This window comes from Oncorhynchus kisutch, linkage group LG7 (genome assembly GCF_002021735.2).
Source record: "Oncorhynchus kisutch isolate 150728-3 linkage group LG7, Okis_V2, whole genome shotgun sequence".
Taxonomy (NCBI): Eukaryota; Metazoa; Chordata; class Actinopteri; order Salmoniformes; family Salmonidae; genus Oncorhynchus; species Oncorhynchus kisutch.
The window spans coordinates 45,643,566-45,712,753 of NC_034180.2; the positions used below are offsets into that span (position 1 = coordinate 45,643,566).

The 69,188-nt window shown below is 42.9% G+C and overlaps 4 protein-coding genes across 10 annotated transcripts; 1 reads left to right on the top strand and 3 right to left on the bottom strand.

The window, feature by feature from the left end:
* Window positions 1-12,637: 12,637 nt before the first annotated feature.
* mtfr1l (mitochondrial fission regulator 1-like) lies at window positions 12,638-22,322 on the bottom strand. 5 transcript variants are annotated; one of them, XM_020488301.2, is made up of 8 exons: window positions 22,194-22,322; window positions 21,110-21,258; window positions 20,784-20,891; window positions 20,541-20,653; window positions 20,100-20,311; window positions 18,692-19,070; window positions 16,893-17,043; window positions 12,638-16,697 (listed from the first exon to the last, which is right to left on the bottom strand). In XM_020488301.2, the coding sequence occupies exons 2-7, from the start codon at window positions 21,122-21,124 to the stop codon at window positions 16,920-16,922; spliced, it is 951 nt and encodes a 316-aa protein (XP_020343890.1). In that variant the 5' UTR covers window positions 21,125-21,258; window positions 22,194-22,322; the 3' UTR covers window positions 12,638-16,697; window positions 16,893-16,919. The 5 variants fall into 5 exon arrangements, with proteins under 5 accessions (XP_020343890.1, XP_031685031.1, XP_031685033.1 ...); XM_031829171.1 differs by having other exon boundaries at window positions 22,013-22,322; XM_031829173.1 differs by having other exon boundaries at window positions 12,638-16,736; window positions 22,194-22,317.
* A 450-nt stretch (window positions 22,323-22,772) lies between these two features.
* si:ch211-15d5.11 (oxidation resistance protein 1) lies at window positions 22,773-51,083 on the top strand. 2 transcript variants are annotated; one of them, XM_031829174.1, is made up of 16 exons: window positions 22,773-22,899; window positions 23,986-24,196; window positions 26,371-26,561; window positions 27,728-27,807; window positions 32,482-32,592; window positions 33,175-33,348; window positions 34,014-34,145; window positions 37,362-37,546; window positions 39,564-39,979; window positions 40,148-40,310; window positions 40,519-40,696; window positions 41,333-41,449; window positions 43,803-43,955; window positions 44,299-44,394; window positions 44,900-44,973; window positions 49,585-51,083. In XM_031829174.1, the coding sequence occupies exons 2-16, from the start codon at window positions 24,132-24,134 to the stop codon at window positions 49,718-49,720; spliced, it is 2,271 nt and encodes a 756-aa protein (XP_031685034.1). In that variant the 5' UTR covers window positions 22,773-22,899; window positions 23,986-24,131; the 3' UTR covers window positions 49,721-51,083. The 2 variants fall into 2 exon arrangements, with proteins under 2 accessions (XP_031685034.1, XP_031685035.1); XM_031829175.1 differs by lacking the exons at window positions 22,773-22,899; window positions 23,986-24,196; window positions 26,371-26,561; window positions 27,728-27,807 and adding an exon at window positions 27,982-28,083 and having other exon boundaries at window positions 49,585-50,430.
* On the bottom strand, window positions 50,447-59,763 carry selenon (selenoprotein N). 2 transcript variants are annotated; one of them, XR_004210670.1, is made up of 13 exons: window positions 59,277-59,755; window positions 57,749-57,866; window positions 57,500-57,630; window positions 54,960-55,172; window positions 54,585-54,709; window positions 54,362-54,499; window positions 54,112-54,193; window positions 53,104-53,292; window positions 52,832-52,937; window positions 52,434-52,546; window positions 52,240-52,305; window positions 51,967-52,068; window positions 50,447-51,770 (listed from the first exon to the last, which is right to left on the bottom strand). XR_004210670.1 is itself a non-coding variant. In XM_020488304.2 (12 exons), the coding sequence occupies exons 1-12, from the start codon at window positions 59,496-59,498 to the stop codon at window positions 51,603-51,605; spliced, it is 1,707 nt and encodes a 568-aa protein (XP_020343893.1). In that variant the 5' UTR covers window positions 59,499-59,763; the 3' UTR covers window positions 50,447-51,602. The 2 variants fall into 2 exon arrangements, 1 of the variants encoding a protein (XP_020343893.1); XM_020488304.2 differs by lacking the exon at window positions 52,240-52,305 and having other exon boundaries at window positions 59,277-59,763.
* A 2,770-nt stretch (window positions 59,764-62,533) lies between these two features.
* On the bottom strand, window positions 62,534-63,879 carry znf593 (zinc finger protein 593). Its single transcript, XM_020487205.2, has 4 exons — window positions 63,695-63,879; window positions 63,186-63,403; window positions 63,014-63,076; window positions 62,534-62,845 (listed from the first exon to the last, which is right to left on the bottom strand). The coding sequence occupies exons 2-4, from the start codon at window positions 63,383-63,385 to the stop codon at window positions 62,719-62,721; spliced, it is 390 nt and encodes a 129-aa protein (XP_020342794.1). The 5' UTR covers window positions 63,386-63,403; window positions 63,695-63,879; the 3' UTR covers window positions 62,534-62,718.
* Between the last annotated feature and the right edge of the window lie 5,309 nt (window positions 63,880-69,188).

Consider the following 69,188-nt stretch of genomic DNA (forward strand, 5'->3'; position numbering starts at 1 on the left):
CTCCTGGCCCTACCTATATATAACATGGTGTCAAAAGTGTCCCCAACCTCCTAGCCCTACCTATATATAACATGGTGTCAAAGGTGTCCCCAACCTCCTGGCCCTACCTATATATAACATGGTGTCAAAAGTGTCCCGAACCTCCTGGCCCTACCTATTTATAACATGGTGTCAAAAGTGTCCCCAACCTCCTGGCCCTACCTATATATAACATGGTGTCAAAAGTGTCCCCAACCTCCTGGCCCTACCTATATATAACATGGTGTCAAAAGTGTCCCCAACCTCCTGGCCCTACCTATATATAACATGGTGTCAAAAGTGTCCCCAACCTCCTAGCCCTACCTATATATAACATGGTGTCAAAAGTGTCCCCAACCTCCTGGCCCTACCTATATATAATATGGTGTCAAAAGTGTCCCCAACCTCCTGGCCCTACCTATTTATAACATGGTGTCAAAAGTGTCCCCAACCTCCTGGCCCTACCTATATATAACATGGTGTCAAAAGTGTCCCCAACCTCCTGGCCCTACCTATATATAACATGGTGTCAAAAGTGTCCCCAACCTCCTGGCCCTACCTATATATAACATGGTGTCAAAAGTGTCCCCAACCTCCTGGCCCTACCTATATATAACATGGTGTCAAAAGTGTCCCCAACCTCCTGGCCCTACCTATATATAACATGGTGTCAAAAGTGTCCCCAACCTCCTAGCCCTACCTATATATAACATGGTGTCAAAAGTGTCCCCAACCTCCTGGCCCTACCTATATATAACATGGTGTCAAAAGTGTCCCCAACCTCCTGGCCCTACCTATATATAACATGGTGTCAAAAGTGTCCCCAACCTCCTGGCCCTACCTATATATAACATGGTGTCAAAAGTGTCCCCAACCTCCTGGCCCTACCTATATATAACATGGTGTCAAAAGTGGGATCCATAGTGATTTGGGCAAAATATATTGATGAGGCTGAGAGAGGAGTAAAGTTAAGATGTTTAGAACATTTAACATGGATTATTTGAGAAGATAATATGGCAACAACACACGTCATGCATCCAAGTCTTTGAACAAATTGACCCTTTACAGGACAAGTTTAAATCAAAAGACCCAAAGCTCCATGTCACATTATTGCACCCACTTTGTGTAGAAATGTTACTAAGGCCTACCTGGCAAGGGAAAGAAGTTTACTAGGGCAGACTCATAATGGTTTCCGAAGCATTTGGAATATCTCTCGTGGGACTTCTCATGTCACGGTCCGTTCATGTTCTCTCAGAAGCACAGTAACCTTCTTTGAGGAGCTTTACATATATATTTGATTACGAAACCGTCTCAATGTCACCCTAAGGTCTATAATAATAGTTTTAACAATGCCACGTTGACACCGAGCCATATCAGATCAACTCTCCACAGACATCTCCCAGCATCTAAAATAGCTAGGAAGGTCTTAGTGGAGGTGAGGGAGACAAAGTAGGCCAAGGATTAACATGGAAAATAGACTGGCCTGGATCATCTTGGGCCATCGAGAGAGAGAAAAATAACGAGGTTAACTAGAAAGTTATTAGCCTCCCTAGGGAATGAAGGAGAGCTTTCAAAGATTGTTAAAGAACTGCCGGTGTCATGGTGGACAGGTTTTTAGGACAGGTAACAAGATATCATCTTAACAACAGGGCAAGATCTAAAGGTGTCATGGTGGACAGGTTTTTAGGACAGGTGGCAAGAGATCATCTTAACAACAGGGCAATATCTAAAGGTGTCATGGTGGACAGGTTTTTAGGGCAGGTGACAAAAGATCATCTCAACAACAGGATAACAAGATCTGACCAAATTACAACTGACTTGTGTTTTCCATCTGTAATTCTGCTCTAGTGTGCTACTGTCGAGTAAACAGAAACCACAGGAGATTTTAGCTTGGGGCCTTGCAATTTCAGAACAAGTCTGCAGAATATTATATATACACAATGGTACTACTGTCACTATTTATTTTTTATTAGCATTGTGTATCACAGTTTATGCTTACACGCTCAAGAAGAGAAAGGGGATATACATTATGATACAAAAGTATGTGCTTTACCACTTGTCTACCAGGGTTGGGGAGTAACGGATTACATGTAATCCGTTACATGTAAGGGATTAAGGGAAGGGATTACAAAAACCTGGTAACTGTAATCCATTACGTTACCAGCTAAAATATTACAGATACTTTTGAAAAACTAGATTACCTTGAGGATTACTTTTAAATTCCGAAAGGATGTTTGCGAGAAAATACATCTTTGACACTTCTGTTTTCTCAATGACATTCAAATCAGCATTGAAAAAAGGAGCAAGTTTAAGTTTGTACCATTTGAGCGAGTCTGACCACAAGTCAGAGACCACTATGATGACACACTAAATGTGTTTGAAGGATTGCGGGAAAAGAGCAGGAATAGGCTTTTATAGGCTACAGTCCAAGCTATGTCTTTCAATGGTGCGACTGCTGTCGGCATCCAAAGTTTATCCAACTTGAATAAACGCTTGAAGGTAAGGATGACAGCAGGATGACATCTAATTCATGCTGATAACAAAAAAAGGCCTAATGAACACATGCTCAAACTAGCACACTTTTGACAGACTTAAAGGGGCAATCTGTAGTTGCTACATCAATATTTGGACTTATAAATTATATATACACACAATACCAGTCAAAAGTTTGGACACACCCACTCATTACAGGATTTTTCTTTATTTTTACTATTTTCTACACTGTATAATAACAGTGAAGACAACACAACTATGAAATAACACATGGAATCATGTAGTAACCAAAAAAGTGTCAAACAAATCAAAGTATATTTTATATTTGAGATTCTTCAAAGTAGCCACCCTTTGACTTGATGACAGCTTTGCCCACTCTTGGCATTCTCTCAACCAGCTTCACCTGGAATGCTTTTCCAAGTCTTGAAGGAGTTCCCACATGTTGGCTGCTTTTCATTCACTCTGCGGTCCCAACTCATCCCAAATCATCTCAATTGGGTTGAGGTCGGGTGATTGTGGAGGCCAGGTCATCTGAAGCAGAACTCCATCACTCTACTTCTTGGTCAAATAGCCCTTACAAAGCCTGGAGGTGTGTTGGGTCCTTTGTCCTGTTGAAAAACAAATGATAGTCCCACTAAGTGCAAACCAGATGGGATGGTGTGTCGCTGCAGAATGTTGTGATAGCCATGCTTGAAAAGTGTGCCTTGAATTCTACATTAATCACAGTGTCACCAGCACCCCCACACCTCCCCCTCCTGCATGTGTGCTTCATGGTGGGAAGCACACATGCAGAGATCATCTGTTCACCTATTCTACGTCTCACAAAGACACGGCGGTTGGAACCAAAATTTCGGACTCCTCAGACCAAAGGACAGATTTCCACCAGTCTAATGTCCATTGCTCATGTTCCTTGGCCCAGGCAAGTCTCTTCTTCTTATTGGTGTCCTTTAGTAGTGGTTTCTTTGCAGCAATTCGACCATGAAGGCCTAATTCAGGCAGTCTACTCTGAACAGTTGATGTTGAGATGTGTCTGTTACTTGAACTCCATGAAGCATTTATTTGGGCTGCAATCTGAGGTGCAGTTAATTCTAATGAACTTATCCTCTGCAGCAGAGGTAACTTGGTCTTCCTTTCCTGTGGCGGTCGTCATGAGAGCCAATTTCAACATAGCGCTTGATGATTTTTGCGACCACTTTAAAGAAACAGTCAGAGTTCTTGAAATGTTATAGATTAACTGACCTTCATGTCTTCAAGTAATGATGGACTGTCGTTTCTCTTTGCTTATTTGAGCTGTAAAAATAAAAATCCTTGAATGTGTAAGTGTGTCCAAACTTTTGATTGGTACTGTAAATATATCCATTGATTCTTGAAGACTATAACTTATAAATGCCTCATGGGCTTAGTTCAACTGTCACACTACATGAGAACCCAAAATATAAGCTTATTTTTCTCTAATGTTTGCAAACAGAAACACACACTGTATAGCCTCAAAACATGGTTAAAACAATACTTTTGATATCATGGATAGTCAGTCCTTGCATCCATAGCTCTGTCTAGTAATCTGCAAGTGGAAACATTCCTCCAGGCCCATCCCTCAGCTTTTTTTCCAAAACAGAAGCAGGGCGACTGTTTTGATATTGTTTCATCTGTAGATTTGCCCTTTAAACAGCTGCATATTATCAAGATGTCAAAGTGTCACCAACAAAAAGGTCAACAATAGGCCTATAGAAAATGCAGCATATGACATTCATTTTTCACATGTACATAGCACTTTTCAGAAGTGCTCAAAGCATGCCATTCCATGAGCACTGGATTTATTTTTCAACTCGAATCAATGAGCCCAATCAGTCCCCCATTATAACAAAATCATAATCAACAGAGTAGGGCTGGCTAATAAGTCCTTAGTTTTGGGGTTATGCTCAGGTAAAACAATTTGGCTAATCTATACTTCCATATTTCCAAGTCCTATTCTTGAAGATCAAGGGGTATTATAAGGGCACAAGGTGAGACCCAGATGCAGACACAGGAGGCAGATGGTTAGAGTCTAAGATGTTTATTAACAATCCAAAAGGGGGAGGAGGCAAGAGAATCGCCGTGGACAGGGAAAAGGTCAAAACCAGTTCAGAGTTCCAGAGGTACAGAATGGCAGGCAGGCTCGAGGAGCCGTGCAGGCAGAATGGTCAGGCAGGCAGGTACGGAGTCCAGAAAACAGGCAAAGGTCATAACCGGGAGGACTATTAGAAGAGAATAGAAAAGAAGGAGCATGGTTGACTGGTTGACTTGAACATACAAGACGAACTAGCACAGAGAGACAGGAAACACAGGGATAAATACATCAGAGAAAATAAGCGACACCTGGAGGGGGTGGAGACAAGAAGACAAAGAACAGTGAGACACAGGCTTAATCTTAGACACATGGAAAGTAGGGTGAATAGAGAGGGGTACGGGTAACAAGAGACGGACAGCAGTGGAACTAAAGACTCTAGCGATGGGAAACAGACCAGAGAAACGGGGGGACAGTTTGTAAGACTCTACCAGAAGGGGCAGGTCCCGTGTAGACAGCCATACCCTCTGCCCAATGCGGTAGCGGGGAGCTGGATTCCGCTTGTTGACGATACCTAGAGTTGGTCTTGAGAAGCTCTTCGGCGGATTCCAGCTCCCCGCTACCGCATTGGGGATTCCCCTATTGAGTGCTCCATGGGGTGAGTCCAGTGGCAGAACAGGGAAGGGTGTTCCGGGCTTACTCTACCCAGACCAGTTGTCGGATCCATGTAGTGGGATTGGTTGAAACAAGGCATCTTAGGGTGGTCTCCAGGTCCTGGTTAGCTCCAACTGGCCGTTCGATTGGGGATGGGATCCGCAGGATAGGCTGGCCAACTTCCCAGTAAGGGTACAGAATGCCTTCCAAAACTGAGATGAGAATTGAGGACCCCGGTTGGAAACCATATCCACCGGGAGTCCATGGATCCGGAAGACGTGCTGCACCATGAGCTGGACTGTTTCCTTGGCAGAGGGATGAAATGAGCGGCCTTAGAGAACCGATCCACTACTGTCAGAATGACGGTGTTGCCATCAGACGGGGGAAGCCCAGTGACAAAGTCCAGACAGATATGGGACCAGGGACGATGAGGGACCTGTAGTGGCTGAAGAAGGCCAGAAGGAGCTTGCCGTGGAGTCTTGTTCGGGCACACACCTTGCATGCGGCGACGAAGTCAGAGATGTCAGGAACCATTGTGGGCCACCAGAAACGTTGTCGGAGTAATGCTAGGATAGGGCGGGAACCTGGATGACAAGTTAGCTTGGAGGAATGAGCCCATTCCAGGACCGGACTGAGTTAGGGATAAACAGCAGATTAGCTGGGCCCCCTTCAGGCTGGGAGCGTTGTGTCTTGCGAACCAGGGTCTCAATATCACAACCCACTGTGGCTGCAATGCATGAGGTAGGGAGAATGGTTGTGGCAGAGGAACTGTATAGGCAAGAGAGAGCATCAGGCTTCACATTTTTTTACCCTGGGCGGTAGGAAATGGTGAAGTTGAATCTAGTAAACAAGAGAGCCCACCGGGCCTGCCTGGAGTTAAGACGCTTGGCTGTACGGAGATATTCCACATTTTTATGGTCGGTCCAGACCACGAATGGCTGTTCTGAACCTTCCAGCCAGTGCCTCCACTCTTCCAACGCCATCTTGACCGCCAGGAATTCTCGGTTGCCTACGTCGAAGTTCCTCTGCAGGATTGAGACGATTGGACAAGGCACAGGGATGAAGCTTTTGATCGTGGGCAGATCACTGGGACAGGATGGCCCCCAATCCAACATCAGAAGCATCAACCTCAAATTGACGAAACAGGTCCGGATGGATGATGATGGGTGCTGTTGTGAACCAATGCTTCAGGTCCACAAAGGCTTTGTCGACAGCTGGAGACCATGTGAACTTTGGGAGAAGTGAGGGCCGCTAGGGTGCTATAACCCCGAATGAAACAGAGGTAGAAGTTTGCAAAACCTAAGGAAACGTTGCAACTGCACCCTGGACATAGGTTGAGGCCAATCCACCACTGCTTTCACCTTTCCAGGATCCATCTGGACATTACCCTCAGCAATGACATATCCCAGAAAGGTGATTGTAGAGCGACGAAACTCACTTCTTGGCTTTCACAAACAATTGGTTCTCCAGGAGGCGCTGAAGGACCTGCCTGACATGAAGAACATGTTCTTGGGCAGACCGGGAAAAAAACATCATGTCGTCAAGGTAGATTAACAAAAAATGGTTTAGCATGTCCCGGGGAACATTGTTTACCAAAGCCTGGAAGACAGCGGGGGCGTTAGTGAGTCCAAACGGCATGACTTGGTACTCATAATGCCCTCTGGCTTTGTTGAAGGCTGTCTTCCACTCATCCCCTTCGTGTATCCGAACCAGGTGGTAGGCATTCCAAAGGTCCAGCTTGGATAAAATGGTAGCCCCCTGGAGAGGTTCAAAAGCCAGGAGAGGAGTGGTAGGGGGTAATGATTTTTAACAGTAATGTCATTCAGTCCCCGGTAGTCACTGCACGGACGCAGGGTCTTGTTCTTCTCCACAAAGGAAAACCCTGCGCCGGCAGGAGATGCAGACGGGCGGATGGCCCCAGTAGCCAGAGACTCCTCTATGTACTCCTCCATAGCCTTGGTCTCCGGCCCGGATAGAGAATATTGCCGACCAAGAGGTGGTGTGGTGCCTGGGAGAAGATCAATGGCACAATCATAAGGACGGTGCGGGGGACGGGAAGTAGCACGTGCCTTACTGAAAGAACTAGTGGAAGAGAATCGAAAAGCAGGAGCACGGGAAAAACCACACTGGTTGACTTGAACATACAAGACGAACTGGCAGAGAGAGACAGGAAACACAGGGATAAATAATCAACACCTGGATAGGGTGGAGACAATCACAAGGACAAGTGAAACAGATCAGGGTGTGACAGGTATAAAATTTATTGGAATGACTGGAATTCTGATATATTTACATTAAAAACCAGTCTCATTTAATTGGGGATTCACAATATATCGGTAAGAATATCGGAATCGGACGATTATAGCTAAAAATGTCTAGTTTTACGCCGATGGGCAAAACCAATGTCAAAGCTGACGTGCATACCTATATAACGTAGGTAGATGAAGTAATGACGCCATGATAAATATAGCGCTACACGTGCAACACAGCATTCCTAACCTAGCCCACAATGTCTGCTGTATGGATTGAGCAGTCAAAAAGTTGAGCAGTCATTTGAAAGAGTAAGAACATTTCAGCCAGGGATTTCAGCGAGGCAACAAAATCCATTAATGCCAAGATAATGCAATCAACTGTTCTCTGTCGTGGATGATTTTGGCTTTCGCCGACTGGTCGAGCACTAGTACACACTACCAAGTTGGCGCTATTTTTCCGATGTTAACCTACCAGATTTACACAGAATTGTTGAAACTCACATCCATGAGCGTCACTGCTATTAGCTTCACGACTGACATTTGGACCAGCGATGTCAGCCCCATGAGCATTGAGTCTGACAGCACAGTGGGTCGACGAGGATTTCATACTGAAGAAAGTCGTATTGCATGCCCAAGAATGTGCTGGTTCTCATACAGCTGCTGTCATTTCAAAGGCATTTGAGAACATGTTTGAAACTTGGAAACATGAACACTCCTAGCTCCATTCGAACAACTGACTTGCGAAATAAGCTCAACTGCATCTGCAGCAGACGTGATACCTGGTCATGGTATTGAAATGCCTGATCAACAAAAATGCCAACACAGACTGTGGGGTTAACTTGGAAAATAACTCTACTAGAGGCTGTGAACAAGCAATTTGGTGGCATTCTCTCTGAGCCTCTACGGTGTCATGCTCGATGCTAGGTACAAGGACCGCTACTTCGATGCTAGGTACAAGGGCCGCTACTTCGATGCTAGGTACAAGGACTGCTACTTCGATGCTAGGTACAAGGACCGCTACTTCGATGCTAGGTACAAGGACTGCTACTTCGATGCTAGGTACAAGGACCGCTACTTCGATGCTAGGTACAAGGACCGCTACTTCGATGCTAGGTACAAGGACCGCTACTTCGATGCTAGGTACAAGGACTGCTACTTCGATGCTAGGTACAAGGACCGCTACTTCGATGCTAGGTACAAGGACCGCTACTTCGATGCAGGCAAGAAACAGGTTTTAAGTGAAACGTTACAAACACAGCTGGACAAGATGGAAACAGACACAGTGGCAGTGCTCACCAAGGAAGAGAGGCCATAGACAGCTGAAACTTCACTGCTTGACATGTATTATGAAATCCTGGTTAAGACTGAACAAATGAACAACGAAACAGCACAGCAAGTAAGTGAAAGAAATTGGTTTTGATTATGTTTTACATGTAATGGGGACATACGTAAATGCCAACAAAATAACTTGTTGGTCAGTGTGTGTGTGTTTAAACTATTTAACTATACTAGAATGCCTAAAAGGACGCAAACAGTTTTTTGGCAAGGAAAATATTGGATATCGGCCAAGATGTTTATCGGTACATCCCTAAATTGAATCATATTATTATATGGAGTAGAAATCGATGGGTTAGAAGAAGCCTACATAACCAACCCATAAAGTAAAATGTAACATCCATATATGGCCAGCTATGTAAACTTTAACATTGATTTATCCTGCAATAGATGTTATACAATTGGTAACATAAATTTTTCTTCTAATGAATCTTCAGGAAAGTAATCTAAAAGTAACTGAATGTAATCAGATTACGTTACTGAGCTTGGGTAATCCAGAAGTTATATGTTACTCATTACAATTGGACAGGTAACAAGTAACTAATGGATTACACTTAGAAAGTAACATACCCAACCCTGTTGGCTACATATGAATAAAATGTATACCAAACAAAAATTGAAACGCAACATAAAGTGTTGGTTCCATGTTTCATGAGCTGAAATAAAAGATCCTATAAATGTTCTATATGCACAAAAAGCTTATTTCTTTAAAATGGTGTGAACCAATTTGTTTACATCCCTTTCAGTGAGCATTTCTCCTTTGACAAGATAATTCATCCACCTGACAGGTGTCGCATATCAAGAAGCTGATTAAACAGCATGATCATTACACAGGTGCACCTTGTGCTGGGGACAATAAAATGCCACTCTAAACTGTGCAGTTTTGTCACACAACACAATACTACGTATCAAGTTGAGGGAGCGTGCAATTGGCATGCTGACTGCAGAAATGTCCACCAGAGCTGTTAGATAATTTAATGTTCATCTCTCTACCATAAGCCACCTCCAACTTCATTTTAGAGAATTTGGCAGAACGTCCAATCGTCCTCACAACCGCAGACCAGGTGTAACCATGCCAGCCCAAGACCTCCACATCCGACTTCTTCACCTGCGGGATCGTCTGAGACGAGAAACCCAGACAGCTGATGAAACTGAAGAGTAAATTTATGTCTGTAATAAAAACATTCTGATTGGCTGCGCCTGGCCTGGGCCTAATTTATTCATTTCAAATTGACTGATTTCCTTATATGAATTGTAACTCAGTAAAATCATTGAAATTCTTCCATGTTGCATCTATATTTTTGTTCAGTATAAAATACATTTACTGATTAATTCTTGATTCAGCATAACAGTTCAGGCAATCGTGAACCTACATTGCAACCCAGTGGTGATTTAGTGCTACTACAGTGAGCACCATAATTCATTGGACAGTGACCATTTGTTTGTTATTTTGGTTCTGTACTCTAGCACTTTGAGTTTGAAAGGATACAATGAAAATGAGGGCGAGGTGCAGACCGTCAGCTTTAATTTGAGGGTATTTTCATACATATCAGATGAACCATTTAGAAATGACAGCACCTTTTGTACATAGTCCCCCCATTTTAATGTACTACAAGTATTTGTTGAATTGGCTTCACAGATGTGTGTCGTTAGGCAGGTGTATTTTTTCGTGTTGTCAGTGAATGCAGGAGAGCTGTTGATGAATAGTTTTGATTCTAGACTTTGCTATTGCCTTTGGATGTTGTTGTTGGGGTGTGACAACATGAGGAAGACAGCAGTGTCAATGCAAATGAAGCTGGCCGTCATAAGCTGGCCCTCAGAAATGAAAATCAATCAATCAGGAACATTGCAAAAATCCTGGGCACGCCCAAGTCAACAGTTTGGTTTAACATTAACAAGAAAAAAAACAACCGGTGAACTCAATTATATCAAAAGACCCGGTAGACTGAGGAAGACCACTGTAGTGGATGACCGGAGAATACTCTCTATGGTGAAGAAAACCCCCCTGACAACGGCCCAACAGATCAAAAACACTCTCCTGGATGCAGGTGTAGATGAGTCAAAGTCTACCATACATAGAAGACTACACCAGCAGGACTACAGAGGGTACACTACAAGATGCAAACCACTGATAAGCCTGAAAAACAGAAAGGCGAGATTACAGTTTGCTAAAAAGCACCTAAAAGAGTCCCAACAGTTCTGGAAAAAAAGTATTGTGGACAGATGAGACAAAGATTAACATGTACCAGAGTGATGGAAAGAAGAAAGTGGAGAAAAAAAATACATGCCCATGATCCAAAGCATACCACCTCACCCGTGAAACATGGTGGAGGGGATGTTATGGCTTGGGCCTGTATGGCTGCCAGTGGAACAGGCTCACTTGTCTTCATCGATGATGTGACTGCAGACAGAAGTAGAACAATGAATTCTGAAGTCTACAGAAATATTTGATCTGCTCAGATAAAACAAAATGCCTCCAAACTCATTGGACAGCACTTCATCACGCAACAAGACAATGACCCTAAACATACTGCTAGAACAACGAAGGGGTTTTTGATGGCCAAAAAGTGGAAAAACCTTGGCTTGTCGAGTCAATCACCGGATCTGAATCCAATTGAACATGCATTCTACATGCTGAAGAGGAGACTGAAGGCAATAAGTCCCCGAAACAAGGAGGAACTGAAGATGACTGCAGTATGCTGCCTCCGCCTTTGTGCAAGGAGGAGCACTGCCAGAGCCCTGCAAAATGACCTCCAGAAGGCCACAAATGTGCATGTGTCTGCTCAAACGGTCAGAAACAGACTCCATGAGGGTGGTATGAGGGCCCGACGTCCACAGGTGGGGGTTGTGCTTACAGCCCAACACCGTGCAGGACGTTTGGCATTTGCCAGAGAACACCAAGATTGGCAAATTCGCCACTGGCGGCCTGTGCTCTTCACAGATGAAAGCAGGTTCACACTGAGCACATGTGACAGACGTGACAGAGTCTGGAGACGCCGTGGAGAACGTTCTGCTGCCTGCAACATCCTCCAGCATGACCGGTTTGGCGATGGGTCAGTCATGGTGTGGGTTGGCATTTCTTTGGGGGGCCGCACAGCCCTCCATGTGCTCGCCAGAGGTAGCCTGACTGCCATTAGGTACCGAGATGAGATCCTCAGAACCCTTGTGAAACTATATGCTGGTTGGCCCTGGGTTCCTCCTAATGCAAGACAATGCTAGACCTCATGTGGCTGGAGTGTGTCAGCAGTTCCTGCAAGAGGAAGGCATTGATGCTATGGACTGGCCCACCCGTTCCCCAGACCTGAATCCAATTGAGCACATCTGGGACATCATGTCTCGGTCCATCCACCAGCGCCACGTTGCACCACAGACTGTCCAGGAGTTGGCGGATGCTTTAGTCAAGGTCTGGGAGGAGATCCCTCAGGAGACCATCAGCCACCTCATCAGCATGCCCAGGCGTTGTAGGGAGGTCATACAGGCACAGAGGCCACACACACTACTAGTCTCATTTTGACTTGTTTTAAGGACATTACATCAAATTTGGATCAGCCTGTAGTGTGGTTTTCCACTTTAATTTTGAGTGTGACTCCAAATCCAGACCTCCATGGGTTGATAAATCTGATTTCCATTGATAAGTTGCATGTGATGTTGTTGTCAGCACATTCAACTATGAAAAAAGTATTTCATACAAATATTTCATTCATTTAGATCTAGGATGTTATTTTAGTGTTCCCTTTATTTTTTTGAGCAGTGTATATATTACAACATTGTTAAAGTCGGAAACAAGAGTTTTTGAACAATGGTCAACTATCAAAGTGGATGATAAAGAATAAGTCTGGAGTTTAAAACATCAGCCCATCTTTATTTACGTTTCAAAACAAGACAGACAAAGAGCTCTTTCTTCCATTTGGCAGAATAAAACTGACAAGTATGGCGGGCATATTATCAGAGACCATTATGTGGCATGGTCAATAGTTATCCAAAACAAAAATGGCGCAAAGCAGAATAAAAACAAAGCTGGTGATTGAAATGCTCAGTAAAGATCCCTTTCTATCAATAGGAACACCGGTGCACCAAGAATAGTAATAACTGCTCTGGTTCCGTTCCCTATGGGGTTCACAAAACGCCTGTAAAGACAGACTCTTGACCACATGAGTAATGCCAAACCTTAAAAAATAAAAGAAATCTGAAGCATACTTTGTGAAATGCTCAGCTCAAAGCTTTTGATTCTCTCAATTTTGCACTTAAAATGGGAATATTTGTTAAAAGACCTAAGAGGAGCCAGACACTGAAGAAAAAAAAAAATGACGAGATACAGACCTTAACACACAGATGGGCGTCCTTATCTCACCCCATAGATAACTTTGTGGGACCTCGCTTTCACTGCAAACTAAACTACAGTTCCACTGCCTAGATGCAAGTTGGTATTCACACATCTCAACAAAGAGTAGAGTAATATAATTATCTTATCCTGATATGATAAGAACTCAAAATGAGTGGAGAAGCATTTCTTCTGTGAAGGGGCAGGGGTTTCATGATAAAGGAGAAGAAATGACTGGCTCCCAAAGCAGTCAAGTCAGTCACCTGATGTATGCAAATGTCAAAAGTGTGGTTGTTGACAAAGAGAATGAGAGGTCTCTAGATGTAGAAAACCTATTTTTTCATGGACATTGCCATTGAGGGCTCCCAGCATTTTAAAGTAGTAATCTGGGTGGGGATTCCTATGGCTTAAGGAAGGATCACATAATTAAATCCAGGTCACCAGGAGGGATCAGCCAATGAATTATACTTGTGAGCAAACATTCCATAACTGCAGGTGGCAGTAAATAGCCAAACCTCATCTTTATACCTGTTCAAACACACTCTAGGTGGCAGTGTGCACCCTTTCAGTTTGTTTGCCAACTCATAGAAGGAGAATGACAAAATTGACTACTTCAAAATGGAGATGGCCTCAATGGCGCTGCCTGTGCTCTCACAGACGCCATAATGGGACAGATACAATGTGCCTATGGGTGGTTGCGTAAAAGTTTAGGGGCTCAAGAGGTGGGGCAAACTGAGGAAAAAGACAAAAACAGTGGAAAGTTACGGCACACCAACCAATAAATAAAAAGAACAACTGCCATATTGGAAGAGGCAATAGGTTTTGTTATAAGGCGTCAACAGGAGATCATTTTCAAAAAGACACAAGAGTCACTCATACTCATATCTTTTAGTGTATCGTGACAGTAAACATGCACATTGTCACATTCCCAAGAGCCACGCATTCTACACCATAGGGAAATCTGACATTTTGTATCTACATAAAAAAAACTGTACAGTTGTTCTCTGGTGTCTTAACAGGCAGCTATAGCGCAACATCACACAAGAGAAAACTTTCATTCACATTTTACCGTAGATTTATAAGTCTTCCAAGCTTTCCTTGTATCACACAAGTCCGAAGACGACACATCAAACACATATCATTCATATTTAGCCATGGCCGTCCACTGATTTTAATTGGGATTTATTTATCTGTATCATGTTTACCAAAGGGCCATCAATCAAGCTAAATTCTGAGAGTCATTACCCCAAGGACAGCAATAACATGTTCTCGTATTGATGCAATGGGTTAATGAGTAGGTCCTGAAGAAGACTGCAAATAAATAAACCTGTTGTACACATTGACTATGACCACAAGGTCATTATTGTATTTCTAATGCAGCCATAACACTGAAAAACATGAGATTTTTAGCTGTAAATGAACAGAGTATTAAGTGTTTTGTAGTAATCTGTTACTCTCCTCAGTCTTATTTGTACATACAACTTCAAGTATGTATTATCACAACTATACAGAAACAAAATGAGAAAAAATTACAACTATCCCACTCCAACAAATGCATCCATCCACAACTCTTCTGTTGAAAGTCTAAGCTTGTCAACAACAAAAAAAGGGGGAAATGGTTTCTCTCGTGGTACTAGAACAGGTACGATATCCTAGAGAAACCCCAGCCTGTACATAAAAAGATGACTAGGCAGCACTGGAGTCAGTCTGGTGATTAGCAAGAGCCATCAAAGCAGGTGAATCTGTAGGGCATGTTATACAGCGCCCACAAAATGACGTTGCCATGACGTTGCTCCTGAAGCAATGGGATAAGGAATCTACCTTTTTGGGAGGTGTGTGGGAGCAGACAGTGAGTGTAAACAGATTGTTGATTGAATAACAGGAGTGGTGTGGTTTAGCTAGCATATTGTAATGGCTAATGTGATGCTCCATCAGCCGTTACAGGTTAGGTACGGTTTGGCATAGCACATAGAATTTAACCAACGTTTACTTGGCGAGACTTCCTCCAATCCTGACTTGGAAGACCAAATGTATTCTAAAACATCCATATCTAGTTGCAGGGAGTTCGTTTGAATTTAGAATATGCTGTTATACATTTTTTGATCTGTGAAGTAATCCAGCAATCTGTACGCCACCATCTTGACTATTTCAAAGTCAAGTGAGTTTCATCATGACATGTGGCACTACAGGGTGGACACCCACCTGACTTAATCAATGAGAGAAGATGAGCACGATGGCGGTGTACACATTGTTGGATTACCTCATGGAGCAAAACATTAATTCCATTTTTTGTTGTGGGGGGGGCAGGTAGATCAGCTTTAATATTGCAGATAGAATGTAGGTTCTATCCATGAAATTGTCTGCATCATTTCCAATCTCCTTATTTGTTCATTTCCCTACTCTGATTGGAATAAACACACTACAATACTTCTGCTATTTACAGCTGTTTCACTCACATCTACAGTACCTGTCATTAAATAACTATACATTTATATTTCTAATTTACTCTTTCTTCAAGTGATGGATTTTCACCCACAGCAGCCAATTCACATTTTCTTCCCGATCTTAACGCCAACCTTCCCATGTCCACAGATTAACCCATCTTTCCCAGTATTACGCCAACCCTCCGGTGTCCACAGATTAACCCATCTTTCACAGTATAACGCCATTTAACAATTTCCCTCTGCAATACATCCCTCCATTTTACTGTGATGTCTTACGAGGCTCCTGAACCTCCCTATTTGTAACATTTCTACCGATATTGCCCTGCAAATAAATACTTTACCCAAGACTACAATGATGTTTCCCCATTGACTGATCGTGGTTGTTTCCGATGCCATGACAATAGTCGGCATGTCCATCTGAACCCTGATATGACATAACCATTCCTGGACCTGACTCCAAAGCGAGCCACCGATGAACAGTATTCTGTTTCCTCGTGGCAGAGGTTGCACAAGGCTGACTGTTCTATTGATTCTATTTCCTCGTGGCAGAGGTTGCACAAGGCTGACTGTCCAATGGCCCATATATATTGAGCATTCTTTTTGTAGTAAGTATTTTATAATAGCTTAAATTAAAATGAATGTCAATAATTGTTTTATATGTCAGTTCATAGACTCGATGCCAAGGTATTGGGACATCAAAAACCGGTTCCCAACTGACTTGCATTTTATATGGTACGGCTGTCAAACCTTTTGACTTTTCTTTTTAATCATTATTAATGGGTGGCAGACTAAATAGATTTTTCTAAATTCAAACCCCCTGAAACTAGACATCGACTTTTAGAAGACATTAGTTGTCTTCCAAGTCTGGAATTGAGGAAGAATCGACAAGGTTGGTCAAAAATTCTCTGTGCTACGTCAAACAGCACCCATCTAATAGTGCCTATCAGCCAGCTGCTACCATGGTCTGACTAGGCAATATTTTTAATAGCTAGGGTATGGATTAGATTTGGTTGGGTTCAGACTGACTGGGCCTGCTGGGAGGTGGTGGTTTGTTTTTCCAGACGTCTGGTTTAACCGTTGCCACGGTTGATGAGGTGCAGCCGGGTCTCCACGGGACTGGGTCGTCAGGCACAGGCCTGGCAGCAGAAGAGAGAGACGCAATGAGAGACAATCCTCTGTGAACCAAGAGTAAAATGCTGTCATGCAACACACATTGGAAAGTCCACTGGCAATTGAACATTTTCAAAGAAAAGCTTGATAGATGTTTCTGTCTAATCTTGCAAGCCTGAATGTCTGTGGAGAGGGACTACTTTCTGTGTGGCCTGACTTACGTGGGGAGGTGGAGGACTACGGGTGCTCTAGGTGTGTTTCTTCATCCCCCTGATGTCTTCATCCTTCAGGGTAAACTTCTTCCTCAAGGCCTCGGAGATCAGCGAGGCGGAGTCCGACTCGCCCATCAGGGAGGTGCAGCCTCTGTTGCACCTGCATGGACACACACAGTAAGAGCATGGTCTGGTACAAAGACAACTGAAATCCATGACCTAATTCAGAAATGGCAACTGGCGGCAAAGGCCTCCGTGTTTGTAGGCCCACAGATTTTCAGAACGGGATTAAATATATTAGTACCTGTAAAAAGTTTGGACACCTACTCATCCCAGGGTTTTATTTGTACTATTTTCTATATTGTCAAATAATAGTGAAGACGTCAACATTTTGAAAAAACACATATGGAATCAATGATAGTCCCACTAAGCGCAAACCAGATGGGATGGCGTATCGCTGCAGAATGCTGTGGTAGCCATGCTGGTTAAGTGTGCCTTGAATTCTAAATAAATCACTGACAGTGTCACCAGCAAAGCACCACTACACCATCACACCTCCTCCTCCATGCTTCACGGTGGGAACCACACATGCAGAGATCATCCGTTCACCTACTCTGTGTCTCACAAAGACACGGCGGTTGGAACCGAAAATCTCAAATTTGGACTCCTCAGACCAAAGGACAGGTTTCCACCAGTGTAATGTCCATTGCTCATGTTTCTTGGCCCAAGCAATTCTCTTCTTCATACGTGTCCATTTTTTGTGTCCTTCACTTTGCTGTGGCGGTCCTCATGAGAGCCAGTTTCATCATAGCGCTTGATAGTTTTTGCGACTGCACTTGAAGAAACTTTCAATGTTCTTGAAATATTACAGGTTGACTGACCTTCATGTCTTAAAGTAATGAACTGTCATTTCTCTTTCCTTATTTGAACTGTTCTTGCCATAATATGGACTTGGTCTTTTACCAAATAGGGCTATCTTCTGTATACCACCCCGATCTTATCACAACACAACTGATTGGCTCAAACGCATTAAGGAAAGACATTCCACAAATGTACTTTTAAGGCACACCTGTTAATTGAAATGCATTCCAGGTGACTACCTCATAATGCTGGTTGAGGGAATGCCAAGAGTGTGCAAAGCCGTCATCAAGGCAAAGGGTGGCTACTTTGAAGAATCTAAAAATATATTTTGATTTGTTTAACACTTTTTTGGTTACTGTATGTATACACTTAAATGCTGATACGAAGTTATGCAAATCTCACGATTCTATATGCATTGTGATTTTGTGATTTGATTTTCCAAACATATGGCTCATTATATGTCTGCTGCAGAGAGACAAGAGAGCATGAGAAAAGGAGTTACAAGCTATAGGATGAAAAATACCTGAGTTTTGGCGCAGATAAAGCCGACTAGCACAATCTAACGTTACTTACAATAGCAAAAAAAGTTTATATAGTCAATTATCGGTATAATATCGTCCCAAAATAATATTGCGATATGTAACTATTGATTTGGTCCCCCATTACTAGCGGGTATGAATGTGGGAATGCAGACCCGGCAAGCCACTGTGGCCCCTCATAAAGAGTTCAGAGTTTTTGTGACCCCACCCATCAAAGTTGCCCATCCTTGACCAAATTGATTCCTCTTGCTTTTTTCTATCTGTGGAAAACAGGACAACGACCAGCTGTCCTGGTGTTTCCTGCCAATGCATTATCATACACCTTCTGCTGACATGGTATTTACACTGTGTGTGTATTAAGAGACATGAGAGGAAGCCATTTTCTTCCTGACTCGCCCTTTAACCTACCTGTCCTTGCTCATCTTCATGCGGTTCATGTCCTTCAGGATGTCCATGACGTCAGCAAAGCTGGTGGACTTGGACAGCGACACTGTGTCCTCCTCCGCCTCCCGGAAGTCCATGCTGGGATGGTCCAGGTCAAAGGTTGCAGAGGCCGTCATAGAGGCAGACATGTTTGCGGGCGGCATGGGGTCCGGCATAAGCTCCGAAACCACAGACACCACATCCTCCTCCTCATCTTCCTCCTCCTCTTCCTCTTCCGTCACGTCACTGATGACGAAGGAGGCTGAGGCGGCGGGCTGGTAGGGCGCCGTCTCGAAGGGCGCCATGGAAAAGCTCATGCTGGTGTCGTCGGGGGACAGGAGGTCGGGGGTCAAGGGGTTGGAGCCTTTAGGGTGACAAACAGAGCAGAGACAGGCTAGTTATCACTTTTCAGATTTGATTATTTTTCCCATAAATAAACCTCAGAATTGGGACAGACAGAGCCTTAAAGGGATGCAGATTGGCAATCAACTAATCTCCTGCACTGGGGTCACATGGTCAGGCTATTTAAAATACAGTCCTCTGATGAGCTTCTAATGCATGGGCAGGCAGGTTAGTGTGCTTTCCGTTTTAATCCCAAAGCCCATCACTTTCAGAGGGCGAGCCCTACACTCGTCTAGGAAAATCAGGTTATCTGCCTGATAAGAACTCCAGTGTCATCTAACAGCGCATGGCTATAGCATGTGACACTGTCCTCATAATTTCTGCAACAATGACTACGGTATATGCTAATGCATCCACGACATAAGACATACAATCCCAAGGACCAATAAGACACATACGTCTTCTAAAATATACACATGGTAATATCCGAGGTTGATTAAAACAGGAGGCTCTTATTATTACACATCACTGCATGCGATAGCCATACTGAAGATTATGACACTTTAAAAGCAACACATAAAGCCAAGCTACTCTAAGACAAACCCCTTGCTGCATAAATGACAAAAGGTCAGATACTGTATATAGGCACCAGAGGAAGCTAGCGGGAGGAGCGATAGGAGGCCGGGCTCATTGTAATGGCTGGAATGGATCAAACATATGGAAAACATATGTTGGAAACCACATATGGAAACCACATGTTTGACTGCATTCCATTAATTCCATTCCAGCTAATACAATGAGCCAGTCTTCCTATAGCTCCTCCCACCAGCCTCCACTGATAGGCACTTAGGAAGGGCTCTACCTATTTTTACAAGGAGCATGTGTGCTCCAGGTCACAGAATATTTAGGCACATATGCAAGTAAAATGGTCGCACTGTAGAGCCCTGATAGGCCTAATATAGCTAGCTAGCTTTGCCAGAGAAAGAGCCCCTTTCACTGGTGAATTTAACTTAATGACAGCTGTGGGGAAACTGCTTGACAAATTCCCTACCAGATTCTGTGGCTACGATCTTGGCGATCTGGGAGCGGAGTCTGCTCAGCTCATCCTGCAGGGAGGTGGTACGGTTCATGGCCGTCACCGCAGGCTTCCTCAGCGTCTCCACCTTCTTGACGTCGCGGCGGAAGTTGGGCACAGAGGAGTTCCTGTGCATAACCAGGAGAGGCGTGGGTCGCCACTCATGTCTAAGAGGGCGTGAATCGCTCCTGAGAAAAGAAATGGACCACAAGAAAATGCTTGCATTAAAAGAACAGGAGGTGAAAGCCTCTATCACATCTACCAGATGTCCTTTGTCATAAGTAATGCTAGCATAAACAATAGGCCAATTATTTAGACCCCACGATAGCTGACATATCTGCAGCCTCAGTGAAGGAACATACTCAAGTTCAGCAGCCACATTCTTCTGCACTGTGGGTGAGAAAATCACATATTTACCGCACTCTGGCATAGGTCTCAGACTCCTCATCGGCTGCGATCCAGGCAATGTCTGCCAGTGTAGGCACCGTGGGGCCATCCATGGGCCGCAGAGGAGGGAGACCTGGGAGTTCCTGGTAAACAGGTGCAGGTTCCCTGTTAGCACTTTTAATGCAATTTGGCCACAAGGTCGGCCTTCTGACAGAAAGTCATTGTCTGTACCGTGTACTTATGCTATTGCATGTGTTGAATTTGATAATTTACCTGGAAACATGCCCTGGGCGGTGGTTTCATGGGTACAATAGAGCCTATTCTCCTCACCACACTGCGAGTCGACCCATGAGGCTTGTTCTGCCAAATAGGAATAACCTCCTGAATAGTGGTAAGAAACATGCTGTTAGTTTTTCCAACACACCACAAACTTAGCCTGGTCCCAGATCTGTGGTCTTGCCAGCTTTGCTGTCATTGTCAAGCCAATGAGTGGGATGGAGGGTAGAAACAGACTGGCACCCAGGCTACCACAAACTCTTGTTAGTACATTTCAGAATGCATGCTTTTAATCTATAAAAAGGGCTAGCAAGCTAACTTACTGCTTCGGTTTCCATGGTGAATGATCTTGCTCATACAATGTGCAGAGGACACCTAATCAGCGCTGGGCTCAGTTGGCTAATGTGTGTTTAGTAAACAAAGGACATGCCATAAACAGTCTTCAGACGCTGATATTGAGGTCTTCCAACATCTGTGAGGGAAACAAAGACACATGTTGACAATTGAAAATGGACTATGTAGATTGACAGCAGGCCACACATTCAGCTGAAAGTTATAAATGGCTTTAACTAGCTACATAAAGTTAGAAGACTTTATGTACGAATGGCTAATGTTAGCCATCCAGCCTTTTCGAGCCAACTCGGTAGCTATGAAATTAGTAGACGAAGTTGCCTCAAAAGTGTGTTGAGGATTATATTAAAAGGCTTAATGCAGTCAAAAACGTGATATATATATATTTTCCTCACTGAGGTTGGAATAATACTGTGAAATTGTGAAAACGATGATCGTGACATTTTAGTGTAAAAAATGTTTGAAAAGACCACCTGTCAGCCTGTTGTGGTGGGATGGAGTTTGTTTCTTATTGATATACCAGCAAATTGACAGAGTTCCAAACCTCTTTGCAATAACAGCTAGTTTTCCCCTCCCCACTCAGACAGGCATAGCAAAATTCTTGCTTGAGTAATTGCTCTTTGCTAAGATACGATTTGTTTCTTTTTGACCATTTTAATTTAAAACAATCACAGTAAGATACTTAATTATTACCCAGAAATTATTTGACATCGAGATAAATACAGCAGTATTGCATTGGACCTTTAATGTTGCTGTAAATGAGGTTGATCAAATGGCATGAGTGGATTTTCAATGAGCAACAGTTCCGAACACCAAAAGTATAATCCTAACATATCACGCAAAGCAAATGATTAATAATAAATTGACTAGCTCACCGGTTCACAATAAATTGATTAGCTAGCTGACCGCAGTTGCTAACCGCAGTTTATCTGTTAGCTTCCTAGCTAACAAGCTTCAGCCGGTCCTTTGATTGACCCTCAAGCGTAAATCGAAATTATACCATATATTTCGATTATTTTAACACAATATAAAGAAAACTACAAGCATGCAACTCACATTTGTTAATGTAACGTCTGAGAGATTTCAATAATTATTTTCTTTTCGACTAACACGTTCTCGTTTTCGTCTTTCAGACTTCAGCAATGTTATCGTTTTGCTAGGCCCGGAAAAAGCACTCTATTCTATAATGTGATTGGTCGGATCATTACACATGCCTTTTCTCCAGCCAATAAAATTTGAGCATCAACAAGCGAAGCGATGTGACGACAGTGCCTCGTGTGGCAGGAAAGGCAAGTGCGAGGCTTTTTGCAGAATGGCTGCGGACCCCCTTATAAATAAGGGTAATATTTCCCTAAACTGGAAGCAACTCTAGTTTTCTATTCTAAATTGAGGAAGGCCTTGCTATTTGCTCCGACTGTTTTATGCATAGGCAATTTCTCTGCAATGAATGAGTGCCACAAACCAAAGGAATTTTGAAAAGTGACCATTGTAATTTAAACTGTTTGTATGGGGGTGCGTGAAAACATTGGGGTTGGTTTGATGATTACAGAAAATAGTTGTTCTAGCCATGCAATGATTCTACGTATATGCTCAAATACTCCTCAATCTCCGGCACTGGAGGATGGATGAAATGGGCGGAGCGTACATGCTCAACTTTTTGCTGTTGTCTGCAGTGATATCACAGAACATAACACCGTGGGTAATATGAAGCCTTCCGAAATCACTCGCTTTCGATCAACATTCCGGGCAATCTTTTTGACAGGTCAGTCCCTAAATCCTTTCAATATTAACATTTCCGAATTCAGTGTACCTCACTGCTACGTTTTATTGTCGCATGCCTCGAATTTTCGATATGGAAGTGAGGAACATCCATGTTTAAAAAGACTACAGTAATCTATTGCAATATTCTCCAAGACAATGATTTGTAGGGATGCTTCCTTCTACAGTAAGAATTCGTATCCCTTACGTACTTAAGGTTAGTGTAGGAACAGATCTTCTGGTGAAAGAAAGAACATTTAAAATATAGTTCCATCCATTGCATCAGAACTCGGGCCCAAAGGAATTTGAGCGCTAGCCCTAATCGACTGTGTTGCAAATAAAATATGTTATGTCTGCTTGTCAAGAAATAAGGCAACAAAAATACCATTCAATATCATTCAATCAATCAAATGTATTTATAAAGCCCTTTTTACATCAACAGATGACACAAAGTGCTATACAGAAACCCAGCCTACAACCCCAAACAGCAAGCAATGCAGATGTAGAAACACGGTGGCTAGGAAAATGTCCCTAGACAGGAACCTAGAGAGAAACCAGGCTCTGAGGGGTGGCCAGGTGGAGATTATAACTGTACATTGCAATTAAGGCCAGATCGTTCTTCAAGATGACCAGCAGGGTGAAATAATCATCACAGTGGTTGTAGAGGGAGCAACAGGTCAGCACATCAGGAGTAAATGTCAGTTGGCTTTTCATTGCCAAGCATTCAGAGGTCGAGACAGCAGGTGCGGTAGAGAGAGAGTTGAAAACAACAGTTCCGGGACAAGGTAGCACGTCTGGTGAACAGGTCAGGTTTTCATAGCCTCAGGCATAACAGTTGAAACTGGAGCAGCTTCTCTTCCCTTGCATGTTTCTTGCATATAGTCTTTGAGAGGATTGTCTCAATACAAAATGTTATTTTTCTAAGAGGATCTACATTGCTTATTTGTCCATTTTTCCAGCACAAGCTTATACCCCTGCTAAAATGCTCTGAGTCATCGTTGATTCTCGAGTTGAATTGAATTGAAAGACCTGACTTCATTACTTGGAGCTTATGCACTCAGTATCACTCTCAACTTTTACTCTCCTGTAGGTACGATTACAGGAGCTTAATAAGCATGGAGACTGAACGGAGGGATGCCAGCAGAGCCCCTCAACCTACCAGAATATTGCTGTTGTCAACATCACAGTAGTCGCCGATAGGTCCCTGAGAAGGCCTTCTTGCAAACCCTCGGAGCCATGGAACATAAACTACAACAGAGGGACAAAAACAGGCCCAGCTACTTTGGCAACGTGAAGACCAGGTCAGACCTGCGATTAAATGTTTTATTGGCTAAAAATGAAGAAAAGCACTGCTTAGACTTGTTGTGAGAGATGCGTTGTTTAGTTATTCCCAGAATGTGTCAGCCTATACAGTGCTTCTCTCCTGACATGTTATTTTTCTCTCCCGAGATGTTGAGGTGAAAGGAGCACTGCAGCAGAAAACAGGAGATGTACAGTGCATTCGGAAAGTATTTAGACCCCTTCCCTTATTCCATATTTTGTTACGTTACAGCCTTATTCTAAAATGGATTAAATAAATGTTTTCTCTCATCAATCTATACACAATACCCCATAATGACAAAGCAAAAACAGGTTAATAGAAAGTTTTGCAAATGTATCAGAGCCTTTGCTATGAGACTTGAAATTGAGCTCCGGTGCATAATGTTTCCATTGATCATCCTTGAGATGTTTCTACAACTTGATTGTAGTCCACCTGTGGTAAATTCTATTCATTGGACATGATTTGGAAAGGCACACACCTGTCTATAAGGTCCCACAGTTGACATTGCATGTCAGAGCAACAAACCAAGCCATATGAGGTCGTAGGAATTGTCTGTAGAGTTCCAAGACAGGATTGTGTCGAGGCACAGATCTGGGGAAGGGTAAAAAAAATGTCTGCAGCGTTGAAGGTCCCCAATAACACAGTGGCCTCCATCATTCTTAAATGGAAGAAGTTTGGAACCACCAAGACTCTTCCTAGAGCTGGCCGCCCGGCCAAACTGAGCAATTGGGGAGGTGACCAAGAACCTGATGGTCACTCTGACAGAGCTCCAGAGCTCTTCTGTGGTGATAGGAGAACCTTCCAGAAGGACAACCATTTCTGCAGCACTCCAACAAACACGCCTTTATGGTAGAGTGGCCAGAAGGAAGCCACTCCTCAGTAAAAGGCACATGACAGCCTGCTTGGAGTTTTCTAAAAGGCACCTAAAGGACTCTCAGACCATGAGAAACAAGATTCTCTGGTCTGATGAAACCAAGATTGAACTCTATGGCCTGAATGCCAAGCATCACGTCTGAAGGAAATGTGGCACCATCCCTAGGGTGAAGAATGGTGGTAGCAGCATCATGCTGTTGGGATGTTCGTAAGTGGCAGGGACTCTGAGACTAGTCAGGATCGAGGGAAAGATGAATGGAGCAAAGTACAGAGAGATCATTGATGAAAACCTGCTCCAGAGCTCTCAGGACCTCAGACTGGGGCGAAGGTTCACCTTCCAACAGGACAGTGACCCTAAGCACACAGCCAAGACTACGCAGGAGTGGCTTTGGGACAAGTCTCTGAATGTCCTTGTGTGGCCCAACCAGAGCCCAGACTTGAACCCAATCAAACATCTCTGAAGAGACCTGAAAATAGCTGTGCAGCGACACTCCCCATCCAACCTGACAGCTTGAGAGAATCTCCAGAGAAGAATGAGAGAAACTCCCAAATACAGGTGTGCCAAGCTTGTAGTGTCATACCCAAGAAGACTCGAGGCTGTAATCGCTGCCAAAGGTGCTTCAACAAAGTTCTGAGTAAAGGGTTTGAATAGGTGGTATTTTCATTATTATAATTTTTTTTCCATTTCCAAAAATGTATAAAAAACAGTTTTTGCTTTGTCATTATGGGGTTTTGTGTGTAGATTGATGAGGGGGAAAAAACAATTGAATATATTTTAGAATAAGGCTGTAACGTAACAACGTGGAAAAAGTCAAGGGGTCTGAATACTTTCTGAATGCACTGTATTACGTGTCAGAGCACTCCATCACCATTTTTCATATAGTCACCCTTGTGAATGTACCTCTCCTTTGAAAAAAACAAGCACAAACAGTCAAGGGCATTACATGGGAGAGAGGAGTGGAGGTGCTTGCCAGGAACAGCAACAGCCTATTCTGAACTCCCACAATCCTACCAATATACACTGAACCAAAATATAAACCCAGCATGCAAGAATTACAGTTCATACAAGGAAATCAGTCAATTGAAATACATTCATTAGGCGCTAATCTATGGATTTCAGATAACTTTTTTTTTTAAAGGTATGGGCGTCGATCCATAGCATTCCAAACATGCTCAATGGGTGACATGTCTGGTGAGTATGCAGGCCATGGAAGAAATGGTACATATTCAGCTTCCAGGAATTGTGTACAGATCCTTGCGACATGTCTGTCTCCCCTCCAGACTTGGGTCCAAGCTCCCTCCTGGTATTGCTCAGCCCCCCGGCTTCATCGCCGGCCCCTGGGAGACAGGGCCTCAGACCGGCCCAACCAAGGAGGCCAGGGACAGCGGTCAGTCCCACCGTGCCGTGGGGCGTCCCTTTGACCACGTCCGCCACATCCGGAACCCCCAACTGCGCCGGTATTACCTCCAAGGTGAGGTATCTCTTAACATGATTATCTCGATATCTAGGTCAGCCTGTGATTTGTTTGCCCCAGTAGGGGCTTGGTAGCTGCGTTAGTTCCCTATCCAATTATTCATATGGTGTTTATAAATGTGTTGTGTATTTTCATAGCAAACAACCTATGGAATGACAGATAACACACTCAAAGGAAGGTTGGTAAGGAGAATTCCTCTCTCTAGCATTTATTTAATGGGCTCCCGAATGGCGCACTGCATCTCAGTGCTAGAGGCGTCACTACAGACACCCTGGTTCGAATCCAGGCTGTCTCACAACCCGCCGTGATTGGGAGTCCCATAGGGCGGCGCACAATGGCCCAGCGCTGTCTGGGTTAGGAGGGGAGGGTTTGGCCAGTGTAGGCTGTCATTGTAAATAATAATTTGTTCTTGACTGACTTGCTTAGTTAAATAAAGGTTAAATAAAACATTTAAATGACTTATGAGGAATTGCAAAACTGCAGCTAGGAATGCTTGGGAACATCTCTCAGGATGACATGGATACAAAATACCCATGGACTCTGTCACTCAGAAACATTCACTCATAAGCACATGACCCTATTGTCATTTCCTCATGCCATCCATAACTGAGGGGACAGGTTTTGCCAGCACAAACAGTAAGACAACAGTGATTTTGAATGTGCTTGTCTGTGGTTAAATGGTTTATTTTCGAGTCCCTTTTACAGAACACAGCAGTATACTTTTAGTGATATCCATTTAGGTACGATTATTAGTATACCTGAAAAATCACTTGTGTAAAATCTGTTAACTTACTTGTAACAAATCATGTTTGTGACATGTAATTGGTAGCATTTTCACCAAAGACAATGTTTATTTAGCTCAAATACTTATGACCTACTTGTTTTCCCTAAATCTGATTATGCATTTTTGTAATAAGTCGCTCTCTTTCAATCAAGGAAACAATTATCCAAGAACTGTAGAGGTGCAAGATGCCTTCTGCCTCACGTATTCTAGATTGTAGTATTTATTTCGGATTATATTCAGTACCGAGGGCACCCACACAGGACCGCAAACAAGTAGATTTGGAGAAACGGCTGTTGGATTTCAGGAGCAGAAAGAATTGGTGGAAAGAGTCATCATCTATCGCTTATCAACACAATGTTTTTACATCTTGCCTTCGTAGAAGCTACATGGGTACCAGAGCGCGCCACAGATAAATCCAGGGAAGAGGGTCAACCATCTGATGACAAAGCAGACTGTATGGTGAGTCACAATCTCATGTAGACCTACTCGTAAATCAATAATGATAACATATTTAAGACCTGCTTTACCCACACACTTGATAACCGATACATTGCATAATACTGTATATATGGTATTGAAAGATGCTGATAATAAATGTTCAAAGGTCAGACAAGCTGTATTTCAGTGAAACAGTGTTCAGAGATTAGTCCCAGATCTTCCCTTATTTCAATGGGTATCCACCGGTATATTCAGAAGCTCTACAACAGTTATAATGGAAGGACAGTGTGTTCCAAGGTATGTGATGAAAATAAATGCTGGTAATTCTATTATATACAGATTTAGAAGCTTCTATTACTACAGCTTTTAAACGTTGTTATCAGATCATGTCTTTCGTAAAGCAGATATGGATATGTGGAACTACTGTAGTAACTTAAATGAAGGCAAAACCATGTATTCAATAACTTTTTTGGGGTGTCTAGAAAATCCCTTTCTAATGCACATCTGTCTAGAAAATATACATTGAAAAGATATACAGCATATTAAGAGACTTTTAAGGACCAGTGTTGCTCTGAATCTGGAATCGTAGTGTGACAATGATGTTAGTGTTGATAACTGAATTCGGACGGAATATGTAAAGTAGACAGAATGTCTATGATCCATTTAGGCCCTTTGTATTCTTTGCAGTTAGGTACTTGAACTATAGACTTTTGTTTTACAGTTATGGAAATATGAATGAGTTCCATGTCTATCTGTCATGTAGGATGTGAGGTGGATTCACTAAACCAGTGTTAAAATAATGCCGAACTTGTAGCCTGTATCACTATGGCTCGCCATCAGTTTAAATATGTTTTAACACTCAACACACACACGGAAGGCATATTTTCAACAGTATAGTTTGCAAGCATGCACACACACGCACACACATAGCTATGCTTGAATAATGACTGCATGCTGTGGCACAACTTTAGTTGTAGAAGTGGAAGGGACATAATCTGGCAGAGGGTCCTCCCTCAGAATGTTTTGGGGCATCTAAAGCCAATTTCTTGCATTCCTACTAGGACTGTCCATCAATTGGTCGAAATTTTAAAACATGTATTTTTCCATAGGCCTATATAGATGCACCCTATGTTTATTTTTAATTTTTTTAACCTTTTATTTATACAGTTTTTTCTCATTGAGAACATCTCTTTTCCAAGAGAGACCTGTTCCAATAGCAGCAGGGGGAACAACGTTTCAGACAAAACAACGTACATAAACTAACAACATTAAACAAAACTATAAACACACATACAGTACAACAAAAACATTTTACATTAAAAACACAAACGTCCTGACTAAAAACAGCTGGCCTAAAAACAATTACACTCTTCTATGATATATACATCGATCAAGTGTTTAAACTCCACCAACGAAACTAGATCATCAAATGTTTAAATGTACTAGAGAGAATTCCAGGACCACGGAGCTAAGTAACTAAAACTATTTCTACCATCACCTGCTCTAATTTTTGGTTCTGTTAGAAGTAAATGAGAATGGGACCGTAATTGTTATTTATTTACCGACCTGACTAAAAAAAGAACAGAGATAAAATGGCGTTTTACCCAATGTGGCCTTATAAATCAGTGTATACCAGTGTTTAAGCCTAGGCAAGGTCAATGACGACCATCCAACAGCGCAGTAGAGATCACAATGATGTGTTAGACGTTTTTGATTTGTAATGAACCTGAGGGCTGCATGATACACTGAATCAATTGCTCTCAGGGTAGTGGTTGAGGCCTGCATGTATGTTTAATAAAGTCAACTAGGCTATATGTACTGAACATGTCTGATGCTTTATGCACGCACACAAATTATTTGAGGGAGCCAGAGATCAAGACCGCATAACCAGAAGAAACAAAAACCTGTTCCTGACCCGCCTTCTCCCGCTGCTGCTGACCGTGGCAGAGTTAGTCTTCTGAAGTTGCCGGTAATAGGCTATGCCAGCGGTGGGCAACCTTTTCCATTTGGAGTGCCTGATTTATTGTACCATTTCTACCAATCTGCATACCAGTTATAAGTTTCATGTGCACATTTTCATGGAACAGTTTCATTTAATTTACAATAGTCTTTGTATCTCACAATCATTGTCTGTGGTTAATCTACATTCTATCTAAATGAAAATTAAAAGTAACTTTTATTGCCATTGCCAATTATCTAATACATAATAACCTACATAAAGCCAACAAAAAACATTGCAGCCTGCAGGTAGAAAATATCCTGATAAAAATAAATATCCTATAAATCACATCGTCTCCAACAATCTTGAAACATTGTATAAAATATTCTGGGCCTTCAGTTTCCCACTCCAGTGAGCTCGGGAGAGAGACAGCTGTAGGTGCAATGGATGAGAAGTAATCAGGTATTTTATGACATTTCCACTGGATCAGAGAATTACATTTTTCCCTTTCATGCCGAGTGGTTATCAAAAGGGAGAGAGCTGGAAATATCGTTCAAATAGTTTGAGAACTCATTCTCAATTGATTCTAAAAACAGACTTTGTTTACTTGCTGTTTGAGGTGAATAAAATTACTTTGAAAAGCTCCACAGCTCATTAATGATGGTGAGTTAAGACAATCAGAAATATTGTTAGACATCCCCAAAATGGGCACATTTATCGGCCTACATTTGCGCGTAGGCCAGGTAGACGATGTGGAATCGTGTGCGTGTCCTTATTCAACCTTGACAAAAGCATTTCAAACAAAGGACGATCAATAAATTGACAACTCATAAATGTGATGTGAGAAACAGGGGGTAGCATAGGTTGTGAGTTCTGTAAAACACATGTCCGCTCTGACAATGAGAACAGTAAATTACTGGAATAATAACCTATTGAATGCATTAACAGAAATGACCATTTACCAAACAAACATTGCAGATTAGAAATTATGTGAATTAAAGGTTAATGTAGGCTACTACTGGTGATGTATGTAATGGGGAAGTGATAGACGTAGCAAGCTAGGAAGTTATGAAACAATGAATACTCACAAAATGGCAGGGGAGAGCGCATTCTGGAGAGAGACGGGCTTGTGCATCTGAGCCACAATTCCCATATTCTTGGACCGTGGCATCTCCATGACCTCCACTAAGACAGGCGCAAATCACACAGGCGTCTTATGTGCCATGACATTTTTGTTTCTATTTGCGACTGCTCGACTAAGAAAATCTCATGTTTTCAATACAGACCCCTTTTGTCATACAGTAGGCTATTCCATATAAGGCACCCAGACTTTAGGAATTGCACAGTGGACCCTTAATCTAGTAATACATAAAATCTAGTGATACATAACTTGAGTTTGTGGGAGGATAACCAACCTTCCAAATAATGGACATGCATTTCTTACCTGCTATAAATGCTAGGTTCTTCTGATAACAGTCTTCAGTATCAACATTTCCAAGCAAACAAAAACAGGGAGAATCTGATCTTGTGAGCCAAACCAAGATCATAAAATAATGCAAATATGTCCCCTGTTGTGTTTTACACCTCCAGCGCAGGAATTACACTTCTGAGTGCATGTAATTCAGTTTCACTGGCATACAGGATGTTCAATGGATGGTCTGAAACTGCAGTAATTTATGTTTGAGATGATATGAACGTGACTGGGCATTCAGACATCTGTATCCATTCATCATCATCATCATCATCAATATTGTTTTGTGTACTTACTGTGCACCATGACAGTGTAGTCTGTAGATATGTTTATATCATGTAAGTGTGAAAAGTAGGGAATTAGCTAGGGATATGGACAGATCAATAATCAAATCAAAATCCAATTTATTTATATAGCCCTTCTTACATCAGCTGATATATCAAAGTGCTGTACAGAAACGCAGCCTAAAACAGCAAGCAATGGAGGTGTAGAAGCACAGTGGCTAGGAAAAACTCCCTAGAAAGGCCAAAACCTAAGAAGAAACCTAGAGAGGAACCAGGCTATGAGGGGTGGCCAGTCCTCTTCTGGCTGAGCTGGGTTGAGATTATAACAGAACATGGCCAAGATGTTCAAATGTTCATAAATGACCAGCATGGTCAAATAGTAATAATCACATCATGTCCCCCCGTCCCCAGTGAAAGTTGCACTCCCTGTCTGCATGGAGTCTGTCAAGCATTATGAACATAATTTAGGTCAATGGGCCCCATCTGTCAATAGCTGAGTTTTGGTTGTGTTGTGTGGGAGGCAGCGGATGGAGGATTCGCATGATATTATTGTGCTTGTTCAGTAATCTGTATTGATAGGTGTAGTAGTAAGTAGCCTTACACAAGCCTTGACTGGTGTGAGCCGGAACACCTCATAGGGCAGCAGCCCTATCTCCTGTGTCTGTAGTCATAGGTGTAGTAGTAAGTAGCCTTACACAAGCCTTGACTGGTGTGAGCCGGAACACCTCATAGGGCAGCAGCCCTATCTCCTGTGTCTGTAGTCATAGGTGTAGTAGTAAGTAGCCTTACACAAGCCTTGACTGGTGTGAGCCGGAACACCTCATAGGGCAGCAGCCCTATCTCCTGTGTCTGTAGTCATAGGTGTAGATCCAGCTAATAAGCGTTCAGGAAATAAGTAGGCCTCAATCTCAAATTAATGGAAAAGATTGGTATTATTTGGTCTGATTTTCTTTTCTTATTGGAGTACCTATTGTGGATTTCTGCACTGTGTGTACTCCCAGGCCCACCATGAAGACACTGTGTTCAGTGTCACCTCCCAGTACAGTAGCCTGGGAGATCAGACCAAGCTGAACAGGCATCTCTCCACCTCCTCCTCCCTCATCTCCTGGGAGGTAAGAAAAAGTCACCATGGTTCCCAACCTTATCAGATGCTACATACATGCATACATACAGTTTATGACACTGGTATCTTCTGTCTTTGTATCAGCATTCTGAATGCTGATACATGAGATGAGACAGGTTATTTATGTCACATCTCACGGTGAGGAGACCTAACACGCTAATTGCAGGCCTGCGGGTATGATCAGCTTCATATCATTTGAAGAGAAACGGACAAAATGTGTACATTGTCATCTTTTATCTCCATACGTGTGTTTTTCTTCCAGTATAATGATCAAAAGTCAGCGTAGTGACATGTTGCTGTTTTGTTTGTCCCTTCCACTATGGATTTGACATGCAAAGTGAGTGACAGAGCATAGCCTTCACCACATGGCATTCTGGGAAAACCTATTTGCATGGTTACCAATCAAGTGTCCATCCCTCCACTCCAGTAGGCAACAGATGAGACCGCAGATGTAAAGTTCAGTTAGAAAGAGGAAGTGGGAGGTCCTAGACTTGGCAGAGTATTATTAACAGCAGTGCTTGAGTTTGTGTTGTTCTGTGTTGTGATGTTTCTACGCTCTTCCATTTTGAAGCACCTCCGCGTTCCCAAGAGTAAAGGCTCTGGCCAAGGCTCACCTCCCGTGGCGACGCACCCTGACCCCGACCTCAGGCTGGAGCCAGAGTTGGACACTGACCCAGGGCTTTCTCCGGCCCCATCGCCCAGCCCTCACTCCCCGTCACCGGACACAGAGTATGACAAGTTACTGGTAAGGACAATGTGGATGAATTTATTCCACAATCCACACAGAAGAGGAAGTACATTTAACAATGTTTTTAAATGATTTAACCATGTTTTTCTGTGTCATGTCGGGCCTTTAATAGAGTGTGTTATTGCTTTTGGTGTGGTGAACCTGCCTGTTCTTGTTAAGAGAGGCTAAGCTAGCTTAGCAGAGCTGAAATTGCTCAATAGAACAAGAGTCAATGCAGGACTGGGAAAACTTTTAGCTAATGGCAATGATTGATTGTTTCTTCAAATGCTGTTCTTTTGGAAGCTGCTTAGTTAGCTTTCAATGTAAAGCACTGTTTTAATGAGTGGATAATGCCTTCTTTAAACACTGCTGACTTTTATTTTTATTTTATTTAACTAGGCAAGTCAGTTAAGAACAAATTCTTATTTTACAATGAGGGCCTGCCCCGGCCAAACCCTCCCCTAATAACCCTGGACGATGCTGGGCCAATTGTGCACCGCCCTATGAGACTCAAGATCACGGCCGGTTGTGATACAGCCCGGGATCAAGCCAGGGTCTGTAGTGACGCCTCTAGTACTGAGATGCAATGCCTTAGACCGCTGCTCCACTAGACTTTAAAAAAGTGCATTTCCTCTGCTGTGTTTAAAAATAAAAAAAAACAGTGCTTGCTTTGATTCTCATAGGATGTGGAGGCAGTGCCAATGCCTGATGGACAGATCTGCCTACTGGCCCTCCCACCTGAGTGTTCCCTGGGGGAGGGGCCAGCGGCCATGCCGTACCTCAAGCTCTTCTGCCGCTACATCACTGACCGCAAGGTGGGTGGAGACGAGTCATTCTCGCTCACTCCTCTCTAACCTCTTGCTGACCTCTGTTTCACCACCCACTCACCTCTCTCACCACCCACTCACCTCTCTCACCACCCACTCACCTCTCTCACCACCCGCTCACCTCTCTCACCTCCTGGTATTAACAACATAGATGGAAAGCTACTGAGGATGGTAGCTGACTCTAGCCATTCCTAACTGTCTCATAGCTAACTGGCTCATAGAAAACTTTTGGGGGATTTTTTGTGTGGAGCAGATACAATGCTACTGTATTTCTCTGTATTTCTCTGACTTTCCACATGCTTACAGAGAAGGGCACTCAACTGCACTGGCACAAATGACTGATGATTGGCTGAAAGAAATTGGTAATAAGAAGATTGTTGGAGCTGTATTGTTAGACTTCATTACAGCCTTTGATATTATTGACCATAATCTGTTATTAGAAAAACATATGTGCTATGCCTTTACATCCTCCACCATATTATGGGTTGAGAGCTATCTATCCAATAGAACACAGAGGGTTTTATTGAATGGAAGCTTCTCTAATGGAAAACATGTCAAGTGTGGCATTTCACAAGGCCCTCTAATGATCTATCACTAGCATGTCACCTTAGACTATAAATTGTCAAGGTAAAGGCATATTGATTCAATTGTTGTAGAGATACTCAGCACTTTTAACACCACAGTTGACCAAACAAGTCCTGCAGGCTCTAGTTTGACCTAATCTTGACTATTGCCCGGTCATATGGTCAAGTGCTGCAAAGAAGGACCTAGAAAAGCTGCATCTGGTCCAGAACAGAGCAGCACGTCTTGCTCTTCTATGTACAGAGGGCTAATGTCCACAGTATGGCTCAAAGTAGAGGAGAGATTGATTTCGGGTTGGGTGGTATCTAGATGGTGTCCAGATTTTCCTACCATCATATGGTTTCTGTACCATACCTGGATTTACTTTCAAAGATAATTTGTAGAAATATAACTTCACAGAGCTTCATTGTTTCCCATGCTTGTTCAATGAACCACAAACAATTAATTAACATGCACCTTTGGAACAGTCATTAAGACACTAACAGCTTACAGATGGTAGGCAATTAAGGTCACAGTTATGAAAACTTAGGACACTAAAGAGGCCTTTCTACGACACTTAAAAACACCAAAAAGAAAGATGCCCAGGGTCCCTGCTCATCTACGTGAACGTGCCTTTGGCATGCTGCAAGGAGGCATGAGGACTGCAGATGTGTCCAGGGCAATACATTGCAATGTCTGTACTGTGAGACGCCTAAGACGGAACTGACAGCTGATCATCCTCGCAGTGGCAGACCACATGTAACAACACCTGCATAGGATCAGTACATCTGAACATCACACCTGCTGGACAGGTACAGGATGGCAACAACAACTGTCGAAGTTACACCAGGAACGCACAATCCCTTCATCAGTGCTCAGACGGTCCTCAAAATGCTGAGAGAGGCTGGACTGAGGGCTTGTAGACCAGGTCCTCACCAGACATCACTGGCAAAAAGTACTCTTCACTGACGAGTCGCGGTTTTGTCTCACCAGGGGTGATGGTCGGATTTGCGTTTATCGTCAAAGGAATGAGCGTTACACCAAGGCCAGTACTCTGGAGTGGGATCGATTTGGAGGTGGAGGGTCCATCATGGTCTGGCGCGGTGTGTCACAGCATCATCGGACTGAGCTTGTTGTCATTGCAGGCAATCTCATCGCTGTGCGTTACAGGGAAGACATCCTCCTCCCTCATGTGGTACCCTTCCTGCAGGCTCATCCTGACATGACCCTCCAGCATGACAATGCCACCAGCCATACTGCTCGTTCTGCAAGACAGGAATGTCAGTGTTCTGCCATGGCCAGCGAAGAGCCCGGATCTCAATTCCATTGTCCAATTCTGGGACCTATTGGATCGGAGGGTGAGGACTAGGGCCATTCCCCCAGAAATGTCCGGGAACTTGCAGGTGCCTTGGTGGAAGAGTGGGGTAACATCTCACAGCAAGAACTGGCAAATCTGGTGCAGTCCATGAGGAGGAGATGCACTGCAGTACTTAATGCAACTGGTGGCCACACCAGCTACTGACTGTTAGTTTTGATTTTGACCCCCTCCTTTGTTCAGGGACTCATTATTCAATTTCTGTTAATCACATGTCAGTGGAACTTGTTCACTTTATGTCTGTTGAATCTTGTTATGTTCATACAAATATTTACACATGTTAAGTTTGCTGAAAATAAACGCAGTTAACAGTGAGAGGACGTTTCTTTTTTTGCTGAGTTTATAAGCAGTGGCGTAGCAAGCACGGTATTATATAGAGCCATGATCACATGGAACTCCTTCCATCTCAAATTACTCAAGCAAACAGCATGATAACTAATACAACACCTGACCTAAATAACTCATAGGCATATGTACACTGAGTGTACAAATCATTAAGAACACTCTTTCCAATTACATAAACTGACCAGGTGAAAGCTATGATCCCTTATTGATGTCACTTGATAAATCCACTTCAATCAGTGTAGATGAAGTGGAGGAGGCCTTGAGACAGTTGTCATTCAGAGGGTGAATGGCAAGACAAACAAATGTAAGAAGCTTTGAACGGGGTATGGTAGTAGGTGCCAGGTGCACCGGCGTGTCAAGAACTGCAACGCTGCTGTTTTTTTCACGATCAACAGTTTCCAGTGTGTATCAAAAATGGTCCGTCACCCAAAGGACATCATGTCAACTTGACACAACTGTAGGAAGCATTGAAGTCCACATTGGCCAGTATCCCTGTGGAACGCTTTCGACACCTTGTAGAGTCCATGCCCCGACGAACTGAGGCTGTTCTGGGGGGGGTGTAACTCCAATATTAGGAAAGTGTTCCTAATGTTTTGTACACGGTTTATATGTACTTATGTATGCATGCAACTGTCCGTAGAACCTATTTTGGTTCTATTGTTCTTATTTAAAATGTGTGTAGTTCAGTCCTTGAGCTGTTCTTGTCTATTGATGTTCTGTATTATGTCGTGTTTTGTGTGGACCCCAGGAAGAGTAGTTGCTGCTTCAGAAACGGCTAATGGGGATCCTACTAACATACCTGCTCACCTCTCTCACCTCCCACTCATCTATCTCATCTCTCACCTCTCTTTCTACACATGCTCACCCGTCTCTCTCTCTCTCTCTCTCTCTCTCTCTCTCTCTCTCTCTCTCTCTCTCACCAGGGTGTGGTTTCTGGTATCTTGCTGGTGACGTCCAATAAGATGTTCTTTGACCCTTGTAAGACTCACCCGTTGGTGATGGAGCACGGCTGTGAGGAGTACCTGCTGTCCTGCTCAGTGGACAGCCTGGCCTCGGTCTCCTTCTACTCTGACATCTCCCACGTGCACTTCAACTCCTCCACACACAGGTCAGCGCTAAATGGCTGTGTGCACGTTCAAGGCACACACCGATTTGGTGTAGCTCTGCACAGATCAACATATCTTCACAATGCCTTGGAAGGCGTTTAACTTATGACGTCACTATTATGATCCTATATTTTGCGCAGACCTGTGTTAAATTGGTGTATCTCGAATACGCACTCTGACTTGTGTAGTGTGGGTCTCTGACATTTTTAGTTTGTTACAAACAAGCAATGTAGATAATCATTGTACCATCTTAACTGCTGTGAAATGTATTTTCAGTAACCCAAAATATTGTATTTTCAGCTGTTTAAAGCTGGTGTACAAAACCGAAAGTGAAAGACACAAAAACTAAACTTAACAGGAAGCATAGCTTGCATAGAAATAGCTCAGATAGAACAGATCTACCACTTCTTCGACTTTCTTTCAATGAGAATGACAAATCTATAACTCACATTTCTATGTGAATTTGGTCAGGTCTCCCAAAAAGTGAACATATTGCAGCTTTAAATACTGTATCATCTCTAATATCTAGCAGTGGAAATGGGGTATATGATACGATAGGATATACTTTATTGTCCATTTACATGGAAATTCATTTTGTGAAGGCAACATACAGATACACAAGAAAATAATACACTATAATGCATTGAAAATGGGAAACACTGGAAAGATCATAATAATGCACACATCATTATTCAGTTTATGTGGTCTACTGTCCAACTGTGTATTGGGCCTACATCTGTCCTAGGACCACTGTTCAGCAGCCTCCATCTGGCCCATGGCCCACTGTTCAGCATCCTACAGCTGTCCTATGGACCACTGTTCAGCAGCCCCCATCTGTCCCATGGCCCACTGTTCAGCATCCTACATCTGTCCTAGGACCACTGTTCAGAATCCTACATCTGTCCTAGGACCACTGTTCAGCAGCCTCCATCTGTCCCATGGCCCACTGTTCAGCAGCCTCCATCTGTCCCATGGCCCACTGTTCAGCATCCTACATCTGCCCCATGGCCCACTGTCCAGCATCCTACAGCTGTCCTATGGCCCGCTGTCCTATGGCCCACTGTTCAGCATCCTACAGCTGTCCTATGGCCCACTGTTCCGCATCCTACAGCTGTCCTATGGCCCACTGTTCAGCATCCTACAGCTGTCCTATGGCCCACTGTTCTGCATCCTACATCTGTCCTATGGCCCACTGTTCTGCATCCTACATCTGTCCTATGGCCCACTGTTCTGCATCCTACATCTGTCCTATGGCCCACTGTTCTGCATCCTACATCTGTCCTATGGCCCACTGTTCAGCATCCTACAGCTGTCCTATGGCCCACTGTTCAGCATCCTACAGCTGTCCCATGGCCCACTGTTCAGCATCCTACAGCTGTCCCATGGCCCACTGTTCAGCATCCTACAGCTGTCCCATGGCCCACTGTTCAGCATCCTACAGCTGTCCCATGGCCCACTGTTCAGCATCCTACAGCTGTCCCATGGCCCACTGTTCAGCATCCTACACCTGTCCTATGGCCCGCTGTCCTATGGCCCAGTGTTCAGCATCCTACAGCTGTCCTATGGCCCAGTGTTCAGCATCCTACAGCTGTCCTATGGCCCACTGTTCAGCATCCTACAGCTGTCCTAGGGCCCACTGTTCAGCAGCATGAAGGCCATCGGAATGGAACTTGCTCCTGCTCCTATTCTTGCTGAACAGTGGGACCTTGTATCTCCTTCCAGAGGGCAGCAGTTCAAAACATTTGCCAAGATTGTGTGTAGGGTCCTCTATGATGAACTTGGCCTTGTCCCTCTCCTGTCTATCATAGTCTATGGTGTCAAGGCATGTTTGCTGGGTCAGATATTGCAGAACATGCAACATACACTGAGTATACTAAACATTAGGAACACCTTCCTAATATTGAGTTGCACACCCACCATTCATTTTGTCTTGCCCATTCACCCTCTGAATGACACACATACACAGTCCATGTCTCAATTGTCTCGAGGCTTAAAAAGTATTATTTAACCTGTTACTAGGTGGAATGGAACTAAAAACATTCAGAAAACTGGCTCCAAAACTGTCAAGATGCTCGAGCAGGGTGGGAGGCGAAGCAGCAGTAGCCCTCCACACCACAAGGGGGAGACTGTCCCAGCACTGGGGTCTGCTGCTACATCAGAGCTGAGGTCTGCCCTGGCTCTGAGCCTGGTCCAGGGGTTCTCTGAGGAGGAGAGGAGCAGTGACATGGCTGAGTGGCAGCTGGAGGGGAAGGGTAGTCCGCTGGAAGAGCTGGCTGTGCAGTCATCCAGGACTGTGGGAGGAGCTGTGTTGAGCAGTGCTGCCACCTTCTGTTGTGGTGGACAAGAGGCAGCAGGGACAGGGAATAAAGTGAGGATGGAGCTGGTGAACAGAGAGGGTACAAAGAAGCAGCAGTCTGTGAGGAATCAGACACCAGGTAAGGAAAGGAATCAAGTCAATAGGTTATTATCATGGTTTTATCCCAAGGAGTACTGTTTAGTTAATTTTTCTCCTCCTTCCCCCTCTCTCTTTCCACCTTTCTCTCATTCTCTCTCTCACTTTCTCTCTCCCTCTCTCCCTCATTCTCCCCCTCCCTCTTCTCCAGGCCCCTCTAGACTGTCTTCAGGGACTTCTGGAGGTCTGGTGTTTGTCAGGCTGCGACTCCAGCAATCCACTGGGAAGAAGAAAGGTGTGGCTGCAGGCTTGCTGCTGGGGACAAACAAAACCTTACCCCGGAGGGACTCCTGGTTCGCCTTCTCCCAGGAGAGGTAACCGTCTGCAGTCTGGAGCCACAGAAACAGACTGTTTTAGTTTAACATTAACATTCCGTTTAGATTCTGTGAACATTAACACCTCACAATGACAATGTCTAACATGTCTCCTGTAGCGATTTGAATTGCTGTTGAATGCTGAGGAATGTAGGCTTCAAGTTTTTTTTTTGTTAATCAAAGGTCTGTCGTGTCTTGTCGTCTGTAGCTCGGATGAGCTGTATGCCTACATGAACCACTGGAGGCCTGGCCTGTGCATGTTGGAGGGAGGGTCAGAGGAGGGCGATGAGGAGGAGTTTGTACTGGTTGACGACAGAGAAGAGGAGGAGAAGGAAGAAGAACAGGAGGTGTCCAAGAACCATGGGCGGACTGGGGAGGACTGGGAGGTAAGTCTGGATTTTAGACTGAGGAGGACTGGGAGGTAAGTCTGGATTTTAGACTGAGGAGGACTGGGTGTTAAATCTGTATTTTACTGGGAAAAACTGGGAGGTAAGTCTGCATTTTACTGGGGAGGACTGGGAGGTAAATCTGTATTTTACTTGGGAGGATTGGGAAGTAAGTCTGTATTTTACTTGGGAGGATTGGGAGGTAAGTCTGGATTTTACTGGGGAGGACTGCGAGGTAAGTCGGGATTTTAGACTGGAGAGGAATGGGAGGTAAGTCTGGATTTTACTGGGGAGGACTGGGAGGTAAGTCGGGATTTTACTGGGGAGGACTGGGAGGTAAGTCAGGATTTTAGACTGCGGAGGACTGTGGAGGTAAGTGTATTTTACTGGGGCTGCATTTTAGAGTTGAGAGTCATAAAGAAAGGCTAGAATGCCTGATGTGGACATACAGGTAAACAGCAATACATTGCTTTTGACTATAGCGTTAAGTAAAGACCCCTTGTGCACACCATGGCCTGGGGAAGTTTGGGCAATTGTTTAAAAGTTTGAGAAGTGTTTAGGTGGGGTCAACAATGGGATTTCGCGACAATGGGATTTTAATGGGTTTATAACTAGGTTGCGTGTCTTGTGTTGCAGCTGGTGACAGTGGAGGATGGTAGCAGGAGACTCCCCCTGGACATGGACAAAGATCCAGAGGGACTGTGTGAGATCGTAGCCCAGAGTCTCATCTTAGACGCATCGCTTGTCAGAGAGGTGAGTGTGAGCACATATTCATAGACAGAACTTCACAAAACACACGCTCTGTCTCATCTAGTCACACACACATTCACAATGGAAGATCATTCACAGATCTCATCCATTCTTGGATAAGAAGGAGAGACAATTACTTAATTAATCCCAAATGGGAAATTAATGTCGCTGGCCAGCGCCACACATATAGAAGAAATTACACACGTTACTCTTCTTGCCTCTACTTTCACAAATGCGTTGACTGGTCTGGGTTTAAAGTTAAATCCAGAGTCTGAGACTGAACCTCACTACTTCTGCCTCAGGCTCCCTTGAGCAGCCCTGGCCTTCAGTCAAACACAGTGCCATTCATTTACTGAACCTTCGTACTGAGTAGAGTACTGAAAATATGTAAAATCTCTACTGTGGCCATGTTTCACGATGGAGGGTCAAGTAGGAAGGAATCAGGTATGAAGATCCAATATAGCCATTTTTATCTCTATCATATTATTTCTGGGTAACAATTAAGTACCTTACTGTGATTATTTTTTATTAAAATGGTCAAAAATAAAGAAATATAGCTTCTTAGCGAAGATACATTTTTAAGCAAGAATTTTGCTAGGAGTGGTCTGAGTGGGGAGGGGCAAACTGAAAGTGAACTGTTATTGACAGAGGGGTTTGGAACTCTATTTCATTATTGTGTCTATTAATAATGTTCCCTATTATTTTTTTGAGGCACCGAGAAAATTGTAGGTCTTGTGAGCGGAAACTTGAACATTGTGAGAATTATGTGCAACTTCCGGTGCGCTTTTACTGTGAACACTGAGGCTGTACCCTTACAGTTTTAGACATTATTGTGGCTGTTCGAGCATATTGTTAGCCTATAAATTACAGTCACCTATTTGAAACCACTTTACAAAATAATAATTATTACCATACAGAAAATAAAACAATGTAGGCTACCCCTCTGCATATTGGCTTATTTGCATATTCAAGCCTGTCTCAAAATACAAGACAGAGCTTTTTACCGGACTGTCCTTTCAAAGACAGCTTGAAATGTAGCGTACACATTTTGTGCTCTTGTAGGATGCAGTAACTCCCCATTGCTGACCTATACCTATCGATAACTGGGGTTATAACTCGCTAATGAGCAAAGAATATCCACGAATATCCACTGATATACACTCTGATCTGAATTGATCTGAAAAGCTCAATCTCTCACAGGTGATTGAAAGACTGCTTGTGGTCTACCCCAGCCAATAGAAATCTACTCCTTTGCGCTCTGGCTCTGCCTACAACAAAATCACAGACTCAATCTTGCAAAGTTAGATTTGGTTTGGTTTGTTGCATTGAAAAGGGGCTGATATAATGTTGATTCCATCACAGAAAAAACATTGATCTATATAGCACAAACCTCATGGGGCAAACTCTGAATTTTAATCTCTTGCGTCTCAGCGCGTCCTGGCATTTCTTCTGCGTGGCAGTCCTGGAATAGGTATGCTGCCACACACGAGTGCAGCGTAGAGTGAACATTATCTATTATCTAATTTACTTCCTGGTGTACCAGGCAGGCCAAAATTCCATCCCACCACAATAGGCTGCAATTAGCAATTTCAAGCGGTCTTTTCAAACAGCTCTTACATTTAAAAGAGCATAATCATAATTTTCACAATTTCACAGTATTATTCCAAACTCGGTGTAGAAATATACACAGAGGGTACAAAACATTAGGAACACCTGCTCTTTCTTCAATCAGTGTAGATGATGAAGGGAAGGAGACAGGTTGAAGAATGATTTTTAAGCCTTGAGACAATTGAGACATGGATTGTGTATGTGTGCCATTCAAGAGGGTGAAGTCCATATTGACCAGTATCCCTTTGGAATTCTTTCGTCACCTTGTAGAGTTGAGGCCGCTCTGGGGGGGGTGCTAATCAATAGTAGGAAGGTGTTCTTAATGTTTTGTACACTCAGTGTAAATAAAACACAGGAAAATCCCGTTTTTTTTACTTCACTTTGCCCAGCGTCGTCCAGTATTAGGGTCTGGCCGGAATAGGCCGTCATTGTAAATAAGAATTTGTTCTTAACCAACTTCCCTAGTTAAATAAAGGTTAAATAAAAAATGAATTTAGCAGAGCAGTGCTGTGATCACTTTGAACCAATACATTATCTAATGAGCCCTGCAGGTCAGCTCTGCAAGTGGCTTATGGTTTCCAGTCCCATTCACTTAGATACCAACTATCTCCCTCTCTCCCTTTCACTTTCTTTTCCACTCATTTTAAACTTGTAATAAGTGTATATTCGCCTATCTTTTTGCCCCTTCTGTCTCTCTCTCACTCACCCGCTACTCTTTCTCCTTCTCCATCCGTTCATCTTTCTCCAGCTCTCAGTGGAACTGCCACCCAGGACAGTGGGCCACACGTGGCAGCTGGCTTACAGCACGTCTCGTCACGGCTCCAGCCTCAAGTCCCTCTACCGGAGGCTGAAAGGCAGCGACTCGCCTATACTCATGGTCATCAAGGACTCACTTAATCAGGTGTCCTTTTTATGTACTCTGATTTGTTATTTTCACGTTACAAACGACACCCCTAATGTTCCACGCACCATATTTCGAATATCTATCTGACTTAGATGTTAGAGATTACACAGAATGTGTGCCATAGACAACCTGCTTTTCATTTCATTTGCACTATTAACTTGGACACCCACAGGTCAAGACTACTGTGGGGTTAGTTTGAATAACATACCGATTTTCCAGGAGCCACAGACAGAGTTCGTTGTGGTCACCTATGAAGTCCTCCATTTTATGAAGTCTGTCTCGTTTGGTTACCAAAGAGTTGTATTTTGGTTAATCGTAGGTTTGTTTCTCTGTGCCCCAGGTGTTTGGGAGCTTCCTCTCTCACCCTCTGAGGCCAAGCGAGACCTTCTACGGCACAGGAGAGACATTCCTCTTCATGCTGCTTCCTCGCTTCAAGGTTAGCGAAGATACACACATACACACACACACACACAATATGGCTCACCCACACACACACACACATCTTATGACACACACGCACTATGACACACACACACTATGACGCATACAATGCCATACAATTCTCTCCCACATGTTCTAATCTGAAATGTGGCTTTTTAAGGTATAGGTGCAGAATTGTTATTTTGCCAAACTAACTGAAAAGACGATACTGTTCGTTGTAAATCTTGCTGACATAATATTGCAGGAGTTTCCATAGCAACCAAATTACTATTCACATCAAGGTCTCTACCAACGTCACATAATCGATTAGTGCGTGAATGTGGATTAAGAAAAAGGTCCCTTTCTGCATTTTTATGCACAAACAATGTGTAGGAACTCATTGCTATCAATAGTGTACTGTATGTGCATAGCATTACAGAAAGGCAAGGTCATTCATAAGCACAGAGGGGTACTCGTGTGTTGGTATCCTATACTGACTCTGTCCTTGTCACGTCCCACAGTGTTTCAAGTGGACCGGAGAAAACTCCTTCTTCATAAAGGGAGACCTGGACTCTTTTGCTATCGGAGGAGGAAGGTGGGGTCACTCAGTCATACCAATATGTCTTAGGTTATGGTTTTCTTGATGCTGATGTTATTTCTGTTTGCTTGACACTTACTGCATGTTGATGCTACAGCTACACTTCATGACCAAAAGTCATGTCATGTAATCCCCCAAAATCATGGGGGATTAATACGAAGTTGGTCCTTTGCTGCAATAACAGCCTCCACTCTTCTGGGAAGGCAATCCCACTAGATGTTGGAACATTGCTGCAGGGACTTGCTTCCATTCAGCCAGAAAAGCATTAGTGAGGTCTGGCACTGATGTTGGGCTATTAGGCCTGGCTTGCAGTCGGTGTTCCAATTCATCCCAAAGGTGTTCGATGGGGTTTAGGTCAGGGCTCTGTGCAGGCCAGTCAAGTTCTTCCACACTGATCTCAACAAACCATTTCTGTATGAACCTCGCGTTGTGCATGGGGGCATTTTCATGCTGAAACAGGAAACGGCCTTCCCAAACAGTTGCCACAAAGTTGAAAGCACAAAATCGTCTAGAATGTCATTGTATGCTGTAGCTTTAAGTATTCCCTTCACTGGAACTAAGGGGCTTAGCCTAAAACCATGAAAAACAGCCCCAGAACATTATTCCTCCTCCACCAAACTTTACAGATGGCACTATGCATTGGGGCAACTAGCTTTCTACTGGCATCCGCCAAACCCAGATTTGTCCATCGGACTGCCAGATGGTGAAGCGTAATTCATCACTCCACTACTCCAGAGTCCAGTGGCGAGCTTTACACCACTCCAGCCGACGTTTGGCGTTGGGCATGGTGATCTTACGCATTGATCACACCGACAGTGTTTTTGTGCAAAAGGGTATGCAGCATCATCTGGATATGTGTGCAACAAAAGTTAAACATTCACCTTTTGCTACCATTTCTGTCAAGCCATCTACGCATATAGTTAGATGCATACATTTTACATACACTTAAGCCAAATACATTTAAACTCCGTTTTCACAACTCCTGACATTTAATCCACGTAAAAATTCCCTGTTTTAGGTCAGTTGGGATCAACACTTTATTTTAAGAATGTGAAATGTCAAAATAATAGTAGAGAGAATGATTTATTTCAGCTTTTATTTCTTTCATCACATTCCCAGTGGGTCAGAAGTTTACATACACTCAATTCGTATTTGGTTGCATTGCCTTAAACAATTTAAACTTGGGTCAAACGTTTCGGGTAGCCTTCCACAAGCTTCCCACAATAAGTTGGGTGAATTTTGGCCCATTCCTCCTGACAGAGCTGGTGTAACTGAGTCAGGTTTGTAGGCCTCCTTGCTCGCACACGCTTTTTCAGTTCTGTCCACAAATGTTCTATAGGATGGAGGTCAGGGCTTTGTGATGGCCACTCCAATAACTTTACTTTGTTGTCCTTAAGCCATTTTGCCACAACGTTGGAAGTATGCTTGGGGTCATTGTCCATTTGGAAGACCCATTTGCGTTAAAGCTTTAACTTCCTGACTGATGTCTTGAGATGTTGCTTCAATATATCCACCTAATTTTACTCCCTCATGATGCCATCTATTTTGTGAAGTGCATCAGTTCCTCCTGCAGCAAAGCACCCCCACAACATGATGCTGCCACCCCCATGCTTCACAGTTGGGACAGTGTTCTTCGGCCTCCAAACATAATGATGGTCATTATGGCCAAACAGTTTCATCAGACCAGAGGACATTTCTCCAAAAAGTACGATCTTTGGCCCCATGCGCAGTTGCAAACCAGTGGCTTCTTCCTTGCTGAGCTGCCTTTCAGGTTATATCGATATAGGACTCGTTTTACTGTGCATATAGATACTTTTGTACCTGTTTCCTCCAGCATCTTCACAAGGTCCTTTGCTGTTGTTCTGGGATTGATTTGCACTTTTCGCACCAAAGTAAGTTTATCTCTAGGAGACAGAATGCATCTCCTTCCTGAGCGGTATGACGGTTGCATGGTCCCATGGTGTTTATTCTTGCGTACTATTGTTTGTACAGATGAACGTGGTACCTTCAGGTGTTTGGAAATTACTCCCAAGGATGAACCAGACTTGTGGAGGTCTACAATTTTTTTTCTGAGGTCTTGGCTGATTTCTTTGGAATTTCCCATGATGTCAAGCAAATAGGCACTGAGTTTGAAGGTAGGCCTTGAAATACATCCACAGGTACACTTCCAATTGACTCAAATGATGTCAATTAACACATCAGAAGCTTATACAGCCATGATGTCATTTTCTGGATTTTTCCAAGCTGTTTAAAGGCACAGTCAACTTGGTGTATGTACACTTCTGACCCACTGGAATTGTGATACAGTGAAATAATCTTTCTGGTAACAATAGATGGAAAAACTACTTGTCATGCACAAAGTAGATGTCCTAACCGACTTGCCAAAACTATAGTTTAACAAGGTGCATCCAACGTATGCACCACACAGAACGCACTGCAACTGCAACGCAAACGCAGCGTTCTATTGGAAATGAATGTACTTCTGGAGTACCAAAATGCAATGACGCTGTCGATGTGAATGAGGCATTAGGCTTGTGTGCGGCTGCTCGGCCATGGAAACCCATTTCATGAAGCTCCCGACGAACAGTTATTTTGCTGATGTTGCTTGTGGAGGCAGTTTGGAACTCTGTTGTGAGTGTTGCAACTGTGAACTTGTGTGGCATACCATTTCCACTTCACAATAATAGCACTTGCAGTTGACAAGGCCAGCTCTTGAAGGGCAGAAATTTGACAACCTGAAAGGTGGCATCACATGACGGTGCCACGTTGAAAGTCACTGAGCTCTTCAGTAAGGCCATTCTAATGCCAATGTTTGTCAATGGAGATTGCATGGCTGTGAACTCGATTTTATACACCTGTCAGCAACGGATGTGGCTGAAATAGTTAAATCCACTCATTTGAAGGGGTGTCCGCATACTTTTGTGTGTGTGTGTATATACAGTGGGGCAAAAAAGTATTTAGTCAGCCACCAATTGTGCATGTTCTCCCACTTAAAGATGAGAGAGGCCTGTAATTTTCATCATAGGTACACTTCAACTATGACAGACAAAATGAGAAAAAAAATCCAGAAAATCACATTGTAGGATTTATCATGAATTTATTTGCAAATTATGGTGGAAAATAAGTATATGGTCACCTTCAAACAAGCAAGATTTCTGGCTCTCACAGACCTGTAACTTCTTCTTTAAGAGGCTTCTCTGTCCTCCACTCGTTACCTGTATTAATGGCACCTGTTTGAACTTGTTATCAGTATAAAAGACACCTGTCCACAACCTCAAACAGTCACACTCCGAACTCCACTATGGCCAAGACGAAAGAGCTGTCAAAGGACACCAGAAACAACATTGTAGACCTCCACCAGGCTGGGAAGACTGAATCTGCAATAGGTAAGCAGCTTGGTTTGAAGAAATCAACTGTGGGAGCAATTATTAGGAAATGGAAGACATACAAGGCCACTGATAATCTCCCTCGATCTGGGAATCCATGCCAGACCTCACCCCGTGGGGTCAAAATGATCACAAGAACAGTGAGCAAAAATCCCAGAACCACACGGGGGGACCTAGTGAATGACCTGCAGAGAGCTGGGACCAATGTAACAAAGCCTACCATCAGTAACACACTACGCCGCCAGGGACTCAAATCCTGCAGTGCCAGACGTGTCCTCCTGCTTAAGCCAGTACATGTCCAGGCACGTCTGAAGTTTGCTAGAGAGCATTTGGATAATGTCATATGGTCAGATGAAACCAAAATATAACTTTTTGGTAAAATGGTAAAAACTTGTCGTGTTTGGAGGACAAAGAATGCTGAGTTGCATCCAAAGAACACCATACCTACTGTGAAGCATGGTGGTGGAAACATCATGCTTTGGGGCTGTTTTTCTGCAAAGGGACCAGGACGACTGATCCGTGTAAAGGAAAGAATGAATGGGGCCATGTATCGTGAGATTTTGAGTGAAAACCTCCTTCCATCAGCAAGGGCATTGAAGATTAAACGTGGCTGGGTCTTTCAGCATGACAATGATCCCAAACACACCGCCCTTGGCAATGAAGGAGTGGCTTCGTAAGAAGCATTTCAAGGTCCTGGAGTGGCCTAGCCAGTCTCCAGATCTCAACCCCATAGAAAATCTTTGGAGGGAGTTGAAAGTCAGTGTTGCCCAGCAACAGCCCCAAAACATCACTGCTCTAGAGTAGATCTGCATGGAGGAATGGGCCAAAATACCAGCAACAGTGTGTGAAAACCTTGTGAAGACTTACAGAAAACGTTTGACCTCTGTCATTGCCAACAAAGGGTATATAACAAAGTATTGAGATCAACTTTTGTTATTGACCAAATACTTATTTTCCACCATAATTTGCAAATAAATTCATAAAAAATCCTACAATGTGATTTTTCTGGATTTTTTTTTCTCATTTTGTCTGTCATAGTTGAAGTGATGATGAAAATTATAGGCCTCATCTTTTTAAGTGGGAGAACTTGCACAATTGGTGGCTGACTAAATACTTTTTTGCCCCACTGTAGTGTGCGTCAATGTTTAGGAAAACACATCACTTTACTCTATTCTAAAGCATTGAACAAGGACCTGAGTTTCTCTCGCTCTCTCTTCCCCAGTGGTCACTTTGGCTTGTGGCTGGATGAGATGCTGTACCTGGGCAGGAGTAGCCCCTGTTACACCTTCAACAACTGCTGCCTTTCGGAAAGAGACGACTTCCACGTCATGGAGCTGGAGGTTTGGACATTCTGGTGAAGACATGAACTCAACTCACCTCGCCTAGCAACACTGACTCTCTCTGGCTGTCCAATCACTGCATTAAACAGGACTCTAGAAACCACATATTCTAGTACAATAAGTTGTTGGATGTACCTGACTATTTTGACTTAAATGTGTGGTTTTGCGCTGGAAACTCAACTGTAAATATTCTGAACCCTACTACTGAATGTGGACCAAACTGTTATGTGGAGGGGTATTGGTGGTTTGGAGATTGTACCCTCGCTGCATTGGAAGACTTGTCCTGTTGCAGTTCACTCCTTCCGCAGATTGGTATGGTCCTCACTTTCAGGTGACTCGGCCTTGTGGATACTGTTATTCTATGGTGGAATTCACATTTCCTTCCAACAATGGATCTCCCCATCTAAAGGCCATGCCTGCCTGCATTTCCACCCCAGCACAACTCGCACTCTTATTCTGGCACCATAGTTTAAAATTAATGAATTGGAGGAACTGAAATCACTACTCCTTGTTGCATATGAACTGGGGGGGGGGGGGGGGGGGGTCGGGTCGGGTCTAAACTTAGTACCTTTAGAAATGTTTCATGTTACCCACATACAACCTGAAATTTACTCAGATCTAATTTCTGATCAATGTTCACACAGTACAACACAAATAGACGTTATGAATGTTATAACGTCTTTCTGATACTTCTGGGACACGTCGGTTTCATCCAGTGTTCAGTGCAAGCTCACTCAAGACTACTTTTTAGTGAAGATTAATTTTTATTTTTTGCAGACAATTTGCCACTCAGTCAAAAAGCCTATTTCAAGGGGATGACTCACCTCTGCAATGGCTAAATGTGCTGCCTACTTTGCAGCGCTTAACAAGAGGCTGATGGAGAAACCTTTCCTAAGATATGACCCATTTCAAAGTTTATCACATGTACACGTGATAGAATCCACAATGATTAACTTCTTCTTGCCTCTAAGTTCATTTTGTTATATAATCTTTGGTGTAGTCACCCCTTAAGTTCTGATCTCATGGTCAAGGTGTTAAGAAATAACTAGTCAGTCAACATAAGACTGTTGGCTTTCATAAAAAATATTAACCAAACAAACAATTATTACATTACACATTGTGCCACCATACAGCTTTGTTTCCAGGTTTCCATGACAGCTGTTGGCAACCTAGGGGGAACAGAGCGGGGGTGTTGCCTGCAGAAGCTTAAGCAATGACATCAGGCCGTACCCAGCCAACTTTGGACTTTCAGGCAAGGCCGTCACAAACTGCTGAAACTCTAGAGGGAACGACTTGACCTGCCCTGCCCCCCCAACAGAAATAAAACGTGTGGTTCTTTGCATATTGAGAGATATAACAAATAAAACAGAACAATGCATTATGGTGCAGTCTGTTTTGATATGAAAATGTAGATATAAAGAAATGTTTGAGCAAATCTTACTCACTGTTATGACATAACAGAAGGCATAAATAAGTCAAATTAATTAGCCACTAGTAGGTGAGGTCAAAGCAATGTTCGGAGCCTGGCCACTGTTCTGAACATTGTACTTTAAAATAGTTGGTAAGTAACAGCAACATTAGCGATTATATGGAATGGGATTAGAAGCATGTTAACTTGAAAGAACATCTAGTAACTGAGTATTGAGTTTAGTTATGAAAAAAAAAAAAAATTGTCTTCAGGAGGGCTCAACTGGTATAGTGGCCACTGTCGTTTGAAGAGGTTGTTGTAATACTGATCATATTGGATGCTAGTAAAACAACCTGAAAAGTTAACAGCTGCCAAGCCAGCACTTTAGGAATCTGATACCTACACACAAGTTAGCTTTTTCTTTGATCATTATCCTTCACAGAGGAATTACTCTAGTTTTTACACACACACACTTTTGACCACCGTTCATCTTTACTGTGCCAGGTGCTCCTTTGCTTTCTCCAGACCCTCTTTGAGGAAGTTGATGTACGTAGCAGTGGATGGGTCCTCGAACCCCCCAGAGAAGCTAAATGTGGCAGCTTCCTCCTCCGGCTTCATGGACGTCTGGTCCAGGAAGTAGTTAGCATTGATGTGGTGAACCTAGAGAATTTAAGTGATTAGAGATTCATTTTCAACCCTCTGTAAGCTGTTGTCATTTCCTCCAAACCCTTTTTAAAATGTGTTAGCTGGCTATTTAGCAACACCCAGAATCAACAAAGTGAAGTATCCACTTAAAGGTTGTTGATAAACAACTGGGATGTTGAGATGGAAACATGATGGAACTGTAAGGACTTACAATAGTGCCGTTGGGCAGTGCCACCATCATTTCTACTGGAAAGTTGTAATTCTCCAGGTGTAGGCGGGCCCTCTGACTCTCAACCGGGTTCTGCTTGTTAGCCTGAGATTAAGATTATTAGGATACATCACCACCACATCAATCAAAACAGACAGCAGGACCTCGACAACAGATGGAGTGGAATATGTTCAATTTGAGGTCACTTGAGACAAACTTTGATTTAGTAATGAACACTATCCATTAAAAGTGGTATCATTATTTTCGGGCTTGAACCTTGAGGATGAGCCAGTGGTGCCAGCTGGTGTCACTTTAAATCGAAGGATGGGCTCATTGGAATATCTGGAATGGAACAAATACAAAGTTTCCATGTTTAACACCTTTCCATCCATTCCATTACAATGAGCCTGTCATTCGATTAAACTGGCTACCAGCTGGGCTGGGCTGAGCAATATGGGCCGCTCACTCACCTGCATGTCCTCCAGCTCTTTGACCAGGGACCAGCTGCTGACGAAGCTCTGGTTGAGCAGGGCTAGGACGGGCGAACTTTCCAGGACTGTCTCCCGGAGAGTCCGCCCCGAACCTGTAACAACGTGTTTGGAGGAAGCAAAAAAGGTCAGATGCAAAGCTAAAGACATTGTAATATTCAGTGCTCAAAAGGGTATTCTGCTTTAACTGGATGTCTTTCCCTTAGTCACTCACTTCAACCCCCCCCCCCCCCCCCCCCAAGATGACACCCCTTTACCCCCAGGTCCAGGATATACTTTATATTTTGTAAGTTCATCACTTAAAATGGCCCTAAGTGAGCACTAAGGTGGATTATAATCATTTATCTACATAGAGCAGTGTCACAGGTGAACAGTCTCACCTCAGCAGGATTGGTCATCTAGTGCCCCCCAGAGGAGGATGGAGTGCACCAGCTTGCTCTCTTCCTGCGCTCGCTGAAAGGCCTCCGAGAAGGGCAGGTATGACACCTGTGGACAATGGAAGGAGAGATGTACATCATCACAATGGTGCGGAGTCTATCAAGTTATTTTTGAGAGAGCTTGGGGACTACCAAGTTGTGACCGAAGTTCAAAGGTGACTAGAACAATCCCCTAAATAGATGGGACAAAACTGAGCAGGCGTATTGAGCTGTACCTTCTTGAAGGGGTAGAAGGTGACCTCGAGGCGGCGACCAGCCTCCTCGCGGCTGATCTCAGACGCCCAGTGTATGTCCTCGAAGACAAACTGGATAGGGTCGCTGCCTCCACCTCGGCTATCGATAATATTCCCCTCCTCATCCTGGATGAAGGAGGGAGTGGATGGACCAGCGGCCTGCAGCTCCATCTGACAACACACAGCGTTTCTTAATATGAATACTACCGTGCTCCACTCTCATATGCTACGAGTGCATTCTCCGAGGATGTTATCTGGAGTACGAGAGTGTGGAGAACGCATAAAACATTCCATTTGAGAAGCACTCGCACTCCCCTGACTGTATAACCTCACGCTGCACCTCCCCATTCCCTGAACTTTTCCAGCCAGGACATTGGCAATAGAAACGAAAAACAAGATTTCCACATAGCCAACGTTTTACTTCATAATTATCAGCTAGGTAGTTTAACAGGCAAAGACCTACAACGGTTGTTATGCAGGGTAGATGACTAGCTGTCAATTTTTTTGTGGGTAGCTAGCTAGCCTGTTAGCCATATTTACGTACTATGGGCTTGATCGATGCACATGCCACAATTAACACAGTATTTATTAATGTATCAAGACAAAATATTGTTGTCATGCAATATGTGAATGGGCACCATTTCATTCCAAAGTCTGAGTTTATTTTCTCTTGCTTCAGCTAAAATATTGTCTTCCATTGATTTCAAGATATTGAGTCGTTTTTTACATGGTTGTGTCATATTTCTGTGCATACTTTGCGTTGAAGCTTGCGTCGATGCATGCTTCAAAATATGTACAAATAGAGTATGCATCTGAGAGGTGCCCTCTGTGCTTTGATTTGGACTCATACTCTGACAGTCCCGTGCTCCAATTTGCGTGCTCGGAGCACGGTAGTAGGCATATTGACAAAACACCCACAGAGATCCCATAACAAATACAACACATCCAACTATGTCACATTACACAGCATGACAAGGCACAGTAGCCTACCTGTGGCAGGTATCCAATGTCCACCTCCATATTACTGTTCTCAGTGGCTCCATAGAGCCACTCCATGTCCACATTCAGAGTCCTGTGAGACTGGGAGAAGTCAGTGTCTGCCATCTTACATTCACTTACAGATATATCAGTAGCATTACTATCATCCTAAAGGTCTACTCTGAATGGATAAGACACAAAGTCTGTAGACTACAGAGGTAATTCTGGTTATCGATAACAGTCAACCGTGTTATTCACTGACCTGTCGTTGGGGACGTAGAGGGTGAACTGTCGGACGTGGGAGGAGTCCCGGGAGAGGATGATGTTGCCAGTGAACTGGCCCGGGGTGAACCAGAAGGGGAAGTCTGGGACATCATTGAGTTGAAACTCTGCATGGATCCTGTGGAGGTACAGGGGTAATAACATGGTAACTAATTGTAAACGCAATGGACTAGGCTTGATGAGGAATCTCAGAGTTCCCTCACCTGAAGACAATGTCTAGATAAAAGTCACTGGCGGCTCGGATGCAGGCCACTGTTCCCTGAGGGGCAAAACGAGACTTGATGAAGGGCCGTGGATGGAACATACTTAGCAGGGAGTGAATGAGAACCTGTGGGCAAACAAATACAGTCACTGCTAGGTTCATATATTTTCTTCAACCAAGTTGTGACATTTTACGTTTTTCTACTGATACCATGACAAACTATGCTGTAATATCATCTCATAGGCAAAGTAACACTTGGTTTTCGCCAATGTATATATAATCATCGCCAAGAGTTTGAGTGATGATCAAGTGTAATAGACAGTTAAAATCAAACTCAATATAAAATATCAGATACAGTCACTTCCTAAAAACGTACCTCTTTTCCTCGTGGTGCAGGAGGGTGGTAGCGATTGTTTGGCAGGTACCCAGTGAAGATGTTGAGCTCACTCTGAATGACCCACCAGGTGTCCCCCACTTCCCCTTTGTTTTTGGGGGGCAGGAAGGCCCTGAACTGGCTGGCAGAGAAGGACATGGAGGGCACAGCAGGACTCTGCCAGGAACGCAGCCCACTCAGGGAACTATGAGTAACCTGGAGAGGCAGAGACTTAATTGTGATATCTGAGGCTTTCTCTGCTAAACCTTGGACGGTCTATTTGAACCTTTTTCTCCCTTTTCTGTAATTTATCACCATAAGCCCTTTTATAAAAGCAACTTACTGGTAGGTCATCTTTTGAATCCACTCAGAGACACAGCTTCAAAAGCAGTAAAATGTTTACAATGTAGAGTGTTATCTATTCTCCATTCGAACCACCCAGTTTCGGACCAGGATGTCTTGCTCCCAGGCAGACTAAATAACTTTTTTGCCCGCTTTGAGGACAATACAGTGCCACTGACACGGCCTGCAATGAAAACATGCGGTCTCTCCTTCACTGCAGCCGAGGTAAGTAAGACATTTAAACGTGTTAACCCTCGCAAGGCTGCAGGCCCAGACGGCATCCCCAGCCGCGCCCTCAGAGCATGCGCAGACCAGCTGGCCGGTGTGTTTACGGACATATTCAATCAATCCCTATACCAGTCTGCTGTTCTCACATGCTTCAAGAGGGCCACCATTGTTCCTGTTCCCAAGAAAGCTAAGGTAACTGAGCTAAACGACTACCGCCCCGTAGCACTCACATCCGTCATCATGAAGTGCTTTGAGAGACTAGTCAAGGACCATGTCACCTCCACCCTACCTGACACCCTAGACCCACTCCAATTTGCTTACCGCCCAAATAGGTCCACAGACGATGCAATCTCAACCACACTGCACACTGCCCTAACCCATCTGGACAAGAGGAATACCTATGTGAGAATGCTGTTCATCGACTACAGCTCGGCATTCAACACCATAGTACCCTCCAAGCTCGTCATCAAGCTCGAGACCCTGGGTCTCGACCCCGCCCTGTGCAACTGGGTACTGGACTTCCTGACGGGCCGCCCCCAGGTGGTGAGGGTAGGCAACAACATCTCCTCCCCGCTGATCCTCAACACTGGGGCCCCACAAGGGTGCGTTCTGAGCCCTCTCCTGTACTCCCTGTTCACCCACGACTGCGTGGCCACGCACGCCTCCAACTCAATCATCAAGTTTGCGGACAACACAACAGTGGTAGGCTTGATTACCAACAACGACGAGACGGCCTACAGGGAGGAGGTGAGGGCCTTCGGAGTGTGGTGTCAGGAAAATAACCTCACACTCAACGTCAACAAAACTAAGGAGATGATTGTGGACTTCAGGAAACAGCAGAGGGAACACCCCCCTATCCACATCGATGGAACAGTAGTGGAGAGGGTAGCAAGTTTTAAGTTCCTCGGCATACACATCACAGACAAACTGAATTGGTCCACTCACACAGACAGCATCGTGAAGAAGGCGCAGCAGCGCCTCTTCAACCTCAGGAGGCTGAAGAAATTCGGCTTGTCACCAAAAGCACTCACAAACTTCTACAGATGCACAATCGAGAGCATCCTGGCGGGCTGTATCACCGCCTGGTACGGCAACTGCACCGCCCTCAACCGTAAGGCTCTCCAGAGGGTAGTGAGGTCTGCACAACGCATCACCGGGGGCAAACTACCTGCCCTCCAGGACACCTACACCACCCGATGCTACAGGAAGGCCATAAAGATTATCAAGGACATCAACCACCCGAGCCACTGCCTGTTCACCCCGCTGTCATCCAGAAGGCGAGGTCAGTACAGGTGCATCAAAGCTGGGACCGAGAGACTGAAAAACAGCTTCTATCTCAAGGCCATCAGACTGTTAAACAGCCACCACTAACATTGAGTGGCTGCTGCCAACACACTGTCAATGACACTGACTCAACTCCAGCCACTTTAATAATGGGAATTGATGGGAAATGATGTAAATATATCACTAGCCACTTTAAACAATGCTACCTTATATAATGTTACTTACCCTACATTATTCATCTCATATGCATACGTATATACTGTACTCTATATCATCGACTGCATCCTTATGTAATACATGTATCACTAGCCACTTTAACTATGCCACTTTGTTTACATACTCATCTCATATGTTATACTGTACTCGATACCATCTACTGTATCTTGCCTATGCTGCTCTGTACCATCACTCATTCATATATCCTTATGTAGATATTCTTTATCCCCTTACACTGTGTATAAGACAGTAGTTTTTTTGGAATTGTTAGTTAGATTACTTGTTCGTTATTACTGCATTGTCGGAACTAGAAGCACAAGCATTTCGCTACACTCGCATTAACATCTGCTAACCATGTGTATGTGACAAATAAAATTTGATTTGATTTGATTTATAATTCAGTGCAATTCACAGGTAAGGTAAGTTATCACTGTTATCATAACGTGAGTGTTGGGCTGGTCTACTCTTATTACCCCGAGGAAGCCGTCCTTGCTCTTCGTCATTGTGTCAAGCTGCAGAGGCTGCATCTTGGCCTCCAGGGTTAGGGTCTCTCCATTGGGGTCATGGGTCACTTCCTCCTCAAAATCTGCTGGAGGTGAGATCCCTGCAGGGAGGCAGGCAAAAGGTTACAAACCAATGACTGAGTACTCGTGTTGGGTTTGTGGGGATGGAGTATTTTGGATTTGAATGTGTTAGGGTGCATAAGAAGGCTGGTGGTGAACCTGTGAGTTTCTCTGCGACGAGTTTGAACTCCTCAGGACTAAGGTACAGGTCATGGTTTGTGTCCAAGGAGGAGAAGAGAAAGAGGCCCTCGGTGCCCAGTGCTTTCAAGGCCACTTCCTGTTGGAGGAACACACAATATGGGCTCCTTATTGCATCTTACCGTGTCAGTTCTCACACTCCAGTGACATTCCTGAACAATGTCTGGGACCGATCAGAGTGAACCTTTAACACTAACCTCTAAGCACACTACAATTTTGAAAACATTGTTTTGGATAAAGAAAGCAGCTACAAATATATCCGTTTATCAAATGAGTGTTCTTGAAATTAAACATGCCAAGGAAGTGAGGGGATTAGTTTCCCAAAAGAATGTTGTAACCTTGAGGCCCTTCTACACAAAAATACACTGACTGCGTGCCCTCTTATGTTAGCTCAATGGATGGAATAAGGAGAACAACTTGTGAGCCAGACAACTATTTCTGTAAGTGGGGTGTTAATTGTGGGACCAGCTGTGGCAGACATCCAACCCCCTAATAAAACGATTTTGGGCAACAACAAAAAAGTTTAAAAAACACTATGGGGTATAAAAGTGTTTGATCCCACAAAGACAAAAGGTATGTGTTCAACTTCTAAAACCTTCCCAAAAATGTAAAATAAGCCAAATGTTTTCAAATACTATGATTAACTTTTAACAGTTAAGAAAAATAACTGCCATCAGCACAAGACTTGGCAGAGAAAATGCAATCTTTGCGATAATTTCAAAAGGTAATTCATGTTATATGTTTTCATGTTTTATCATGTTTTTTCCACAACAATCAGTTGTGGGAAAAGTACAATGTTCATACTTGAGTAAAAGTAATGATACCTTAATAGAAAATGACTCAAATAAAAGTGAAAGTTACACAGTAAAATACTACTTGAGTAAAAGTATTTGGTTTTAAATGTACTTAAGTATCAAAAGTAAATGGAATTTCTAAATTGTACTTAAGTATCAAAACGTAAATGTATAAACTATTTTAAATTCCTTATATTAAGCAAACCAGACACAACAGTATATATATATATATATATATATATATATATATATATATATATATTTATTTATTTATTTATTTTATATATTTTTTTTTACGGATAGCCAGGGGCAAACTCCAACACCATCTACAAACAAAGCATTTGTGTTTAGTGAGTCCGCCAGATCAGAGGCTGTAAGGATGACCAGAGACGTTCTCTTGATTAAATAACTGTGAATTGGACCATTTTCCTGTCAAAATGTAACGAGTACTTTTGGGTGTCAGGGAAAATGTATGGAGTTAAAAGTTTTAAAAAATTCATTAAGAATGTAGTGAAGTAAAAGTACAAGTTTGCAAAAATATAAATAGTTAAGTAGAGATACCCAAAAAACCGACTTTAGTAGTACTTTAAAATATTTTTACTTAAATACTTTACACCACTAGTCAATTCAGATGCAGAACTAAAGGCATCTGCTGAACAAGATGCGTACAACATGGATACAGATGTTGAACTTACATGACGTTTAAGTAGCTGTGAGTCTTGATAATATGTGTAACCAAAGGCAAGAAGGGGAACAATAATGAACATAAGCAATGTTGACATTGCTCCAATGATCCAAGATCGCTTGGACCTGCCAGGCGCCAGTCGTTCACCGCCTTGAGATTTGTCCAGACGCTCATCCTCCCCCAAACAAGCTTTCTTGTCCTCCGGGATTCTTTTATCCACGTCCGCGGCCATTCCTTGCTCTCGCCCCTACACAAACGCAGGCGTGCTCTCTAGAAAGAAAATCGGCGCAAAGTACCCTTATCTATTGGAAATACAGCTACCAATTACGGTTAAAATGTACTCTACTCGGTAGAACTATCCGCTACTCTGTTGCAACCAACAGCTAGCTATATATGTCACGACATTAATTTCTTGATATTCTCATTTCCCACATCTCTTCTCCATTCAACGAATACATTCCCTGAGGGGCAAGACAGCATTAAAGGGCCAGTGTACTATTTTGTTATTCGTTGGAATATCTGCTTGGTTCATCATTACCATAATAATATGTCGGACTTGCCAGAGAACATTGGATGAATGGAAAGCCGTTAAAACATATATTTATGTAAATTTTTTCATCTATAATTGTATGTTTTGATATCAATCATTCAAAAATGTATATCAAGAAATTATTTTTATCAATATCAGTAATTCGATTTTTATATATAATATATGTATACATATATAACCTTTATTTAGCAAGGCAAGTCAGTTAAGAACAAATTCTTATTTACAATGACGGCCTATATGGCGGCGCACCGGCCAAACTCGGACGACGCTGGGCCAATTGTGCGCGCAATAAGGGACTCCCAATTACCGCCGATTGTGATACAGTCTGGATATCAATAATTCCCCATAGGATTCAATGGAGAAATAATTCAATTACCGCCATCAAAAATTGGATTAAGTTATATAAAAACGAATTATTGATATAAAAAAAATGATTCATATCAAATTCTATTAATAATTCATTATATTAATAATTGCTGGATTCCAAATATATTAGCATATATACAACTTAATTAACAGTGAAAATCAATCAGCTTCGATTCACCACTTTTTACATAAAGTTCCATCGAGACTCGCATGTGGTCGAAGCCGCTAATGTTCTGTGCTACTAACTTTTTTAGATGCGGTGAGTTCGAGTCCCCCTGCAGACAAACACCCCCCCTTAAAAACTGCTCCTCCAGAGTCCAATAACGCATATGTGACGGTCATTATAACAATGTAGCTAAAGTTGTATTCTCTGGCACGAAATCAATAATTACGAGTGTATTTCATAACATCAGTAACCATTTTTTCCCCTTTTTGACATTATGTAAACTGTTAACGCATTAAAGGCAACTTATGCTTGCTCTGGCAATGCGATCTGGAGGCTAGGCAGAGGTTTTGACACAATTGCGGAGCCTCTGGAGGCTTGCAGATGCCAAGTCGAGCTCTGTACCGCATCGCTTTGCGCCTCCCAAATGTTTTAACAATGCGGAGGGCTCCATATAGCACCTCACTGACATGATTGGTTGACGGTAGTTGGGGGCTGGAGGTCCTGTATAAACACAAACTCACTTCCTTGACCACTTCTGTCACAAAAATTCTGCTCTGCTCCGTGAAGCATGAAAGAAGCTCTGCCTTCTGCGGAGGCTGCATCGCAGTAAATGTTGTAAGGCCACTGCAGAGTCCAGATTGACCATGCAGATCCTTTTACATCAGTCTCAACATCAACAATGAAGAGGTGACTCCGGGATGCTGGCCTTCTAGGCAGAGTTGCAAAGAAAAAGCCATATCTCAGACTGGCCAATAAAGATGGGCAAAAGAACAGACACTGGACAAAGGAACTCTGCCTGGAAGGCCAGCTTCCCGGAGTCACCTCTTCACTGTCGAGACTGGTGTTTTGCAGGTATTATTTAATGAAGCTGCCAGTTGAGGAATCTGTTTCTCAAACTAGACACTCTAATGTACTTGTCCTCTTACTCAGTTGTGCACCGGGGCCTCTCACTCCTCTTTCTATTCTGGTTAGAGACAGTTTATGCTGTTCTGTGAAGGGAGTAGTACACAGTGTGGTACTAGATCTTCAGTTTCTCGCATGGAATAGCCTTCATTTCTCAGAACAAGAATAAACATGAGTTTCAGAAGACCGGTATTTGTTTCTGGCCCTTTTGAGCCTGTAATCAAACCCACAAATGCTCCAGATACTCAACTAGTCTAAAGAATGGCAGTTGTATTGCTTCTTTAATCAGAAAAACTGTTTTCAGCTGTGTTAAGATAATTGCAAAGGCTTTTCTAATGATCAATTAGCTTTTCAAAATGATAAACTTGGATTAGCTAACACAACGTGCCATTGGAACACAGGAGTGACAGTTGCTGATAATGGGCCTCTGTACACCTATGTAGATAATCCATTTAAAAAATCTGCCGTTTCCAGCTACAAGTCCTTTACAACATTAGCAATGTCTACACTATTTCGGATCAATTTGATGTTATTTTAATGGACAAAAAAGTGATTTTGTCTTTCAAAAACATTAAGTGACCCCAAACCTTTCAAAGGTAGTGTGTGTATAGAGAATTCCTTTAAATCAACTAAATGTATATAAAACAGAATTCATATTTTATATCAACAATTGTATGAATTTTTTAAAAAAGGTTTCCATATTGGATGTGCTTGTCCCAAAACATCTGTGGCTTCTTGCTGCTACAAATATAGATTTCTGACATTAGTGCCAATAATAAACAGAACGCAACTGCTCAATTAATTGAAAGATGCATGACAACATATTGTAAAAAATCCATTAAAGTGAAGAAAAAAAAAATCCTAAACACTGACGGAATGGTACTATAATTGGATTTAAGGGTAACAGTAAATTATAGGAGCACAAACTGCTTTATAGTAGCATTTCAGCTCAAGTTACAATCTCAAGCAATATATTGAGTTGGTCTATATAGTGTATTCTAAATTCAGAGCTATATTTAATGTTTTACGTGTTGCACAGGAATTGAATACAGACTGTATAAATATTTCGCATATTTCACTCGTTTGTGTCAGGCCTGCTGAATGACAAATTATTATTTTTGAAATGTATTTTATTTAACCTTTATTTATCCAGGTAGGCCAGTTGAGAACAAGTTCTCATTTACAACTGTGACTTGGCCAAGATAAAGCAAAGCAGTGCGACAAAAACAACAGAGTTACACATAAAAACATACAGTCAATAACACAAAAGAAAAATTTCAAATAGAATTTCAATTTCCTTTTAGTTTATTGTTTCTGTCAACAAGTTCACATTTTGCGCCACAGACATTACATATTTACAGGTGCATGTACATATAAATATATATGGGTAATGCATTTATGTAAAGCAATGTCCATAGTTCAAAGTCACCAAAAAGAAAGGTGTTCTTAAAGAACGGCAGTCCACATTCAGTCCATCTTCTCTTCCACATCTTGTGTTTTCACCTCTACGGTTTTGTGAGGTATATAAGAACCCATACCTGCAGCTCTATCTGCTTCTGCCTGAGTGTAGGGTTCATCCTTCAACCGCTTAATCCTGAACAGTGTTGGAAAGTGAAGAAATGTAGCTGCTCAGTCATCAAAACATCAACATGCCCAGCTACAAAGTTAGGGTGCTGGGGGGAGGGAAGGTGTGTCACACGAACTGTATCCACATTTATTCAAAGAACAGTTGTCTGCTTCAAAAGAAAAGTGGGGATCTTACCGTTTCTTGTGCACTTTGGTTTTAAAGTGCTCCTTCAGGGCTTTCACGTCAACAAAATATCGTCTGTAAACAAAACACATGCACATTAAATTACGGCTTTCCAGTTGCCATCTTTTTCTTTTTTTCTGTGAACCTCTTGGATAGATGCAAGAAAGAGCATAAAAGTGCTTACGCGCAATGTAAACAGTAGTGCTGGGCACTACCAGTGACATCATAGTCCACCTCCTGTTTGAGCAACTTGGCTGCAGCTGAGGGCTTCATGTCTGCATGGATTTGGTCCAAGTGCTTCGTATAATTCTTTGTCTTCCATGTCTTGCCAATACTCTTCTTCCTGGTACTGTTGTGGTTTCCGATCTGTTTGGATTTCCCCATGGTGGTGCTAGGTGATACCTATTGGAATAATATAATGGGTTTTGTAAAATAGTTGCTATTGCATGGATTAATTTGTCCGCATGCTGCTTTATGTTTACAAGCAATTTACAACACCATTGGCATATTTTCTGACTTGACTGTCAAAATTGCCATATGTTAAGTTTTTGACTTGATATAAACATTAACTAGCTAGCTATCTAGTAGTAGCTAAATTAGCTAGCTACGGCAGGTACTGAGACAGAACCCGTCTTCTAATCAAAATCTTAATCTACGCGAGAAATAACACTTTTCAAAACTAGTTTAACGTACCTTAGTTAAAAATGATTGCAAGACCTTTCTGTTGTCATAACACCGTAATAAACTCGCCCTGTCGATAATATTTTCCACAAAACCGTGCTGTTCGTATTTTTGCTTGGCTAACTAGCTTGCTAGATTCTTTCACACGTGTTTGTTGACGAAAACATATCCGGGTCAACATGCCTTACCTACACACGCCACTAGAGAGAACACAGTCCAAAATGTTATTAGTAGGCCTGTGTGCAAACGGGCGGTACAGCAGGTCACATGCACGGAGGAGCGGGAAATGTACTGAACAAAAATATACGATTTCACAAAGTTACAGATCATATAAGGAAGTCGGTCAATTGACAAATGCATTCGGCCCTAATCCAGGGCTGCCAACTTTTGATGAAAGCTTGGGGTGAGATTTGCTATGTGAATTTCATTGCCCCCTGGCACAACCCCTAGAATGGAACATCTTACAGTTACTGAAATTCTACATCTTTAACATGGTTTAAGCGTATGACCAGTGTGGAAAATAGAACAATTAAAAGCACAGGTCAAGTGTATATAGGATGATTTTAACATTAAACAAACCATTCAAAATTAGACAACTTTGCAATTGTGGGGTGATGAAATTGAAAATAAAATTGTAATATTGATGGTTGAGGCAGTGGGTAACCAAATCATAGATTGCGCTCTCCTTGTCCATAGACCGCTTTCAAGGTAAGGACACAAACATTTTGTATTTTTGTAACACCTCACTCTTTAAAAATAGGGCTGGAAGAAAATTCTACTTGCTCTACAGGAGGTTTGGCCTCCTCTTAAGTGCTGGGTTTTTTAAACTGTCATTGTTGTAACAATTCATTTCTCAAAATCGAATGAATATCAATATTCATGTGGTTAATTCCTACTAGTTGAAGATCCTTGCCTTCATTTTCCCATACATAAACATGATGCATTTATGATTTGTGGGTACACCTACCATCTCTGCCTAACATGTGCACAATTCGACAATTATATTTCATTTCGGCAGCATTCAATAATCAATGCTTATTGGTATAACAAAAATGCATTGCCTCATAATTAATTTTCAAAAGACAGCCATAGATTTCAAATATGTGATTACGCTGGAAAAATCTAAGGGACTAGTAGAGTGGGGAATCCAGGACAGAGTAGCAGGATGACTTGACGTGGAACTGGAGACAGGGACCGAACTGCAGTGGCGAGGAAACCAGTGTCTAATAGTACGCATGTACCGACCGACCGGTGATTACGATCTGGCCATGTGGCAGGGCTGAATATTTGTAGAGGTCGTGATTATGGAACAGGTTGCAGCTGGTGGGGATCTGCTCTGAATCCAGCACACCTGTCTCTGCCCACACAATCACACAGAGAGAGAGTACTAGGGGAGTGGTGGCAATTCAGGGAGACACAGGATGTGTAGTAGAGGGCAATGCAGGAGCAGATGTGACAGTAAATAAATAATAACATCTCCTGAAGACAAGATGACATAAATCTGCCCCTACACCCTGACCAAATCATTTTTCTATTGTCCCCCTCTAGAAAAAAAACATACACTTTTGGTTCACAATCTGTTTGGCCAAATTATTTTAATAGTTAATAATAAATTACCCTACCAAAATTCCCTGCTAAAACATACTGTAGTCTAGGTCTGTCTGCTGACTTTTCGTTGTCACAGCCTAAATGCTTATCACCAAACGAGGGGACTGGTGCATGTGTGTATTATGTCGACTAGTACATGCTGTCAAAAGAATGCATTCTGCAATAGGGAGTAACAGCAACCTAATTTTGTTGACAACGTTGTACATAAAACAGCACTACTGTGCTATTCTTTTGGAGTTTTTTAAACTCAGCAAGAACGTTCACTCTCTCCATTCACCGCCACTCTAATCTTGAGGGGCATTTCTTTAAAACATGCATCCAATCCCCTTGATCCCTTACACAGGACAATGATAGAGGTTCAGCTCGTGATGTTAAGGATCATACCCTTTTTTCCAATTTTCGCCTAAAATGACATACCCAAATTTAACTGCCTGGGGCTCAGGACCTGAAGCAAGGATATGCATATTCTTGATGCCATTTGAAAGGAAACACTTTGAAGTTTGTGGAAATGTGAAATTTCTGTAGGATAATATAACACATTAGATCTGGTAAAATAGGAAGAAAAAAAAAGAAAGGATTCTAGGTGTAATTTAGATTTTGGCCACCAGATAGAAGCAGTGTGTGTGCAAAGTTTCAGACAGATCCAGTGAAGAATTATGCAGAATATTTTGTATCAAGTCTGCCAGGAATTTGCCCAAAAGTGCAGAATTGGTCAATTGATACATTTTCAAGTACATAACTATAGAGAACATACAATGCTATGGTAATAACAAATTTAAGTTTGCACACTCCCAGGAATGTCATACATTATGGATCATTAGCTTATACACTAACTTTCACACATCTTGATGGCCGGGCCAGATGAGTGTGGAGCCAGAGACAGCAGTGGTGTCAAACTGTAGACACCAGTTCCTACATTTGAACATAAAAATGGATTTGATCAAACAAAACTATGTTACATTTTATCTCTGGGACACTCAGGATGACAAATCAGAGCAAGATTGCTGAATGTAAGTCCATTATTTACCTTCAGAGGTGAATGTATCAAACCAGTTGCCGTTATATATTTTTTGTTGTTGTTATGCACTGTCCTCAAACAATAGCATAGTATTTTCTCACTGTAATAGCTACAGTTAATTGGACACTGCAGTTAGATTAACAATAATTTAAGCTTTCTGCCCATATAAGACATGTCTATGTCCCTGAAAGTTGGCTGTTGTATATAACGTCATTCTGGTCACGTTAGCAACAACTGGCGTAAATGCTCTGATTTCAAAACGATTTGGAGCACAGTTGAAAAGTTAACGCACGGACTAATTAGAAAATAAAAGCAGTACTTTTCTATGAGTGAGATACAAGAGGTGTGCCGTGAGAGTTGGCAGCTCTGCCTGATCTATGGATTTCACTTGTTTGGGCAGTGGCACAGCTATGGGTGGGCCTGGGAGGGCATAGGCCCACCCACTGGGGAGCCAGGCCCAGCCAATCAGAATGAGTTTTCTCACACAAAAGGGCTTTATTAGAGACAGAAATACTCTGTTTCATCAGCTGTCCAGGTGGCTGGTCTCAGACAATCCTGCAGGTGAAGAAGCTGGTGTCACACCCTGATCAGTTCCACCTGTCCTTGTTATTGTCTCCACCCCCTCCAGGTGTTGCTTGTTATCCCTGCTGTATATATCCTTGTGTTACCTGTCTCTCTTTGCCAGTTCATCTTGTATGTTCCAAGTCAACCAGTGTGGTTTTCACATGTGCATGCCTTTTCTATTCTCTTTTGCTTGTCCTCCCGGGTTTGACCTTTGCCTGTTTTTCTGGACTCTGTACCCACCTGCCTGACCATTCTACCTGCCCTGACCTCGAGCCTGCCTGCCACACTGTGCCGCCTGGACTCTGAACTGGTTTTGACCTTTTGCCTGTCAACAACCATTCTCCTGCCTACTCCTTTTGGGTTGATTAATAAATATTAAAGACCATCTGCCTCCCGTGTTTGTATCTGGGTCTCACCTTGCCCTTATAGCTGGATGTTTATATATGGAGTAATTCTCCTGTCTTTTCTGGTGTCCTGTGTGAATTTAAGTATGCTCCCTCTAATTCTTTCTCCCTCTCCCCTCCCGGAGGACCTGAGCCCTAGGACCATGACTCAGGACTACCTGGCCTGATGACTCTTGGCCGTCCCCAGTCCACCTGGTTGTGCTGCTGCTCCAGTTTCAACGGTTATGCCTGTGACAGGAACCCCCTTTACACTTGTGTGAATAAGGTAGTTGTTGTGAAATTGTTAGGTTAGATTACTCGTTGGTTATTACTGCATTGTCGGAACTAGAAGCACAAGCATTTAGCTACACTCGCATTAACATCTGCTAACCATGTGTATGTGACAAATAAAATTTGATTTTGATTTGACCTGTTCCCCCGGACGTGCTACCTTGTCCCAGACCTGCCGTTTTCGACTCGCTCTCTCTACCACACCTGCTGTCTTAACCTCTGAATGCTCGGCTATGAAAAGCCAGCTGACATTTACTCCTGAGGTACTGACCAGTTGCACCCTCTACAACCCCTGCGATTATTATTTGACCCTGCTGGTCATCTATGAACGTTTGAACATCTTGAAGAACAATGGCTTTAATGGCTATGTCTCTTATAATCTCCACCCGGCACAGCCAGAAGAGGACTGGCCACCCCTCAGAGCCTGGTTCCTCTCTAGGTTTCTTCCTAGGTTCCATCTTTTCTAGGGAGTTTTAACTAGCCACCGAGCTTCTACATTGGCATTGCTTGCTGTTTGGGGTTTTAGGCTGGGTTTCTGTTTCACACTTTGTGACATCTGCTGTTGTAAAAAGGGCTTTATAAATTAATTTGATGATCCCGTTTGCAATCCCTTTAGCGTTGATTGCTAGCTTGCTGGCTAGCTACATAGGTTAGCTGGCTAGTTAGCTACAGTAGTTAGCTACTGTCATCAGTTGTTGTTCTGTTATCGTATTTGGCCTATTCCACCTTTTGGTGAATGCATACTGGAATTTGAATATAGCTTGGGAAAAGGGAATCTGGACACACTGGACATGGTAGACATATTTAAATGTACGGGAGTGTCTAGACTTGACAGTTCATGCAGATTTAGTATTCTGATCATAGAGTTTGGATAATGGAATTCAGAACGTGTCATGCATCTACATTTAAATGTGTCCACAGTGTGTCCGGATTCCCATTTACTGCGCTATATTAAAATGCCAGTATGCATTCTACAAACAGTGGAATAGGCTAAATACACAACAGTAGATAACTAGCCAGCTATAACCAGTGTATCACCAGCTAGCCAGCAAGCAACCCTAAAGGGTTGGCAAATGGGTAAGCATAACTCTAGCTAATCAAAGTAATAGCATTTGAGTTCAGCGAACACGTTCCTAACACCCCTTACAAAAAAGTCCTGCAGGCATCCAGCAGGAACGAACCCTGCAGGATTTTGAAATTCTTGCAAGATATGGCAATTCCTGCAGGACCAAGTAAATTCCAGGTCGAATCCTGCAGGACCAAAACCTGCAGGATTTTGATATTCCTGCAGGATATGGCAATTTCAAGTTAACTACAGGATTTGAGATACAGTATGTTGTGACAACAGAGAATATAGACTTTTGAAATATAGTGCAATAGACATTTCAACTCAGCAGATGAGAAATGTAATAAATGACCATCTCCGCATGCAATAAATAGTGTATGCTATTTTTATTTGATAGATACCAACACAATTTATAATGGTTTCAGTAGGCCCATACTTCAGTCAATGTAATAATGCATTTATATATCATGCTGCCAGTTTAAGAAACACCTTCATTCACACACAAACTGTGAATAAATTGTGTAAAATAAAGTTGTGTACAGTTAAGTGGTTCAACCCTTTCTCAGTCTACCTCCC

Coding starts and splice junctions, on each gene's coding strand:
- mtfr1l (XM_020488301.2), bottom strand. Junction 20,312..20,540: donor GAGACCTATGCCAGAGTGCG/GTAAATATGTGA, acceptor TTCTTTTCTCAG/GAGCGATTCACGCCCTCTTA. Junction 19,071..20,099: donor GATCGTAGCCACAGAATCTG/GTAGGGAATTTG, acceptor GTCACCCTAAAG/GCTCCAACCCCTTGACCCCC.
- si:ch211-15d5.11 (XM_031829174.1), top strand. CDS start 24,132: ATGGAACATAAACTACAACAGAGGGACAAAAACAGGCCCAGCTACTTT. Junction 33,349..34,013: donor CAGAGTATGACAAGTTACTG/GTAAGGACAATG, acceptor TGATTCTCATAG/GATGTGGAGGCAGTGCCAAT. Junction 34,146..37,361: donor GCTACATCACTGACCGCAAG/GTGGGTGGAGAC, acceptor CTCTCTCACCAG/GGTGTGGTTTCTGGTATCTT.
- znf593 (XM_020487205.2), bottom strand. CDS start 63,385: ATGGGGAAATCCAAACAGATCGGAAACCACAACAGTACCAGGAAGAAG. Junction 63,077..63,185: donor CACTACTGTTTACATTGCGC/GTAAGCACTTTT, acceptor TTTTGTTTACAG/ACGATATTTTGTTGACGTGA. Junction 62,846..63,013: donor ACCAAAGTGCACAAGAAACG/GTAAGATCCCCA, acceptor AACACTGTTCAG/GATTAAGCGGTTGAAGGATG.